The sequence below is a fragment of the Wolffia australiana genome, chromosome 1 (assembly GCF_029677425.1).
Source record: "Wolffia australiana isolate 7733 chromosome 1, ASM2967742v1".
Taxonomy (NCBI): domain Eukaryota; kingdom Viridiplantae; phylum Streptophyta; class Magnoliopsida; order Alismatales; family Araceae; genus Wolffia; species Wolffia australiana.
Window position 1 is genome coordinate 2,509,287 of NC_135835.1, and position 69,739 is coordinate 2,579,025.

General features: G+C 40.6%; 8 protein-coding genes across 15 annotated transcripts; 3 read left to right on the top strand and 5 right to left on the bottom strand.

Annotated features, from left to right (window-relative positions):
* Positions 1 to 7,788: 7,788 nt before the first annotated feature.
* LOC144701340 (Major facilitator superfamily protein) lies at positions 7,789 to 11,562 on the bottom strand. The gene is made up of 10 exons (XM_078573136.1): positions 11,100 to 11,562; positions 10,783 to 10,946; positions 10,171 to 10,234; positions 9,967 to 10,080; positions 9,825 to 9,866; positions 9,479 to 9,732; positions 9,314 to 9,404; positions 8,687 to 8,799; positions 8,174 to 8,291; positions 7,789 to 8,083 (listed from the first exon to the last, which is right to left on the bottom strand). The coding sequence occupies exons 1-10, from the start codon at positions 11,310 to 11,312 to the stop codon at positions 7,916 to 7,918; spliced, it is 1,341 nt and encodes a 446-aa protein (XP_078429262.1). The 5' UTR covers positions 11,313 to 11,562; the 3' UTR covers positions 7,789 to 7,915.
* Positions 11,563 to 11,689: 127 nt separating this feature from the next.
* Positions 11,690 to 12,278, bottom strand: LOC144701350 (histone H2B-like). The gene has a single exon (XM_078573146.1). The coding sequence runs from the start codon at positions 12,228 to 12,230 to the stop codon at positions 11,766 to 11,768; it is 465 nt and encodes a 154-aa protein (XP_078429272.1). The 5' UTR covers positions 12,231 to 12,278; the 3' UTR covers positions 11,690 to 11,765.
* Positions 12,279 to 20,923: 8,645 nt separating this feature from the next.
* Positions 20,924 to 24,272, bottom strand: LOC144701373 (PIF / Ping-Pong family of plant transposase). Its single transcript, XM_078573189.1, has 2 exons — positions 23,813 to 24,272; positions 20,924 to 22,107 (listed from the first exon to the last, which is right to left on the bottom strand). The coding sequence occupies exons 1-2, from the start codon at positions 23,943 to 23,945 to the stop codon at positions 21,071 to 21,073; spliced, it is 1,170 nt and encodes a 389-aa protein (XP_078429315.1). The 5' UTR covers positions 23,946 to 24,272; the 3' UTR covers positions 20,924 to 21,070.
* A 188-nt stretch (positions 24,273 to 24,460) lies between these two features.
* LOC144701391 (protein SOSEKI 5-like) lies at positions 24,461 to 25,726 on the bottom strand. 2 transcript variants are annotated; one of them, XM_078573212.1, is made up of 4 exons: positions 25,522 to 25,726; positions 25,386 to 25,455; positions 24,708 to 25,298; positions 24,461 to 24,648 (listed from the first exon to the last, which is right to left on the bottom strand). In XM_078573212.1, the coding sequence occupies exons 1-4, from the start codon at positions 25,724 to 25,726 to the stop codon at positions 24,555 to 24,557; spliced, it is 960 nt and encodes a 319-aa protein (XP_078429338.1). In that variant the 3' UTR covers positions 24,461 to 24,554. The 2 variants fall into 2 exon arrangements, with proteins under 2 accessions (XP_078429338.1, XP_078429336.1); XM_078573210.1 differs by having other exon boundaries at positions 25,386 to 25,726.
* A 463-nt stretch (positions 25,727 to 26,189) lies between these two features.
* PHIP1 (phragmoplastin interacting protein 1) lies at positions 26,190 to 28,710 on the top strand. 3 transcript variants are annotated; one of them, XM_078573167.1, is made up of 5 exons: positions 26,190 to 26,614; positions 26,680 to 26,845; positions 26,920 to 26,966; positions 27,728 to 28,323; positions 28,449 to 28,710. In XM_078573167.1, the coding sequence occupies exons 1-4, from the start codon at positions 26,190 to 26,192 to the stop codon at positions 28,284 to 28,286; spliced, it is 1,197 nt and encodes a 398-aa protein (XP_078429293.1). In that variant the 3' UTR covers positions 28,287 to 28,323; positions 28,449 to 28,710. The 3 variants fall into 3 exon arrangements, with proteins under 3 accessions (XP_078429293.1, XP_078429302.1, XP_078429284.1); XM_078573176.1 differs by lacking the exon at positions 28,449 to 28,710 and having other exon boundaries at positions 27,728 to 27,970; positions 28,040 to 28,355; XM_078573158.1 differs by lacking the exon at positions 28,449 to 28,710 and having other exon boundaries at positions 27,728 to 28,355.
* LOC144701383 (diaminopimelate epimerase family protein) lies at positions 28,274 to 31,247 on the bottom strand. Its single transcript, XM_078573200.1, has 9 exons — positions 30,933 to 31,247; positions 30,689 to 30,856; positions 30,263 to 30,333; positions 29,276 to 29,333; positions 29,000 to 29,179; positions 28,823 to 28,907; positions 28,693 to 28,752; positions 28,540 to 28,613; positions 28,274 to 28,478 (listed from the first exon to the last, which is right to left on the bottom strand). The coding sequence occupies exons 1-9, from the start codon at positions 31,176 to 31,178 to the stop codon at positions 28,362 to 28,364; spliced, it is 1,059 nt and encodes a 352-aa protein (XP_078429326.1). The 5' UTR covers positions 31,179 to 31,247; the 3' UTR covers positions 28,274 to 28,361.
* A 15,843-nt stretch (positions 31,248 to 47,090) lies between these two features.
* Positions 47,091 to 48,902, top strand: LOC144701400 (uncharacterized). Its single transcript, XM_078573218.1, has 2 exons — positions 47,091 to 47,831; positions 48,738 to 48,902. The coding sequence occupies exon 1, from the start codon at positions 47,178 to 47,180 to the stop codon at positions 47,784 to 47,786; it is 609 nt and encodes a 202-aa protein (XP_078429344.1). The 5' UTR covers positions 47,091 to 47,177; the 3' UTR covers positions 47,787 to 47,831; positions 48,738 to 48,902.
* A 4,534-nt stretch (positions 48,903 to 53,436) lies between these two features.
* Positions 53,437 to 58,119, top strand: LOC144701403 (uncharacterized). 5 transcript variants are annotated; one of them, XM_078573219.1, is made up of 9 exons: positions 53,437 to 55,032; positions 55,100 to 55,326; positions 55,398 to 55,730; positions 56,134 to 56,380; positions 56,589 to 56,717; positions 56,801 to 57,016; positions 57,101 to 57,202; positions 57,358 to 57,433; positions 57,808 to 58,119. In XM_078573219.1, the coding sequence occupies exons 1-9, from the start codon at positions 53,521 to 53,523 to the stop codon at positions 58,023 to 58,025; spliced, it is 3,060 nt and encodes a 1,019-aa protein (XP_078429345.1). In that variant the 5' UTR covers positions 53,437 to 53,520; the 3' UTR covers positions 58,026 to 58,119. The 5 variants fall into 5 exon arrangements, with proteins under 5 accessions (XP_078429345.1, XP_078429350.1, XP_078429347.1 ...); XM_078573224.1 differs by having other exon boundaries at positions 57,079 to 57,202; positions 57,808 to 57,945; XM_078573221.1 differs by lacking the exon at positions 57,358 to 57,433 and having other exon boundaries at positions 57,079 to 57,202.
* The last annotated feature ends 11,620 nt before the right edge of the window (positions 58,120 to 69,739 follow it).

Here is a 69,739-nt window from a genome sequence, read left to right on the forward strand (position 1 = left end):
AAGAAGGCCAGCAAACCCCTATCAAGGATGGAGGAATCGATGAAAGATTTGTCCTTCACCTCATGACAAGGCTTGCACGGACATGGCCGCATCAAAAATGCGTCAATGTATAAGCTAAAGATGAACTCCACACCTAATTACAAATGCCTCAAGCATTGATTGATGCTTTTTTATGATGGAAAGAAAAATGATGTAAGTTATTCCCTAAGATTTCTATTTTTTGCCAGACACTTCATTCCAGTTTGTGTGTATCCAATGCATTGGTCGAAAGATTCTTCTCCACTAGCCGAAGGATTTTTAAATATAAATGGGAAAGGATTTTGACACAAAAAATATCCATCTTGATATCATTAAAATGTTAGTTGAGGCAACGTATCCACATAACAACATGGCAGAATCTTTGCTTGTGATCAGGGAGGTCAAATAAGTGGAAGGCGACAATGATGATGAATCTCCACATTAAGGGATGTTGTCAATGAGAAAATAAAAAATATGTATAAGTGCCTTACAAATCTCTCCCATAGAGGTGTCAGAAATATAAGTGCCTTACAAATCAATCACACATTACATATATTGTTACATGTTCTCTATGTCATATTGCTTGATGCTCATAATGAAGTCTATGAATACCTGATCTGAATTAGTGAATAACGATGAGATCATAATAGAGATATCACTAGTCTTTAAGCATAAGTTCTAAGTATTCTTATTCAAAGGATACTACAGAATTGCATTGAAGTATCTACATAGAATAGCCCATTATAGTCTTACTCACACGATGACTATGGCAAGTCTTGTAGCAATTAGTTTGGAGACACTAAATGATAGATAATCTGTGTTATTTGGCGGAAAGCATTCACCAAAATGATGCACAAAAATCCATGGATGGTATTATACCAAATTGTCAATGAGGTTGATTCACGTCACGGTTGTGTACGTGGCCCATACACTTGAGACGCCAGAGACATCTTGCAAATGAACGGTTGTACTTTGACTATGATCTACAAGTTCTTAATTAACCAAGACAATTGAGTGATCAAGATGGGTTTGTCCACCCTTGCTATTAGAGGAGACATCTCAAGGAATACTATGGCATGAAGTTCTTGGCCAAGGCAATAAAATATCATAGCAGAATTCTTGAATGATTTATGATCGATTATTGTTTGACAATTGAACATACCCTAATTTTTCCTATGAGCATCAAGCAAATGATGGACTATACGTGCATAGTAAATGATGACAAACAATTTCCATGAGTGAGTCAATACACTACATCTTCTAAACCACACGGAGTAGTTTGGCACCCCACGGCCAAGAGACTCGACCAAAGGATTCGGTTGATTAATGTTCATGATTGATAACATGCAAATATGAGCTCTTAAAGTACTAATGTTATCATATTTGTGAGCTTTTAACGTTAAAAACAATAGTTTTTAGTGCATGTTATCATGATTGCATGTTAAAATAAGAATTTAATTAATTCTCAAGTAAAACAATAATTTTGATAAGTAATTAGGTCAATTAACACATGTTAAAGGTTTTAAAATTGAATTTTATAAGAAAATTAAACATTTTTTCATTGATAAAAGAAATTAATGAAGAAACATGTTTGAGAATTTAATAAACCATTTGCATGCATAAATAAATTTGATTTACAATTTATTTCATTTTTTATAAACAAAATCATTTTTTAATGAAACTGGCCCTAATTGGGCCAGTTTAAGCTCTAATGGGTTGTGAATTTTGCGGAGGAAACGCACGCAGATCGCACGGGCCAATCAAAAGCTTGGATGGCATCTTCGGTGCGTGACACGCACGTACACAACAGCGCACGTGTCGTGCACCACGTGTGGTAGTTAAGGACCAATTGATAATCTCAATTTTAGGGTTAAAATTAGTCGTTGGTGATTGAGATTATTCAATAAAAACATATTTACCCGTACTTAAAAATACTTTGATGAGTACGGATCGTCTCCACAGGGAACGATGATTAAGGAATTACTTTCTTATACTAGTGGTGATGGACGAGAGGATCGACGAAAGCAAGATTTGAGGACGTGAGCTAGTGATATCGATAAAAGATACGTAATTATAAGCTAATTTAACTTAAAGAAAAGAGTAAGTGATTGTGATGGATATGACGATGAACGACGGTATGAACGAAGATAGTGGTTGGATATGGAGTGGTACGATGGCAAGGATGGAGAGACGTGGAACAAGAGTGAAATGAGAGTGAAAGTTTGATGATAAATCCTAATTATGTTAACTACAGTGACGGGAAAGAGACAACGTAAGGCGAAGACACTTACCTTAGATCCTTACGTTCCACCAGGATCACGGCGATTTACGAGTGCCGGTAAGCTCCCCTCCTCCAATGCTTCTTCCCACACACTCAGGAACACCAAGAACACTCTAGATGGATCTCAAAACTCACTATCTTTCAATCAGCCTACACAAGTAGGAAGCAAGTTCAAGATGATTTTTACAATGATCCAGGCCTCTATTTATAGATCAGAGGGTATGGATAGAAAGAGGAGGGGAAGATCAAAAGTTATGGCCTTTGGAAGTTGAAGCAACCCTAGCCTTTGATTTCTTCTCTCTCCTCATCAATGTCATCGGTTTTGTGCCTGTTAAGAAGTCAAAGCACTTGGTATTCTGTGGCTTTTCGTATTTTCTGGCTTTTTGTATTCCGTGGCTTTTCATATTCCGTGGCTTTTCGTATTCCATGGCTTTTCCCATTCCGTGCCACATGTACATGACAAAAGGAAAAAAAACAAAAGAAAAAATCTCTTTCTCGACGCTGACGTGGCGGTGCATCGGCGCGCCACATCACCCTATGCCATAAAAAAACCAAAATACTTAAAATTTCATATTAAATAAAATAAAAGCCCAAAAATACTTATAAATATATTTTTTGACTCAAAAAAATCATATCTTTCCAAATTTAACATCAAACAAATCCACAAAAATCATATTATGTCTCAAAAGTTATATTCTTTTAGAATATATTGTTAGAAAAATCCTAAAAATACATAAAATTCATAATTTTGTTCTTAAAATATATTTAATCTTTTTAAGCGTGATATCATGCAAATATGAGTAATTTAATGCATAAAAGCACGTAATATGATAATATAAGGCACTAGAAATGCATGTTATCACCAATCACAGGCGACTTAACTCGTTGCGTGCGACGTAGAGAGTTAAGTCAATGTGTGGCACACGTGAACCAATCAGAGTACAGATCTGATTTCTAACCGTCTCTGCAACGCACACGTTACCTCATACGTAATGCCGTGCGGACAAATCACGACGCTCCATCATGCCACGTGGACCAATCAAAGTGCTCTGTTGCACTTGCGTACAAAGCAAATAAAGCAGTTTATAACGGAATTGAAAGAACATGTTCTTATGATTTCCGGCTATATATCGATGGGGAGATCAAGTTTAAGCTTTGTACTTGATTTTAAAGCAAAAGGAGAGGTCGCCTAGCCCCCTTACCAATTCAGGAACAGCTTGGAGAGATTTGGAGCACATCTTGGCCCAAATCTTCCATAGATCCGTTCACTCTCTTTTTTCCCCAAATTTGGAAGGTGAATTCTTGGATTTGGAGGTTGTTCGTTGCACGGAAGCTTCCCAAGTCAAGACCAATTTGAATCCTGGTATTTCTAGGCCCTTTTAAAATCACATTTACGCTTTATTTTATTTTAAATTCTATTAAATTCATGAGGTTATTCAATTTCGAATTTTCTTCTTAATTTTTGATTTTAATTCTTTTAATCTTCAATTTTCCTTGATTAATCAATAGTCTAATATTCATTGATGATATTATAAACTTCTTTAATGAACTACACCACGGATTAATACGAATTAAGACCTAATTACCTTAATTAGCAAATCTTAACCAAGATTTACAAATTTTAGGTTATCTTACAACAATTTCTTGAGTAATTTGGAATTAAAAATAAAAAAGATAGTTTCTGATTCATACATAAACAGTAAACAAATCTTGATGAATAAATAATCATCAAAATCTTGATTTCTTCACCCTAATTCGATCAAAATTGAATATCACCACTGCCTCCCTAGGGTTTGACCTCTTACTTAATCACTACAGGATATAACAAATTTTATTGTTTAAGTTCAAAAACCCTTAAATAACGACATACAAAACATGTATTTGTTGAGCTTATCAATGATGATACACATAGTTAATTCGGAAGGCCACTAGATTTGTTAATTAGATTAATACACAGACCAAGATTATCACAAACAAATGGTCTTTTGGGCCACTAGATTTGGTAATTAATTTGGAACTTAGTCAAGTCTCGACTTTTCACAGAAGGTGGGATAAATGACATGCCAAATTTTTTTTGCATCTGTTAGTCGAGGGTTCCAAACCTTCCTATCGGTCTGTTTGATCTTTTCTTATTATTTTCGAATCATAATCCCTGTCATAACACTTGAGGTTCTGAAGGAATGGATAAGGTTATGATAACAAATGATAATAAAGACAAATGGAACCACTCTCACTCTCACTCTCACTCTCTCACCCAGAGTGGTGAGCCTGTAACACATTCAGGATGACTTAATATGTTTTTTACAGAGAGCAAGGTTCCGAAGGTGTGAGTGTACGAGCGGACGCACTACTTTAGGAGTGAATAAGCAACGGCATTTACCACTTAGGAGCAAACTAACGAAGTCAAAGAAACATTCTGCAAGAAACGTTGATTGATGCTAATCAGTAGGAGGTTAATAAGAAGGTTGTCATAGGATTCCCAAGCTTCTTGTTCTAAAAGAAACTGACATATATGTTGGTGCTTTTACTAAATTTGGGACGGCTCTGAAAGAAATTCACACATGCCAGAATTTTTCATGGATCTTCCCCTTCTCTCTTCTCCCTATAGCTCCTCTCCATTGCCGATGCGATCACAACCGAGTAACAACAACAGTAGAATGTAAGCGGAGCTCATCAAGAGGAAGGAGTTTTGAAGTTTGAGGGATCACTTTGATACATCTACAGGCTGCACATTGAGCAGCTCAACAGGTTTCAATAAAAGATCCAAAAATCATTGATGGGATCCATGCCTAGGTGATTTGACCTTTCATTTTATTGATGTTGTTTTGCTTATGTTTCAAGTCTTACGATGCATGAATCCACATTGTTTCGCCCTGATCAAGGCCATGGAACCCAGAAATGGAAATGTGTTTTGGCCACATTTTTTGGTCTCTAGATGCACAATAGTTTGGTCAGTCAAGGAGCGGAAGGGGCACCAACCAACATGAAGATCTATAGTTGTAAATTATAGCTCTCTAATGATTTATTTTCATTTTTATTGAAAATTATATTTCATGAAATGAAAATATAATTATATTTTTATGTTGTTTTTCAAGAAATTAACATAACACAATTACAAGTAGAAATCAAGATTTCCATAAACATTGTTTATTTGTTCTCTCTGGTTTCTCGTCTCTCTTGAGACTTCTAGTCTCTGTCAATGAGTACTATTAGTTTATTTCCCTCTCTGTTTTTCCACTTTCCATCTATGTGGCGATATCTATATGCCTTTTTTATTTTTTTATGGTGATTTTATGTAGCTCTATGTTCACATTTTAGCCATGTTACTTTGTAAATGGTCTCTCTTAACCTAACTCATTTCACTCTCTTTTGGGCAGTTGCCTCATGAGCAAATGCAATTTTACCCTATGCGCTCTTTCTTGCAATGTTTCTTGCTAAGAACTCGATTTAGAATTTCATTTTATGCTTGAAGCCATCCAGACATTTTTCCCTCATTCATATTTGAGTAAGTATTATGTTTGATGTTGGTGAGTAATTCTGAGTATTAGGGAGAACTAAAGCTTGTTTGCCGGATAGTTTAGGATCGTATACCTTACAACATTGTATAAACACAGAGCCCATCAACTATGGACTAAAGGAAAAATGACATAACCTGGACAGTTTGGCTTAAATAATCTAGAAGTAGAACCAGAAGTATCATAAGATAATCTCATGAGAAATATACCTATCGAAAGAGAGATAAATAGGGAGAGAGATGAAGGGCTACTATTCTTATGTAAGCCCCCTGTTTTGGAGCTCAGTTGCCCCTCCCTGTTAATTTAGTTTACTCGATTGTTTTCCTTTCTCTTTAATGTTGTTAAATCATCCCCAATTTTTCTCGCACAGCATCATTACCTATTGCATCTGATATCTGATATCACTTTTCCTCTTGGTTTACCTAATTTTGGTGATAATTTTATGTAGAACTTTCTAGAGCATCTGGAAAAGAAGTGGTGCTGCAATAATGACTCAAACTCCACCTACTTGTATGTCTCAGGTGGTGTGTACATTTTTAGTCGGTATTATTTTATTCATTCCTTTTGTAGCTGTAATCCCCATGATTGACTTCATTTATCACTATATTTTTTTGAAATTCAAATATATTGTTTCATTAAACGGTGCTTATTTTGTTTCTTTTGCACACCCACAATACCCAATTCTTTTCAGGCCAGATGATCATATTTTCTCTCTTCCAGTTGGCTGATAATAGATTTTCGTTTGAAACTATCTCATTGGCAATTTTCTAAATTGGGTTTTCTTTTACTTTCTTTCTTTGTTATGACATGTTCTCTCTCCTGAGCTTGCAAAGATACCAGATTTTTTTGGGATTTTATGGGTGCTCACTATTCTCGCACCTGGGCATAACCTTTCATCTTACATTTCATGGGTGTTCAGAAGTCAACGGGTGTCCACAACAATTTATTTTCATTTCTATCCCCTAATCTCTCTGATAATCTTTTTCTCTTTAGACTTCATGTCTCCTATGCCTACCATTTTCTTCTTTTTCTTTTATTTTATGGTTATGTGAATATCTTAATGATGACACCTTCTGTTCTAATCCTTTTTTATATTAATGTCATCTGGCTCAGCCCGGATAATGGCGATTAAGAAAATTGCATTTTCTTAATGAACAGAGCATAACTAGATATTTAGAATAAGTATACTATAATACTGAAAAATACTCACCAATGGCGTGAGTATTGTGATCTAACTGGAGATTTTCCAACAAATTTTGACAAACTATTGTGATCAAACTGAATACAAACACCAACAGCTATTTCCAACTGTTTGTTCTTCAACAAACATTGTTTGTTCAGTACCAAACGATGAACTTCCAGAAGAATCCTCATCTCCCAGAGGAAGTCTAGTGAGTTCTTATTCCATTTATCATACAATTAGATGGATCTTAGTGAGTTCATTAAGTTTATAGTTGGTTCCATTTTAACCAACTTTATCAACTTCTAGATACCACCAAACGTCGACTCAAACTTGATCATTCTTGGTCAAATTTTTCTTACCTATTCCCCAATCCTAATCTTCCATTCATTACATAGCTCTCCATCCTTGGCCCAAATTAAATTTCGTCCAGATTTCCCCATCTTATCTTAATTCACAGAGGAGATGACACTAAACTCATCCTGCCTATTATAATTCAGGGCCTGCGAGGCTAATTACCAATTGTTCATATTTGGACAGGATTGTGGGTCCTAAGTGGTGACTACAACTTATGCAAACGTGCACATATCAATGATCATGATCATTAAAAAGAACATTAAAAATCAAGCGACAAATTTGTATGGTATGTAAGATATTGCCAAGACTTGCACACAACTAACATAAAGTTTATGAGAAATGAAGTCCAAAACAAATTTGAAAGCATATTTTCCAGCGGCACGCTATGAAATTGATGATAAAATCAATTAGTAGCCGTATATATCAGCTCCAGAGTGTTAAATACTAAATGGAAACCTATATATTTAAGACATTAGTGGATCCATAATACAAACAGATTGAATAGAGCCCACAAAGTTTTAGGAGCAATTCAATGAGGCACAAAGCTCAAGCAAATACTCCAGTTTAGACATGATCATTGCGGTTAACGAGGAAGAGGAAGGGTAACAGAGAAAGGAGAAGACAGATGAGCAGCATCAACGACATACCCGGGAAGGAGATGTGGGGGCTGACGAAGAAGACGACTGAAGTGGATGCGCTCTGCCAGACCTTAAGCTGGGCAAATGCACCCTCCTGTTTTTTTACAATGTTATAATGATGGCATGAAAATAATAAGATCAAATTTAAATAAAAAGTTCAGAAGCTGGAATTTAGTGGGCTCACTGTGTTGTCCCGGAAAATCAGGCCCAATAAGGAGCTTAGCTGAGTGTTGAATACACCGTCGCCAACGCCCCACCCCGCCGCGACGAGCAAAGGATATAAAGTCCCTCGATCTATGCCGCTGAATAAGAGGCCATTGATGCAAAATGAAATGTTAGTAACACAGAGAGACACACCCAGATTATATATATATATATATATATATATATATATATATATATATATATATATGTATGTATATGTATATGTATATGTGTATGTGTATGTGTATGTGTATGTGTATGTGTATGTATATGTGTATGTGTATGTGTGTGTGTGTGTGTGTGTGTGTATGTATATGTATATGTATATGTATATGTATATGTATATGTATATGTATACGTATATGTATATGTATATGTATATGTATATGTATATGTATTTGTATATGCATATATGTATATGTATATGTATATGTATATGTATATGTATTTGTATATGCATATATATATATAGAGAGAGAGAGAGAGAGATTGCCTGTGTTTTAGCAGAAGCCAAAGAAGGGCTGCAAACTGAACTAGAGATCCACCACAAATGGTGAAGGCTATTGAAGGAATACCGGAGGTGAACCTCCCAGCAATGAAGGAGCACTGGTCAAGCAAGAAACAACGTAAAAGTCTAATCTTTAGCGTTATAAATAACCCGTTTACACATTTAACAACATAACTAGAAGAAAGTTGCTCCTCACTCTAAGTATGACGATGATAAAAGTTGATCAGCATCGTCATCATGAGCAGGGGAAGCAAGACAGTAAAAAACAAATATTTTTGGGTTATGGAGAACACAGTAACACATTCAAAAGCAGCATTTAATGATTATTAATCATCATCATCCCCGTCACCATGAACGTCGTGATCATAATCAGAACGAGGAGGATGATCATGATCATGATCTAGGCAAGCAAGGGATAGTGTAAAATTCAATTATTTAGCGTTATGAGGAAATTTCTAACACATTCGACAGCATTACGTAAATATAATTGAAAATGGTGATGATCATGACACAAAAGGATGGAGGAGGATGATGACCATGATGATGAGGGGACGAGGATGATGATCACGGTGAGAGGGCGAGGACAATGATGATGATGATGATGACTCTCACCACAGCATCAAAAGCTCCATAAATTGCCATTGCGCCACCAACCCCGGACACTCCGAACGCGGGAGTTATAACATGCTTGGTCAGTTCGGACCTGATTTAAAGAGTAGAATTATCAAATTCGAATTACTAATGAAGTCAAAAAAGAAATGAATTCCGTTTTTATACCATACATAGGCTTGTTGCAGACCAGAATAGACAAAAAGAGGTATAATCAGCAACATTCTCCAGTCACGTAACGGGGAGATGATCGACTGTAACAGAACTCTGATCGTAGAGTTTTCCACTACAGCAGAAAATTCAGAGAGAGAAGCTTCTCTCTCATCCCTCTTTTGCAAGAAACACAAGAGAGCAGTACCCAACGTCATGCTTCCCAAGAACACAGAAAACAGCAACGTTGTCCCTTTGATACCTTCCTTATCCTACATCGCCGTTTAATTGAATTAATACTTATCATACTCGGAGGAAATTTATGTTGATATTGACTTATAACAATCGATAAGCAAACGCTGACATTTCCTCTGAGCAGAGCAAGCGAGACTAGATTGCCTACAACCTGGATCAAAGATCAGGATAGTGCATCAAGAACATTTTTTTTTGAAAAATAGAACATCAAGAACATTTAATTAAAGACGGCTTAAAAGTTCAATAGTGACCTGAGTGCTAGCAAATATTCCCCAGAACTCGCCATTAAATTTTCCTAATGCTTTGCCTTCTGGTAAGAGGCCATCCTTAGCGTGGCTGCGTGCCGCCGAGCTGAGGTACGTGCCCTAATTTTTCATCAAAGTTTAAGCATATAATTTAGAACATCACCGAAGGTCGGATGTAAGTTCATGATTATTAAATTTACCTCTTATTACCTGTCCCACCCAGATTATAGATGCCGCGTAACCAAGAAAAAGAGACGCGGGAATCATGGTGTACCTAGAAAAAAATTCTCCGGAATTCAAAAAATTATGAATATAGTATTTGTTTATGACTCAGAATTGCAAATCAGAACAGTTGTAATAGAAAATATGCGTAATGTATGAAGAGAATCTGAAAGATTTGGCGATTTGGCTTAAACTTTCTTCGCGATTCAGAGTTGCAGATCACGGTAATAAACGGTTACAGGAGACGTATTTTCCGCATGAAGTATGATTTTGTAAAATGAATAATTTCTTTGTGATTCAGAGTGATATATCAAAAAAAAACTAATGCTTCTCTGGATGAAGCATGATGTTCTGATACTGAGTGATTTCTCATAAAATCTCGCTGCAAATTATGAACAATTTTCTTCTTGATTCAGAGTATCTGATCAAAACAATCAACCTTAACACGAATTTCTCTCGGCCTGAATTATGATGTTTCTCGCAGCCCCATCTCTATGAATAAAAATCAATGCTATAATGAGAATCTAGAGATTTGAATATCGTAGCGTGAATTGAACGAATGTTCTTCATAGTTCAGAGAAGCGTTATTATGATTCAAACCAGTAGGGCTTCAAATTAGCTGCGATGAACAGCCAGTAACCAGTTGAGCCGAGGATGAGCGCGTTCTTCGATCCCAAGGATTTCACCATCGGCGATGCAATCAACGAAAATAAAGTGAACGAAAGGTACAGCACTCCCAACGATATTGTCCCCAAATCATTGTCCTGTCATGAGATAGACACCATCAATTTCTACGGAACGCAGGAAAAATCTCGAGATCTTCGCCGGAAACGTGGGAATTATCCTTCGGAATGAAGAAAAACGAAATCTAGAAGTCGAATTCATTCGAAATCAAGGAAGATCGGGGAAGAATCTACATCGTTTACGGTGCTCTCCAAATTCTGAGCGGCGCTGTAAGCGGAGAAGACGAACAGGAATCCGAAGCTGAGAATGTGAACGTCCTTGGCGTGATTCTTCTCCTGAGGTTCATTCGAATCCGATCCGCTCTTTGAAGAGGCTACCAGAGGCAACGCTTCGTTCCTATCGCTCAGATCCATGCCCACACTCTCCACGATTTCTCCAACAGTCATCCAAACCCTAATAAGACCCACGAATTGTGGCAAATAACATAACCGATCGGAATTTAAATGTTATTCAGGAATTTTGCTCGATCCTGGTTGTAACTATTCCTGACACACATTGCCGATTCCCCAACGAAGAAGATCACACGCGGGACACCAATCGAAGCTGCGGATATGAATTTGAAGATAATTGCGTAAGAATCAGACAAGAAATTAATACAAGCTGATCATCACCTCCAAATTACTAAATAATCCTGTTATAATCGATTTTAGATACGTGATTAACTGTCGACGTCAAATTCATCGGAGATTAACTGTTAAGACGTCGAATTCAACGAAAATTTGTACACGAGCTTATTACTAAGAAGCGCAGGAAGGAAGAGAGATCGAGAAGAGAACAACATATATAAACCTAAAGTTCCATTTTCTGGGATCAACCACGTACAGGAAAATACAATTCGCTCAAGAGCTGGTGAATTTGGTGACGGCCTTGGTGCCCTCGGAGACGGCGTGCTTGGCGAGTTCGCCGGGGAGGACGAGGCGGACGGAGGTCTGGATCTCGCGGGAGGTGATGGTGGGCTTCTTGTTGTAACGGGCCAATCGAGAAGCTTCCTGGGCGAGCTTCTCGAAGATGTCGTTGATGAAGGAGTTCATGATGCCCATGGCCTTGCTGGAGATGCCGATGTCGGGGTGCACCTGCTTGAGCACCTTGAAGATGTAGATCTTGTACGTTTCCACGCTCTTCTTCGCCTTCTTCTTCTTCTTCTTCTCCCCCGCCGCGGAGGAGGTGTCCTTCGCCGGGAGCTTCTTCTCCGCCTTCGGCTTCTTCTCCGCCGGCGCCTTCTCCGCCGCTGCCTTCTTCTCCTCCGCCGGCTTCTCCGCCGCTGGCTTCTTCTCCGCAGGCTTCTTCTCCGCCTTGGGCGCCATCTCTGCAGAACCTCTGAGCAGTAGCGAAAGAAATGGCTTGGTGAACAAGAAAGAGACGGGGAATCTATTTATATACAAACGGGGCTGCGCGCTGATTGGCTGGTAGATTTTCCCCCGGATCGCCAGGCTGGCTTCTTATTTATCGTTGGATTCATGTGAGGTGTCGGATCTTGCGCGAATTTCGGACGGTTTTTTTTCCAACGCCGCGCCTTCGGACATTAATTGTAAATTTGGAAATTTTGGCGGGAAAGTAAAATAATGGAAAAAATAATAGATTTCAAGTTGGTTTTTTTTTAGAGCAAATTGGAATTTGTGGTGGCCCAAATCTTCGGTTTTAAACAATATGCGTGAATTATATGTTGAAAAATATCTGCAACGTGAGTTTTAGATGAATGATGGGTTTTGATGGGCAGATGTCACTGAAGGTAAATGCTAGAAGTTTTAAAAATGAATAATGCAGAATTAGTTGTTAGAAGATATATAACACTACCCGTGCATAGAGTTTTGAGGAGGAAGTGTGTAGTGGAATTGAAAAGAGTGCTGATGAATTGATGATAAAAAAATGAATTAAAACAAATTATGGTTCTTCCATTGCATATTAATTATCTTACTACGCTCTTGCCCGTGAATCTATGTTAATTATCTTCTGTTTTTTTAAAAGAGTGCTCCTTAAGATGAGAACACATTCTCAAAGCTAAAGTGAAGATGTAATAAGATTGTATAAATGAAATGAAACAAAACAAAATTTACACTTCCATCATCCATTCAACTCGGATTAGATTGAGATATGTTGTGACAATTTGGCCTCGTGAAATGTATACCGTTTTAAACATTTTGTGATATATCTGCAAATTTGTTCTGCAAATCAGTCGACCATTCTATCTATGATGTATGAACATCCACAGAGGATATTGAGTGCTCGAGATGGGATCATCTCCCATCAGTGTTAACGAAAATTGAATTAAAGAGGATGATGTAGTTATGTCACTGACCATGGTAGTAAAAATGTTATACAATATGTTATCCAATAATTTTGTCACGCGTCAGTGCTGATTAGAATTACTAATTAGGGTTAGAAAGTAAAGCACACCTAAGTGATTAGGTAGACTCGCGTAGATAATGTATTATGCACACATGGTAACCAATGATAGTAAACATTATATCAGCGAGTTGACTTTCTCCTTTGTATCTCTAAGGCCAAACTGGCTAACGACTTAACCAATTGATCAGATTAAATAAATCCTTAAGTAGTCAAACAATGTGTGATATAGATAAATAATAAGTTCAAGCCAACAAAGGCTATTGGCCTATTTAAGTTGTTAACTAGACCGATACATGGGCCTAGAGGGTGGCACCCATAAAGTTTTTCGACATTGGTGGATATACTATAACTTTGGAAACTTTTATTAATTAAGGGAAGCTCCCACATATGATAACCATGAGCATCAAGTTGAATGGTCCCTCTTTATTTGCCTTAAGAGGAGACTAGATGGATGCAAATCATATTTTCCACATCCATCTCAAGTCAAGAATTAGAGATACATACTATAAAGAGTGTGTGGATATGTATAGATACTTGAAAGATGAACTGCTTGAAGATGCCCACTGAAGTAACCCATAAATCATAGATTCTAAATGTGCAAAGGCGATGGTTTTGGGTTATCAATGTTTTGCTTTTGATATTCCATTGCACAATCGAGTTTGTTCATGTTAATCAAGGCCTTGAGTTTTTTTAATTTGTACTCGATAATTTTTTTTAAAACCCTAAACCTTAAATATATATTCTAAATCAAGATACCATTTCAGTGTGACCCACTAGGACTGTGTATACGTGTAGTCAAAGAATTTGTTGACGTCATAAACTTTAATGGTCAACCTAATTAATTATTTATATGTATATATATCTCCGTGCAGAATAATTAATCATGGATTGGTTGAACACAATTGATGGGCCAAGTTTCTATCCTGACGTGGTGCCAAGCTATACAGTATGCCCTAATAGATACAAAGGAGTGTAATTGCTCTCTCATAGAACATCATTAATATCAATTCCCATGTACTTATAGTCCACCATTATTTTACTGCTTCTAGAATGACTTAAAATATGGTATAGTCATTGGTGAAACCCTAATTGGTCAGACAAGTTATTATGATGCATTAGGGATCATTATTGAGCTCTTCCTCAATATTCAACTACATTAGCCATATGACATATAATAATCTTCCTTTAGATCATCTTAGATCATCTTCCTCGAGTTGTCTCCCTTTAAACAAAGGACATACAATCCCATTTGGACCACTTAATCATTTTAATGAAATTAAGGTGAACCCAATATAAGATTATTTGAAATTCCATGATTAATAACTTGCCATGAATTAAATGTACAACTGTCCATCCACAATGTATTTGGTGTCTTAAGTTCAAGGACAACTTACAAAACCACAACATGAATCAACACGGTTGATAATATAATATGCATGTGTTTTTAAAATACACTTTAGATAAGTATGGTATTATTAATTATAAATTATCATGTTATTTATTTGATTTAACTAAATATCTATGCATGTTATAAATTCCAATTTTGGCACATTATGGTTTATTTACTAGCCTCCTTGAATTATTTGAAGTCAAGAAGTATTAGTATTGATGAGTATTTTATATTCTTACATGTGCACAAATTTAGACGAATGAGAATATCCAATTCTTCGAGAGTTGGAGAATTTTTTAGAGTTTAGTGATTCTCAAAAGGGGCTTGAAAGGAGCAATGGTGCTTCGGGCCTTCAAAAGAGAAATCAGAGGGAGATAGGGCATGACCTGAACTGCACATTGGGCTCTCAAAATCCTTATAATAATAATTACGAATATCACAAGAGGAAGATCTGAACCCACGGAGAAAAATAGTCAAATGGCAAGAAGATATAATAGAAAATGCCTAAAGGGGTATTTAATATTTCTTCAAATGTATAAATACTCCTTTTGTCCCTCATTTTCCCTCCTTCTAGACGTGCTCCAACAAGTGGCTTGCCAACAGGAAAAGGCATATTTCAGAATCCAGGTTGCTCAACATGCTTGATGTAAGTTTATTGAAGTTTTCTCTCAATCTCAACTCTTGTTTTCATTGAAAAATGCCTGATCATGGCAAAATATAAGGATCCAGACTTCAGAGGAAGAATTGAGGGCTCCACCAGACTTGCATTGAGGTTTTAGGAACTTAAATTTTCATTTTCTCATCATTATATTCATTTCCCCTTCAAATCCATCATTTTATCATTCTACACACTCGTTTTCCCTAATTTATCTCTCTAGAATTGAATATTTCTCTCTCTAGATGATCATACATATCTCTACTTAGTCCCATAAATATTTCATAAACAGTCTCTTTCATTTGCACCTTCAAATTCCATCTCAAACTTCTTCTACATCCTCTCTTTATTTTTTCTCTCTATCTATTCATTTCAGTCACTAAAACCATTTATTTTCTATTTCAAAAATCCATCCCCATATCCCTCTCGATCCCCCATCATTTCCCATGTCAAATCCCAAAAAAATTGCACCGAAATTTCATCATGTTGGTTAAAAACGTTGGATTTTTGTTCATGTTGCCACCATTGTGTGTTGTCTTACGTCGCATGTGCGGCAGGAGCGCTCTTCCACCCGCCGGTCTGCGCGGGCAGCATGCGCACCCCTGGGTAAAAGAGCGCAATGTGCATGATTTAGCCAAATCGAATAAGCCATGGCTTAATTGGGTTGACCCGATTGGGTTGACCTAGTAGGCCACATAGGCCAAACTAGGCTCGCTGAACTAGAAGCCCAGACCGTCGCTCTGCCACCCTTGCCGTCGGCGATCACCGGAACAGGTATTTTTGTGATTTTCTGAATTTAAAAATTATAAAAATTAGGAAAAATTATTTCCTGCATTTTAAGTTTTTCAAAAAACAAGAAAACCCCCAAAATTAGTATAATACATTTCTAGTGTTTTTATAACTGTTTTTTTAATAGTTATAACTGTTTTTTTAATAGTTCTAGTGGTTTTGGGTTTTAATTAAATTACATTAAATTTAAAATTATTTATGTTTTACTTTGGGTATTAATTAAATTAGTAAAATTAGTGCAAACTATTTCTAGAGTTTTTCTTTGTATTTTTGCTTCAATTTAAATCATGGAAAATTATATAAATTAACTAATAATCTAAAAAAAATCTCAGAAGTTGTATTTACACTTTTAAAATCATTTACTTCATTTCAAGCTTAAGATAATATCTAAATTTAGATTTCTGCCTCTCTGTGGATCAACCTCTTACTTGCCCTATATTCATTATAGAGTATTGATGTTGAAATTTTCATACATATTGTTGGCTAAGTCTGAATTAAAACAGAGACATTTAAACCCTACATTTGTGATGGATATTATGTGGTCATCAAGCCAATCACACTACCATGTTTATTTAAGTTTATTGAATAAAATATTTGCGTTCATTATTATTCCGTGTGATGTTTATAATGAAGTCCATAATACGTGCAATGAAGTATTGTATTATGATGAGATCATAATACATCGATCACTAGTCTTTAAATATGTGTTCTAAATATTCCTTTCCGATGGATAGTCACCAAGGACATATAGTGAATCGATCCGTACGAATCCCCGAATGTTTTGATTCCTAAACATCAATCAGGTTGATTCAAGTCACAGTTGTATAAGTGATCCATTGACCTGATACAATAAAGACATCTCGTGAGTGAATGACTATGTTTTGGCTATGACTTACGAGCCTCTAATCATGGGATTCAAATAAGTTATAGGTCCGATGCAGTAAGAAGCTTGAGAAGATGATTGAATGGTCAAAATGGGATCATCCGCCCTCAGTACAAGAGGAGATTGACTTGAGGAAGACGATGCAGAAAAATCTCTGACCAGGGTAGTGAGGATATTGGAGAAGGCGTTCTCCAATGATCCCCGTTACACATCAGTACTAATCGAACGACAGATCCCCCTTACGCATCATTATTAATTAACTATACCATAAGTCGTTCGAGAGTCTCTCGTGGATGATGGATTATACATATACGATAAGCGATGACGGTAAAAGTTTCATGAGAGAGTTCTAGACTACTCGGTATCTTCTCGAGCACGAGGTGTAGCTTGACACCCCACGGACTGGAAAGTTAACCTATCGATTGGGTTAAATCAATCCTTATTTCATTAATACATATGTTGAAATAGTTAATTAATAAGGTCGGTCAATAAATGCTATTGGGACACTAAAGTCATTAACTAGGACGATACATGGGCCTAGAGGGTCACAAGCACAATATCATAAGGGCATTGGTGGATATATTTTACTTTGGAGGGTTTTTGAGAAAAACCTTAAGTGAAATATAAAGAGGGAAAGGGGTTTCATTTTAAGCACCCATGCAAGTCTGATTTGAGAGTCCCGTCCCTTTCTTCATTCTCTACATCAACCAAAAAGAGAGTCTCTAAGGAGAGTTGAACAAGAAGAGGTGGAGATCCAAGCGCCGAGTGATCGCGTGGATATTTCTAGAGGCTGGACGCGTGAACCGCTTCAAAACGATCTCAAAGTGAGCATGTCAGGGGTGGAATAAGTTCTCCAAAAATGTACACTCAATATTTTATTTCAAAGATTGATTGTGAATCGATCGACACACTTCTGCATGCGTGGAACGTGTTTTCATGGACAAACCAAGGCACCGAACCCAACAATTTGGACATCAATATGATACCATTTAGGTACTCATATAGATCAAATCAATGAGTTGTTTCCCTAAATAACACTCACTCTATGTCCTTGCTATCTCTAGACTAATGGCTATGAGATCAACCTTACACATCATATAAGCAAGAGTATGTACTGCTATTATACTAACATAATCTGATGTCTTTCCAAAAGTAGAATAATCATACATTTTAAAAGACTAGTGATCTCTATATTACGATATAGTCGTAATTCATTAGAAATTAGGATGTATTCACAGACTTTGTTATAAGCATCACACGTACATTGTAATAAATATATATTATATTCATGAATATTGAATGAGATAAGTCACGTGAGAGTGACTTGATGGTCACTTAAATTCACATCAATTTCTCTATGCCTTGCGATTCCATCATTTGGTGTTTCTCGCTTGTCAGTTGTGACTCAGCGCCTTTCTACCCTTTGGTGTTTCACTCAGTAAATTCACATCACTCGCTTCTCACTCATTTGGTGTTTCTATGCCTCATTTTATTATATTTAATAATATATATTTAAATTTTTACTCATTTGAATAAAGTATTTAAATTATGATTACAATATTAGGTTGTATGTTGTAACATTTATATCTACAACATATATCAAATAACAACATCCAATCCCTGAGACATAAGAATGCCAATATCAGGCATAAATCAATATCATAAATCCAATATTATCATCCGATATCCACGTGGATAGAGGCTTTTAACATAATTATATTTATAATATCTGAATTGTCATTCATCTTGATATTGTCATCCAATTTTGGCATCCAAACAGGTGAATCCTACGTAAAAGGCTACTGGCTCATATTCACCCTCGAGTTTTGAAGGACTTAGTGTGCAGATTAATTTGGTTGATGCTTTAGAGTCCATGAACCTCTTCTACTTCTACATGTGATTCCTATACCAGAATTCTAGTTTTTTATGCGTCCATTTCATTATAGAACTGTAAACATCAATATAATGTCAGCCTATTGTAGTGGGTCTACATTGTGGGAAAATAAATCACAAAAAATGGTAAGAGAGGGTGAAAATATTGGATGAATCCACATGTATCAAGGTTTTTGGGAAATCATGTAGTGATACTTCCCTATGGCGATCAGCGTTCCGAGACCTTGGATATTCGCTCATGCATAAAAATATTGATTTGTTGATTAAAAACCTATATATTTAGGTTCTAAAAGAGAAAAACTGACTGGTCATTCTGAAGATGGACTTACATGATTTTATTTCGTTGGACTTACATATAAACTTCAAATATGCTGATTCACTAAATGTCATTGTTTTATTTGCCCTAGATATGGCATTGTTCTTTATGACTTGAAACACATATCAATATTGAATTCGAAAAATAAATTAAATATATATTTTAAAAGTAGACATTATCCACTAGTATTTCATGGTTGACATCCATCCCATATCCAATATTAGACAAAAATTCTGATATACGTATGAAATTGAAACGGTTTCGGATTCCAAATATTGGATATTGGAGGTATATCAAATGTCAGCCAAAAATCCGGATACTGGTTTAAAATTGACTGACCCATTTTTCCAATATAGATAAAAGAAATGAAAAAAAATTTATAAATTGTTTCAAACAAAAGCGTACTTAAAAAATTGCACCCTAGGAATCGTGTCAAACACATTTGACCAAAATAATCTGGAGATTGAGTTTACAAAACACATCTAAGGTCGACCTCGGCTTACAAATATTGAATATAAGTTTTGATGTACATCTTGCTATTTCAACCCATTTAACATAATTTAATACTGTCTAAATTCATTAACAATAATCAATAGTACTCACTAGGGATTGTCCGTCCGATATTCATCTGATATCCAGTATCGAACATTCAATATCCGATATCCAGAAAAAAAATGAAGAGGTGTCTGATATCGGATATCGGACGATATCCATCTAATATGTGAAAACGGATATCGGAGAAAGGTTTTGCTTAACCATGAGTAAACGAGCTCGAGGTGTTCTCAATCGAATGGGTAAGGAGGATACAGATATCGGATACCGGATATCAGACTGAAAGCCAGATATCGGAACCGGTATTCGGATATCAACAGAAAAAATCACTCTATTATTACCTCGTTGAATTTGTAATAAATTTTATAAAATATATATTGAATATATTAATGCCTCGTTTAATACATACAACTCAATATTTCTGTTTTATTCCATACGGGATAACATGATTCAGAGTTTAACATTAAGCTCCGAATCCTATTATCCCATATGGAAGAAAACAAAAATATTGGCCTGTCTGTTTTAAATGAGCTATTTAATAACTTGAAAAGCTCTCTGCTTACTCGCTGGCCCACATAATTCCTCTCCAAACCGTTGCATGATGACGACTACGACAATTAAAATATAATTTTAACAACCCTTCTATGATGGATATCGAAATCTGATATCCAACTGTGATATTTGATTCCAGAGAGACGGAGGTGGGTGACGATATCGAGACGGATACCGATATCGGATATAGGTTCTGTAGCAACCAATATATGCTATCTTTATCTGATATCTGGATATCGGAAAAAACGGATACCAAAAATTTGATTTTCGGTATCTAGTACGACATCCGTTCCGATACCGTAATCTGATGTTGGTATTGGGACGGGTGATCCCTAGTACTCACATAGAGAAGAAATGTTACTCTTATATTTTAATTTCATGTTTATATATTTCAAGCTGTGAATTGTTTAAATTATATGACAAATTTTACTAAGGAAATTTTAGAAACCAATGAGACGAAGTCGACGACCGATATTAGGACAAATAATATTATTGAATATCAGTACTGTAGCAATTGATATCAAATATCATCATCCGATAGTCAGATATCAGTAAAAATGGATATCAGGTTTCCCATTCCGATATCCAGTTCAAAATCTGTCCGCATATGACCATCTGATATCGGGCTTGGGACCAGAGCCTTATAAATCTTAATAATGGGTAACCCATGAAGGGAACTGGACCCAATTACAGTCAACCAATTCCCAGCAACAGCAAGAACGACACCAAGGAGGAAGAGGAAGAAAGAATGGCAGGTGCAACAGAGGGTCAGGGAGGGAGACCCCCGGAGAGGTATCTGGCGAGCCGGTCTCGGGTGGCCCGGGCGGCCGGGTCAGAGAAGTCGCACTGCTGCTGCCGATACCCAGAATCATGGCCATAGCTGGTGCATTGCGCGCGGTCCGAGCCTACTGCAGCACCCTCAAGGTCAATGATGACATTGTGGAGAATGCAGCAGACGAGTATAATCCTGGGCAGGCGATGCCGGTCAGGCCGCCACATCTCCCCACCAACGATCCGCCATGTGTCCTTGAGCCGGGCCAAGGCCCGTTGGGCCACCAGCCTCGTGGCTTGGTGGCGCTTGTTGAACTCTGCCGCCGCCTCCGGCAGCTCCCGCCCCCCTCTGAATGGAGTCAGCAGCCACGGCAGCAGCGGGTACCCGCTGTCCCCCACGAGGTACTCCCTCAGCTCCGAGCCTTGTTCTTCAAGCTCTGTCTTGGCGCCGTTGAGCCGCGCTCCTCTCTCGCAGAGCTGGAAGAAGCCTGAGCTGCGGAGGACATGGGCTTCGGAGATGGACCCAGGCCAGCCCACCACCACGTCCAGGATGCGCAGGGCCGGGTCAACGATGGCCTGCACGAGCATGCTGTGCTTCTTCTCTGGGTCGAGCCAGACGGCGTTGGACTGGTCCACAGAGGGCAGGCACATGACGATGTGGGTTGCATCGATGGCACCGCAGCAGTTGGGCAGGCCGCGGATCCCCTCGAATTGGGCCTTGATTGACTCTAATTCCTTCGGGCTGGGCCAGCGGAGATGGTGCAACCCGCGCTCCTCCATCGCCTCTACGAACCGCCACGTCACCTGGGAGACCGTTGACTGGTTGACCCCGAAGAGCTGGCCCACTGTCAGCAGGGAGTCCCCCGAGCTGAGCCGTCGTAGCGCCACCGCCACCTGGTCGTCAATCGACAGAGGCCGGCCATTCAGTGCCGCCAAGCTGGACTTCCTTGCTGCCAGGTCGTCCCTCACCAGCCCGCATATGTAGTTGAATGTCTCCCTCGACATCTTGAACAGCGTTTCGAAGTCCTCGGTCCCTGCCCATTTGAAAATTTCACTCCATTATAAAATAAAGGAATAATTGCAAAAAAATTGTGGTCCAGGAGAAGGGAAAAAAGAACAGATAACAAGGCAGTTTCGAGTCTGAGGTACCCCTCAGTGGACAAAAACATATTTAGAAAAGGAAAATAGTGAAGTGATTGTGAAAAGGTGAGAATGTAGACTGTCCTGAAATTTTGGTACTGGAGACTACTATTACTAGGAAGTCTCGCTTTTTGTATGTTTATAAAGAATTGCGATCAATCATCTATTCTGTGGAGAGGAAAAAGTAATTAAGAAAATGCAAAGATTGTACTCTCTTGACAATGCAATAACATACTTGAGTTGGACAGGGAATAAAAAACTGGAGAAAACCTAGATCGTTGATTGAACAGCTCCGATTTAATGTCTGAGGTCATTGAACAGAATTTTGGTAACTCAAACTGCAAATGCTCTTTAGTTTAACAGACTTTTATAAATGTTTTCTGGCAGGCAGGCTTGTTTGTGACGGCGGCTTGTAAATATAATAGACTCCACCGTGGAAAAATCAAGTGCGAGCACTAAGAAACATTCCATTTTTCATGGAGTGTTTTTCTGAAATCCTGAGGTTGGGAGACAAAATAATTTTCAGAATATACAGAAGTCAAACAGAAACCTGAAGAAGAAAACCACAGAGTAACATCTTAATGTGAAAACGACCAAGTACACCCACAAATGCCTTTAAAGTTTACGTCAAGCAACACCACAATAGTGGAAAGCTTGATTGTATGTTCTGTATCTTCATGTAAAAGTTTAGAAGCATGTTTGGAATTCTCAACCATGGTGGACCAAATGACCCAATATATTCCATGGAGATTCAACGCACAAATGAACACTCAACATGTTTGATCACGGACAATGTACTAGTACTCCCATGAAGATCTCCCCAGCGAAAATGATACATTTGCTGGCTTCCAAATAAGTAACTTTTATTAAAGATCTCTAACTCGCTAAACAAAGGCTGTCGATCAACGAACAAACAAAGAGAAGATTTGTTAACGCACCTAGAGAAAAAAAGCGTACACAATGCAGCACAAATGACGAGAAAAATAAAGCACAATCTAGAGAGAAGAAAGTAACAATAACATGTCAGTAATCGACGAGATCAAATGAAGAGATTAACCGATTACTTTACTCCGCAAATTATGAAAAATTCAATGTTATTCCTCCTCGATAAAGGATGAACACCTCGTCATGGTAAAAACATTGTCAACACTGGCATTCACAACAGGCCGAGAGAATTTAATCATGAATGATCTGTACGTTATATCCTCCAGCGTCCAAGTTCCAGTATAAAACCATCAGTTACTTTCTTTGAATTTTTCGAGAAGACAAAGAATCTCAGAAGGAATCATATCCTCCAAAAGCCGGAAGAAAAAAATGCTAATAATTTCAACTCACAGACAGGCAAGAAAACAAGATTTTAACAGGCGAACCCTACCAACAGCTATCTTCTCAGAGAGAAAAAGAGAGACGTCCAGCAACGAGATCGTCGACAGAAAGAGGCGCAAAGAAAGACTACCGCAGGCGAATCACAACCGAGAAGACCGAAACAGATCGACGTTACAACCGCTCAAAAACGAGTTACCGCATTAGAAACGCCACAGAAACAACAAAAAAACGAGAAAAAGAAGACGAAGAGAAGAAGAACATTAGAACAAGGACCTGAAATCCGCTTGGAAAAATCGTCCCACCAATCGGCGGGCTGCGAAGGCAGACCAGCCGCGGCGTAGGCGGCCTGCTTGCTGGCCTTGCTCTCCTGCTTTCTCCTTCTCTTCAGCCCTTTGAGCGGCCCCATGACCGACCTTCGTCAACCCGTGGCGAGATCGAAAACTCGAAAAGGATCCACGCAAGAACAGCGACGAACATGCAGAGCAACGCCGGTCTCTAGAGAGAGACATGCCCGACCGCCATGGCCGGACTCGAGGAGAGAGAACCGAGCTCGCGCTAGAGAGACATGCACACAAACGCGCCCCGCTCGGATAGACTGCGGACTTGTAAAGCACCTCTTCTTCCTTCGTCATACCACCATCGTCACCTCTCTCTCTCTCTCTTTCTCTCTAAATTCTCTCTCTAGTTTCTCTCTCTAGTTTCTCTCTCTATCTCTAGGCACGGAGTTTGAATCGTAGGATCGCCGGTCAGGGATTTATAGGCGGCTGCGATCGTAGAGAGATGAGTTGACCGGATGGGGACCAGCGTTTGGAGGGTCCGGATTTACGGTGGACCCCTGTTTCCGATCTCCCTTAAATACCCTACCCCGGGCCCACCGTGAGACCTACGCCTGAGGGCATTCTTGTCCTTTCACATACGATCTGGAGATTATTTAATAAATAACTGGGTGGAATAACCGGTCCGAAAATAAAGGCATAAAGCTTTACAACGTCATCGTCGTCGTCGTCGGAGTCTGTTACGCGCCGGAGAGCTCCTTCCTCGGCGTTCTTCGCGGAAGGCACTTGCTGGGAGTTTGATCGTGTTCATCCTCCAGATCCGGCTTGGAAACCCTAGAACAAGCAATCTCAGCTAGAGATCTTCGCTCCTCGGATCAAGAAATCGGTTTTACCTTTGGGAATCGGAGACGGATCTGATTAGAGACGGCGGTTCTGATTCTGGATCGTTCTTCTTCGTCTTCTCCTCGCCGGCCGGAGCGCGCGGCCCTGGGAGCCTAGATCTGTACTGAGAAACCATGGCGAATCCGTCGTCCTTGATGGAGAAGGATCCGCAGGAAATCAGTTGCATCAGCAGCTGAGAAGCTCGATTTCTTCCTCTTGATGATTCCTGGACCTCGGATCTGGCCGAAATCTCCATGAAATCGGAGCTTGAGGACGACGGCGGAGGGGAGATTTCATCCCGGCCGAGCTCCACCACCTCGGGAACGTCGCTCCTCGTCCTCCATGGAAGACTGTCCTCGGTCTGCGTGGACGCGTCGGCTGCCTTCTCGCCGTTCTCCGCGCTCGATTCCGCCTTGTAGACAACGTACTCGGCGAGCTCAAAGGACCGCCATGGCTTCGACCTCCGGATCAGCGGCCGCTGTGAGGAATCAGAGAGCTCGAGAGACTTCTCCGATCCTTTGAGCACGTACTCTGATCCGTGGGAGGGGACGATGAGATCGTTCTCCGAGAGATCGTTCCACACATAGCCATTCTTGTAGCTCCTGCGACGGCAAATCCTCGCTCAGATCAAAGCCCTAACATCGTCCGGAAGAAAAAGAAAATGAAGATGAAGATGAAGATGAAGATACCTCTTCGAAGACCAGGAGTACATGGCAGCCATTCCAGCACCGCGGAGGCTGTTCAACCGATTGATCACATCTGCGGAAAAACAGAGGAAGAAATCTGAAAATTCGAGAAACGAAGAAGATGAACAAGGATCAGTACCTCTGAGGAACAGTCTATCGGAGGAGGATAGAGCGACCTCCATGAAATGAGGGTGCTCGAGCTGCCCGTTCTTGGAGAGGTAGTAGACGACGGGGACCTTCTTCCTCTCTGAAGAAGATCTCGCCGGCTTTGGCTCAATCCAGATCTTCGTCCTCTCCGGACTCGCTCCGCCACCATTCCACGGCGTCCGAAGCTCCGCCGCCATCGCCAATGCCCTAAAACCAGCCTCCACCGCAAATCCAGAGCTGCTCCAGCGCGGAGTTCTTGCTATATATGCCTACAGTGCCAGACTGACAAGCAGAGATTGAAGAAGACTCACCTGGAGAAGCGAGCTAGGGCTCAGGGCGGGAAGACGAACCGCTGAAAAGATTTGACAGAAGAAACAAAAATCAAGCTGGATTTGATCGCGTTGAGTTCTCGGACGAATTCCGACCCCGAGCCGGTAAGATCCACTTCCAATCAGGGAAATTCTCATCTCTCGATCTTCCGCAGATTGTCGGAGACGATCGAATTGAAACGGCCGTTCAAATTTTGAGATTCGCGCTTATTGACAGGTCAAATTGGTTCGAGAGCACCTGGAAATGACAGATTTACCACTTCCTTGCGTTTACCCAATCCTCTGCCCTAATTAGCTCGAGAGATTGGGAAACGGCGAACACGGCGGAAGGATGGTGCTGGCGAAGAAGAAACTGAAGCAGCAGCTCAGATCTCTGCTGGCGGTCTCCGTGGAGGCCGCGGAATCGCGAAATCAGTCCGTTCGATCCGATTCTGGCGATAATGGCGTTGATCAGCGGTTGCGGAATCTGAAAGAGCTTCTGATCTCGAAGAATCGGCGAGAAAATCGGCCGACTAGAAGAGCCGGGAAGAAGAAGAAGACGAAGAACGAGGAGCTTCTCGGCGAGGCCGCAGACGGCGGACAAGCTTCCGCCGCTCCAGACATCTCCAAGAAGAGGAAGAGAGGAGACGACGCGGAGAAGAAGAACAGGAAGAACAGGAAGAAGAAGAAGAACAAGATCAAGAACAAGAAGAAGAACACGAAGAGCGAAGGAGAGGAAGAGACGAAGGCGGAAGAGATTTCTACGATCGAGGAGAGGTGAGAATCGAGCAAGAAGAGGGAAGAGTCTTCTCTTCCGTTGTTGATCCGATTGAAATCTGCAGAGATGAAGACGCCGGCAAGAGGGTGTACGTCGGGGGAATTCCATACTACTCGACGGAAGACGATATACGGAGCTTCTTCCAAGGCTGCGGGACTGTGACCGAGCTCGACTGCATGATCTTCCCCGAGAGCGGCAAATTCAGAGGAATCGCCATTGTTTCCTTCAAGGTCTGCCCGCTCTCCATCTCTTAGTTTATGAATTCATCTCCGTGAACTGAGATTTTAGCATGGTTTGATCGCAGACGGAAGCAGCCGCGAAGAGGGCGCTGGCGCTCGATGGCTCTGACATGTATGATCAAAATTCGCTGAGATTTATCTACTTTGATCTAAGTTCGCTGAGATTCATCTACTTTGATCTTAATTCGCTGAGTTTTGTCTACTTTGATGTAAATTCGCTGAGATTTATCTACTTTGATCTTATTTCGCTGAGATTCATCTACTTTGATCTAAATTCGCTGAGATGTATTTACTTTGATCTAAATTCGCTGAGATTTATCTACTTTGATCTTATTTCGCTGAGATTCATCTACTTTGATCTAAATTCGCTGAGATGTATCTACTTTGATCAAAATTCGCTGAGATTTATCTACTTTGATCTAAGTTCGCTGAGATTCATCTACTTTGATCTTAATTCGCTGAGATTTGTCTACTTTGATGTAAATTCGCTGAGATTTATCTACTTTGATCTTATTTCGCTGAGATTCATCTACTTTGATCTAAATTCGCTGAGATGTATTTACTTTGATCTAAATTCGCTGAGATTTATCTACTTTGATCTAAACCCGCTGAGATTTATCTACTTTGATGTAAATTCGCTGAGATTTATCTACTTTGATCCAAATCCGCTGAGATTTTTCTACTTTGATCTAAATTCGCTGAGATTTATCTACTTTGATCTAAACCCGCTGAGATTTATCTACTTTGATGTAAATTCGCTGAGATTTATCTACTTTGATCCAAATCCGCTGAATTTTTCTACTTTGATCTAAATTCGCTGAGATTTATCTACTTTGATCTGAATTGATTGAAAGATTGTTTGAATTTCTGCAGGGGAGGGCTGTTCTTGAAGATCAAGCCATACGAGGGGGCGCAGAAGCCTCAGAAACAGAGCTTCTCGCCAGAGATTATCGACGGGTACAACAGAATTTACGTGGGGAATCTCTCCTGGGAGATTACAGAGGAGGAGCTGAGGAAGTTCTTCCTCGGCTGTAAGATCGCCGCCGTCCGCTTTGGAGAGGACAAAGCGACGGGGGAGTTCAAAGGCTACGCCCACGTCGATTTCCACGACGCCGCCTCGTTGGCAGCGGCGCTGAAGCTGGACCAGGCCGAGCTCTGCGGCCGGCCCGCCAGGATCAGCGCCGCTGTCCCCAAAAAAGGCGGCACCGCCACAGCGAATAAGATTACTTCGCCGCTGCCGGGCGCCGCCATGACGAAGACTACTACTTCGTTGCCATCGGATGGCACCGCGAAGACGATGGCTTCTTCGCCGCCGGCGGCAGCCAGCGCCGAGGAGAAGAAGAAGAAGAAGAGACAGACCTGTTACGAGTGCGGCGTACCCGGCCATCTCTCCTCGGAGTGTCCCCAGAAGAAACAACGTCAAGAAAGCTGAGATTTTTTATCCGCCAAAGTGCAAAACTATATGAAAGGTATGTCAATTGATCTGATACTTTGATTATCACTCTCTCTAGAGGATGGCAGATCCATAGAAGACCGCCTCGGCAGGGCCAGTCATGTAGATACGATTGTCCTCTGACCGCCATTCGATTTCCAGAGGGCCTCCCGGCAGCTCAACCACGCATCTCTGGAACAATTGACGGAATTAGAGAGAAACTACAAGAGCAAGGAACAAAGAAAGTACTCACCCTCTCTGCCCTGCCTTCGAGAACGGCGGCGACAACCACGGCGCAAGCTCCAGTTCCGCATGCGAGGGTCGCCCCTGGAGTTGAATTCCGATTCGATAAGATGATTAAATCTTTTAAACTAAGCATTTTGCATGAATGAAGTAGAATGAATACCTGCGCCACGTTCCCACACGCGCATTTTCAGGTGGGATGGAGAAATTACTTGCACGAATTCTTCAAGAGATAGGTAAAAATAGCATCAGTGGTGTTTCTTTAAATAAGTTTTTTTTTAAAGAGATCTTACCCGTGTTTGTTCGAGAAGGAAACACGGCATGGTTCTCAAACTTTGGACCAATGCTAGCCAAGTCTAAGTCGTCTACCACCAGATGCTGCATTATTTAATTTTATGAGGAAATCAGGATGAAATTTAATGAATAATTTAGATAAAGGTGATGATATCTGGTAGCATAAGATGACTTACTTGTAGCCCGGTGGCGCCAAATGTGACACAGTGAGGATTCCCCATACTAACACAAGTCACTTTCCAAGTTACACCATCAACTTCTAGTTCAGCACCAATAACTGCTCCATCCTTGTTTCCTGGAAGTTTTGTTGGTATTTCTTGAGCTGACAGCACAGGCTGACCCATATCTACTCTTACCTGACAGCACAAATTTCATTATTTAGAAGTAAAGTAGCTTAATAAATGGAAGTCAGAGATAATAAGTGAGGGAATTTAAATAAAAACATAAAATACCTGCCCATCACTCTGAATTTCAGGAACTATGAGACCAGCACCAGTGTGAACAGTAAAGCTGCAGAACACAAATAATTACAGTTAAGTAGTCGACCAACCGCAACAAAACTTGTTTCTGGAAGTCAGGTAGAAGCCATTACGCAGATGAAACCGGTAATTATGGGAAAAAGGTTGTGCTTGCTATTGATAACAGCCTACGACTAATATATTAATCTCGATTTTCAAATTCTTTGACATGATTCAAACACAAACTCTAGTTTTGTCTGTTCTTTTGTCTCAGAAAAATCTATCGATGGTGTTCAAGAACACGAGGATATGAGATAGTAATAGCAATGAAGAAAAATATTAATGGAGCGCGTGCATTGGCCGGTGATTTTCATTTTTTATACGGTCGAAGAACAACATCATACTTAAAGATGAAAAGTGGCGCCTTTGCCATCATCTAATATGGTATCAGAGCCAGATCGCAGGTTCAAATCCCAGAAGTAACACATGGCACGTTGGGACCATAAATATTAATGGCGCGTGCATTGGCAGGTGATTTTCATCTTTTATAATGTCTAAGAACAACATTCTACTTAAAGATGAAAAATGGCGCCTTTGCTATCATCTAATATGGTATCAGAGCCAGCTCGCAGGTTCAAATCCCAGAAGTAACACATGGCACGTTGGGACCATAAATATTAATGGCGCGCGTGCATTGGCAGGTGATTTTCATCTTTTATAATGTCTAAGAACAACATTCTACTTAAAGATGAAAAATGGCGCCTTTGCTATCATCTAATATGGTATCAGAGCCAGTTCGCAGGTTCAAATCCCATAAACAGGCTAAACCCTAAACACCATAGATAGGCCGGTAGCAGGTGTAGTGGGGGAGTGTTGAAGAACAACATCCTCCTTAAAGACGAACAGTGGATCAGCTATAGCTTTTAGCGCAGTGGTTAACCCATTAAATCTAACATATACTAAAAAAAAATCTGCATGTACCTGTGCCTTCCTTGCAGATTATTGATTTCTGAGATGAATCGAGCAAAACAACGAACACCATTCCCGCACATCTGAAACCATAGACAGTACACTTGGGATATGAATCTTTAAGATATGTAAAGGAAGATCTTCGAATCCTGAAGAGCCCCCTTTTGGGAATAAAGGATAGATCTTGGATGTGATGAGCATGAACATGAAACAAATCAAAATGCTCAACGATCGCCATTAACAGTAAATAAAACATAATGTATCTACAAACACAACGTAAACCATGGTTTGCTAAAACACGAAATAAAGTACAGGAACAACCAACTCTACTCGGGATTCATTAAGCTGGGATAAAAACATGAAATGTAAGACAATCTGATGAAAAAAGGACGATCATAATTAAAAGGAGAAGAACAATATGCGGGTATAAGATTTAACCTCGGGCTCGCTGCCATCAGAGTTGAAAATCCTCATAGTGTAATCAGTCCCATTAGTGCCAGGCATTGCAAAGATCACGCCGTCTGCTCCAACGCCAAAGTTCCGATCGCAGAGCTTGACGGCCTGTTCCGGAGTAACTTTCGGCTCCAGAGAATCCCTATTGTCCACCTGGAAATTTCAAAAACGCCAGATCGGTGAGCTCAGATCAACGGAAAAAGAACGAAAAGAAGAAATCAATAACAACCAGAATGAAATCATTCCCGAGGCCCTGGTATTTGACGAAGTCGATCGAATTAGATCCCCGGCTGTTCACGACCGGAAGCTTCACCGATTTCTCCGGCGCTTCGACGCTCATGGAGACCAAGGTTCGGCGACTGCGGCTACGGCAGAAGGAGAGAAGACTTGCTTGGCGGAATCGAAGAGGACAAGGCGTACGGGGAGAGGTGAAGCAGCGGTCGGAAGGCCGAGAGACGAAGGTCGAGGCCGCCATGAGCAGTTTCAAGCTCGCTCTCCGATCTCTCGAACTTCCCAACTCTGATTTAGCGCAAGGAGGAAGACGACGCAAGGGGATTAGATAATCCAAATAATTGGGCCGGCCCAAAAAGATTTATCAAGGGTTTGGACGAAATTCGGGACGAAAATTCGTCCCGTGAACCGTGGGACGGGACGATTTTCGTCCAGTGGGACGAAAAAGCCGTCCGTCCACAGGTCTCGGACGATGGACGGACGAATCGGGACTAAAAACCGCTGGATTCGAATCTGACGGTTGAGATGCAGCCACGTGGCCTCGCTATGACAATTTGCATCAAAGTCCCTATATTTTTATGCGCTTGGAAACTGACGCCGCTCAGAAATAATTGTACATATGTCCCTATAGTGCAGGGACGCGGAGGGGACGGATTTTTCGTCCGGGGACAAAAAATTCATCCCGTCCATGGGTATGGACGAATTTTTGGACGAAAATTCGTCCAGGGGACGATAGGAGGGGACGATTTTCGTCCCGTCGGACGAAAAAATCGTCCGTCCAAAAGACGCGGACGACGGACGGACGAATGCTGGACGTCGAAAAATTGGATAATTGGATTAAATTCCCAAAATAATGTATGGATTTACAATAAAACATGGAAAAATAAATATTTAATCCCTAATTAATAAAGAATATAATTAAATTTTACATGCCATTCTTATCTAAAATCATGGGATTAAAATGCCGAAATAATGTAGGGATTTACAATAAAACTTGGAAAGGGCAATATTTAATCCCTAATTAATAAATAATACAATTGATTTTTATACATGCCATTCTCATCTTATTAAATTATGTTTATTTTTTAAATTCATTTCGTGAAAATAATAGTTAAATGTATAATTAGGGTAAATTAAAATGTTCAGAATGATATTTTTATTTGGATTAAATTCTCAAAAAATGTAATAAAATTATAGCTAAATGAAAACATTTCGTTACCTTACCCTTGCAGTATAATATTTTTTATTATAATTGAGTCCTTCTGCTATTTAATTAAACAAACTTAATTGTAGAGTTTAATTAATCGAATTTAATTATAGATATCGAGAAAAATCTCATGGGTTCTCTCTGTAGAGTTCATCGGGAGAAAATGTACTAAATGACAAATTTGTACAACTTCCTGTGTCCTTACCGGTAATTTGATTGATATTTAATCAGACTTGATCTGGTCATGAACTTCTAATTGGCGATTATCCCTGTAAAAAGATGACTGTTTTATAGAGTTTGTAAAAAAGATGCTATATTTGGAAAGTCAGCGCCAAACCCCATCGGGAAGTTTTAATTTTCCAGGCCAGTTCTTGAAGATCTGGTTGATGAGTGCCAAGGAAATCAGAGAAACAAACTTATCCAAGAAAATATTGATGTGGGAAATCATAAAGTAATCCCAACCCAAAATTTTTTACTGTTCTTATCTGAACATCAAGAAAACCCGACCCAAAGCCTTTAAATCATAACGGGTACAGATGTTTTTGAAGGGAAAGTTAATTCAATTATGGAGATGTTTTTGACTTCCATTGATTAATAATTTTTTTGAATAGTATGTCAGATAGGGAAAGCACTTGTCAGAGAAAATGGTGATGTGGAAAATCAAAAAGTAAAGGGCCATTTCTCACAAAGTTTCTGAGTTTTCTTGAGAGAGAACATTGAGAAAATCACCTTTTCCCACAAAGTTTCAGAGTTTTCTTGAGAGAGGATGGCAAGAAAACCCAATCCAAGTCCCTACAGCATAATGGGTACGAATCAAAACTAGATCTTTCACAAGAGCGTGCTATTCAAAAAAAGGATTAGGCAATAATACTTTTGTTCGCTTGTGTAAAAGTTGCAGCAAAAGAGCGTCATCATATGGGAAGATGTTTGAACGAGGGCTAGGGACAAGGCGAGGTGAGGTTGGGAGAGGCCATCACATGCAGCGAGGACTCCTCAAAAGCTGCCATGAACAACAGCCCAAAATTAATCAAGATTTGCACAACAAGAAAAATGAATCAAAATGGACAACTTAAAAAGGGAACAAAATTATATGACGAGATCTTCTTGTATGGAATCAATACTGTTTTCATTAGGCTCCTTGATCGAGATGTGTCAAGCATCAAAGATATGAAATAAAAATATCATTTCATAGAGAAATGATATGAAGTGCAAATTATCATATCATTTCATTAGCTTACATGCGTTAAATCACTATGGAGTGCGAAAAGGTCAGTTTAATGGGTAGGATTATAAATGATAAATTTATGGTAAATGAGTGCATGTTCGTTTGCAGTCATCTAAAATGCAAAAGATAAAACAGTACTCTGTTACATGGAATGAATCAGCAAATGAAATAGAGAGAGTAACGAAGAAGCACAACTTACATTAAACGTAAGAGTATATCAGCAAATGAAACCCGTCCACTGCGATCATGTTGTTCACCCTTACTCTGTTACATGGAATAGGGAGAGTCATGAAAAAGAAACATGCTTACGCACAAGTTGGAAAGCGATAGAGCATAACGCACCAGCACCCGAGCTGTCATCGTCGCCAGAGTCATCATTGGAGTCCCAGTCTACACGACGGAACCATGCTCAAAGCATCATCAGCATCTCAATGCTCTCTGCATCTAGGCGTGATCTTTGATACGTGGTGATGCCTCAATCGACTGATAAAAGCCGCTCCACCGATGCGCCTGTCGAACTCATAGCAAGAAATTGGCAAGTAATTTTTGTCAAATTCGGAAAGTACCACGTCCCGACATCCACCAACTTAGAGGATTATCGTCCTCCTCACTGTATGGGATGTTTAGATTCTTATCCAGCTCTTGCATGGGCGTTGAGCGTGGTTGATGACAACGGCACAAACACGTATATTGCCGCTTGGATGAAACATTTTATGTCGGACGGTGACTTTTTGACAGTTCTCCCTGCTCTGAGTCACATTCAGGTGCTTTCGTAATAGATGCATAATCCAAGAGACCGCTGAGATAGGAAAGCACACTTTGGCGACATGATGGATGCACAACCTCTATTTTAGAGAATGGATCCAATGTCGCTGCTGTAGCGACGGTATTATTGGCCCAATGTACAATTGCATACTGCATCAACTTGTTATGCATAGCACCAAATGCCGACCACAGTGCATCCCTTTCCTCAACATCCAATGCTGCCCCTCCATTGTATGTAGCATGCTCAAGGTGATTCTTCAGTTCTGCGACCAATGACGTTATTTTAGTTATTGACCATTTCTTCGCCGAACACACAAAGTCAGTACCCTGGCACAATGGGCCGAGCATGCACATGTATTCATCAATCAACACCCATTCCTCATGACATAGGCTGTACTCTCTAGTCGATGTCGAAAGGAACCTCAAAGCCATATGGTCCAGAACCTCTCTTGGCAAGAGCACACTCTAACATAGTGAAAGTGGAGTTCTAGGGTGTTGGGTAGTCAACCTTTATCTTGTTCGAATCTGGGAGCTCAAATATTTTGCATATATCATAATTTCTCCATACGTTGCGTGGATCCCTAAATGGCATTGACGATGGCTCCCACGCGTGAAAATGCTAGTCCGAAATGTGCAACTATCGCCGTAATATCTTCGTCGACCTGTGAATCGGTTGGTTCATCCGTGTCCAATGGTGTATTTGGGCGAAGATCTCGGACATGTAGCGTATTACTTCTAGGAGGTTCTGGATTGGGAATGACCTTGAATCCGGCCTGGACTACGAGGTTCAGTACATGGGCAATGCATGGTACATGTTGGTCCATAGTGAATTGGGGGTTTACAGTCTTCAGTTGATCCACAATGGAGGCCATCATCGTTCTGTTGTTGGACGCATTGTCCGTGGTGATGGCACACAGTTTCGACTCGATGCCATATTCATATGCAACTTCCACACCCAGCTTCCCTTGGACTTCTCTGTACATCCATTCAGCCGTTGCTTTGACAGCATTCGGACCAAGGATGTCCCCAACCACCTGTGTCCCGTAGAACCATAGTCTTCGGAAAAACTTTTTCTTCACAAGACGCCAAGGAAGATTGTTATTGCAGATGAACCAAAAGAACTCTTCCTTTGTCTGCGCCATGGTGATGCCGCGTAAGTACAACTTGTGGGAGAATATTTCATAATGGAGAATGGTTCTCTGTTTCATCCAGACTCCCTTAATTTCATCATGAAATTTATGGTACGTCTTCTCTAGATGTCTCCAAAATATGTTTGTGCTCTTATATTTATTCCTCTTGATGATGACCTTGTGGGTGGGGTTCTCTGCTTGACATAGCATGCACTGATACTCGTCCGGGGCAACTTCAACAAAATGATCTAAAACTTTAGACCGATTGCATCTTCCGCTGCGAGTTGAGATGTTGTCATCGGCTTCTACTAGGATGCACTCCACGGACACTGATGGCGTAGCCCTAGCCGTCGATTTTGGAGTTGTAGCAGATGTAGACTCCATTACTCTAACAAGTTAATTCACAAGACGCAATAATTTGTAAAATGTGCGTGGGTTGCAATTATCATTACTTTAAAATAATGAACATTACTTAAATAAGTATTATCCGAACTGGAATTTCACAAATAGAAGACTATAATGGATTGATGGATCCATCACAGTGTAATGGATAATGGATCGATGGATCCATTACACAAGTGCACATGATTGAGGGATCCATACGTATTTTGCAAAAGCCAATCTTGTTCATGTAGCAGCTCACATGAAACGTTAAGAAGACGACGACCATGGTTGGTTCACTTACATTAACACCAATTATATAAAATCATAAAATCTTTCAAAAAAGCCAAATGACTTCACACATAGTTAAAACCCATTCAGATTTTTAAACAATTTAAAGTTTTACTAATCCTAGTACAAATTTAATTATGTTACTTAAGCATATGCCTTTCATACTGTCTTCTACATTTCTTTTCATGATAAATAAACTCATAACCATTACTATTCCTAAAGTAGGATAATACATGCAACTCAAAATTTCAAAACACCCCAATCATTAACAAAACTAATAGTATCAAAAGTAAAATTAGTTGAACAATTACATTTATGTGCAAACACCCCGCTACATGACACGTATTCTTCTTGCACCAAAGGGAAATCATAAGTAAATCCAAACACTTAACTTAATTAAAAACATATACATACATTATTCAAGTACCAAAATCGTCAGATTTTAATACTTGAATAATAACCCATCAGTAGTAAAACAGAACTGGCCATTGATTTTAATACGAAAACTAAATAATCATCCAACGTTTTTGCATTAAAATTATTTGAAAAGTTTTATTATTGTGTTGTAAGAACCGGCTCCCTAACAAGTATTCGTCTCTCAACAAAGAACTTATTTTAAAAAAAACACAAATGCGAAGAACATACAAACCATTAGTTAGCTTCTGCATTAAAATTAGTTGAATAATTACATTTATTTGGAAACAACCTGCTACCTAACAAGTATTCTTCTTGCACCAAAGAACTAATTAGTACAAAAATACAAATTCGAAGGGAAAAAGCAATCCATCAGTAGTAAAATATAAAAAAGTAGTCAGAGATTTTAATTAAAGAAAACTACTCCCATCACCACCAACCACCCAAAAATATGAACCCATTATAATAACAGCCGAATGAGAATGCGAAGAAGAATGGAGGTTGCGCATCCGTCCCAAAAGAGGCTACAAGAATGGAGAGCCAAGGCCAGTTAGCTAGGTGAAGAGCGTGACCACGACCCGGCGGTACGCGCGGAAGGGGAAAACTTCATAAGTCAGAATGAATCAATAAGTTGAATTAGCACAACATCATTACATTAAATTATATGGAAGAAGTTCATTTTTAAATTTCATATTTAAAAATGAAAGATTAGAGTCCTCAAGATCAGTTCATCCACTACGAACATTAAACTAAAAGAGAAAGAAAAAAAAGAAAGACACTCTTCCCCCGGTAAATTGAAATGATCGGACCAAAAAAAACATAATTCCCAAACCAAATGCAGAAGCAGAACATGAGCGAATTAGGATAGAGAGATATAGGGGAGAGATAGAGAGATAAATGAGGTTTTGGTCACAGAGGCCTAAGTCGCAGAGTAATAATCAGGGGGCTCACGGTATTGCCCGCGTTCAACTTCTTCATCTCTTCTCATGTTCGTGCACCACAAATTATCTGCCACGGAACACCAACCGATCATACATTGACGCCTCGAATCTAGAAAAACTCGGGAAATCGGGTAGAACGCATCAGACAATACAGAGGGCGACCAAATTTCAAATTCTGGCAAGATAAATCGAGGGGATTAAAACTACGACTCGTGATCATTGGGAGTGGGTTCAATTTCGATGTGACAGCTTCATCGTCGATCCATTTCTCAAACAACAAATGCACAAATCGCCTAATCGCACGGAGGGACAGAATCAATCGCATTATGAAACATCAGGATGCAATCCAGAGACGTAATAATTGAGCCATTGAAAGAGATAGAGACGGAGGAAAATATTCAGAGATCGACTGAAGCTATGAACATACCTCGACGTCGGGGAAGCAAACTCCAATGATGCCAACAGGTGCAGAGGGCGTCGGGAAAGAGAATGCCACCTGCCACCGAGCTGGTTGCTCCGAAGAGGTGGAGGATCGCCTTGCGCCAGAAAGGGAGTGGCTTCCTTTAGAGTTCCAGAACTAGACCTAATTCTTTCGGGGGCGGGAGACTATATGTTTCAAAGAAGGAAATATTGAAATATAGTTATTAATATATTAGATTTTTTTTCATCAGGGAGGAAGGATGGGATGGTTTTTAGCCTGGACGGAACGAAAAACCGTCCCGAGATTATTGGACGGGACAGTTTTTTTGTCGATGGACAAATAACCATCCTGTCCTTCGTCCCTGAGCTAACATCGAATGTAGGACATGATGAAATTTGTCTCGTCCCGTCCTTCGTCCGGCATGATCCGGAACTATATATGTCCCTTTACACTCTCTCTCCTCCGTATTTCCCTAAAAAACTTAGAAAAATCTATATTAATATATTAAAAATACAAACGGGTTTTTTTCGTCCGGGACAAAGGATGGGACAGTTTTTTCCCTCGACATGATGTAAATTTGTCCCAGGAGGACCGGACGGGACAATTTTTGAACCGTCGAACGAAAAATTCATCCCGTCCTTCATCCCTGCACTAAATACGGGCATCAGGCGGGACAAAATTTGTCCCATCCCATCCATTGTCTATGTCCAGGACGATCCAAAACTATAATTGGGGGTCTGACGCCCTAACCCCGTCATATGAAGAGACTGTTGTTATCAAGGCCTGTGCGCTGCTAAACTGTGAATTCGGCTTCTGTAAGTTTAGCCGTGTAACAACATGCACCACCTTCGTCATCTCGCTGTCATCCCTAACCCTGGATAAGGATCCTAAATTTATTTGATATTGTATTTTTTTATTCTTACTTTTCTATTAAAATAATGACATTTCAGTTATTTTATCTCTCCTCGAAGATTGTTACTGTAATGGATCATTTGGTGAATTTGGGGTTGAATTTTCTCTTCAATATTTGACCTGCAGTCTCTTCTTTGCCACTAGCGCTATTGCCCGTGAGAGGGGACATTTATGGCATGCTCCTTGCTTCTCGTGGGTACTCTGTGTATTTCATCACTCTCACATTGTTACCCTTGTGTGCGACTGCTCACACTGTTCGCTGGAACGTGTGCACTGTCTCTCACTTCCACCAGACACCCCACGCACCATCATTTATGTTGTCGGAGACCTTGAGAGCTGTCACTGGCACTTTCTACTGCCTTAGTGTATCGTTGTTAATGCTAAAGTATTACCCTTACACACCATTTGTCCCCCTCCCAAAGAGCTTCATCATCTTCCCTCTTTTGCTCACAACCCACAACTCTCAACACCTACCTAGTGCACAACACTAGCGCCAAAGGTCCCCTGTACCCTCTTTTATGATTGATATTATTTCATCAACTGCTTTCCTCTTTATAGTCCACTGTGGCCAAATTTAGGAAAATATTTAAATGGCATATGATTTTGATTTCACATGGTTAACCATTCGAGATTTTGAATTCTGATCTTTGTTTTATTGTTATGGTTGTGAGAACATACTCTCAACCTTGACCAAGAACTAGGCTGCACCATCATTATTTTATATACATATAAATTTTAAATTGATAATATGTACTGTGATGGATATTATGTGGCCGTCAAGCCAATCACACTACCATGTTTATTTTATTTCATTGAATAAAACAATTACATTCATTATTATTCTGTGTGATGTTTATAATGAAGTCCATGAATACATGAAATGACTTAGTGAATTATGATGAGATCATAATACAGTGATCACTAGTCTTTAAATATGTATTCTAAATATTCCTATTCGATGGATAGTCGAGATGGTCATCGAATTATCCTGATAGAATAGCACTAGCTGATCCTACTTATACGATAAGTATAGCTGATCTTGTAGCTATAAGTGTAGCGACACTAAGGACAGATAGTGGGTGCTCTTTGAAGAAAGAGTTCACTTAATTGATCCGTATGAATCCCTGAATGGTATTATACCTAAACGTTAATCAGGTTGATTTAAGTCATGACTGTATAAGTGATCTGATGACCTGAGACACCAAGGACATCTCGTGAGTGGATGACTACATTTTGACTATGACTTATGAGCCTCTTATCATGGGATTTAAATAAGTTATAGATCGTAAGTAGTAAGAAGCTTACGGAGATGATTGAGTGGTCAAGATGGGATCAACCCCCCTTGGTATAAGAGAGGATTGACTCAAGGAAGACGAAGCATAAAAATCCCTGGCCATGGTAGCGAGGATATTGGAGATCTCCAATGATCCCTGTTACACATCAGTACTAATCAAATGATTGATTAGGGTTTGACAATAAACCATACCCTAAGTCGTTCGAGAGTCTTGTGCAGAGGATGGATTATACATAGATGGTAACCGATGACGGTAAAGGTTGCATGAGAGAATTCGAAACTACTCGGTATCTTCTAGAGCACGAGGTGTAGCTTGGCACCACACGGGCTGGAAACTAAACCTATCCATAGGGTTAAATAGGTCCTTATTTAATTAATCTATATGTTGACATAGTTAATTAATAAGGTTGGTCAATAAATGTTATTGGGCCACTAAAGTTAAGAACTAGAATGATACATGGGCCTAGAGGGTCACACGCACAAGGTCATAAGGGCATTGGTGGATATATTTTACTTTGTAGGGTTTTTGAGAAAAACTTGAAGTGAAATATAAAGAGAGAAAAGGGTCTCATTTTAAGCACCCATGCAAGCCTGATTTGAGAGCCCCTTCCTTTCTCCATTCTCTTCTCCACTCATCTAAGGAAGAGTGTCTTCATGGTGAGGAGATCTTCTAGATTTTCAAGAAGAGTTGAAGAAGAAGATGTGGAGATCTAGGCGCCAAGTGATCGCGTGGATACTTCTAGAGGCCGAACGCGTGAATGGCTTTAGAACGATCTCAGAGCAGCAAATTCAAGGGTGGAACGAGTTCCTCAAAAGGTACGTTCAATATGTTTTGTTTTAAAGATCTATTGTGAATTGATCTACAAGCTTCCGCATCCATGGAACTTGTTTTCCATGGACGAACCAAGGCACCGAACCCAACATACTGTTAGCTTGATTTATCTATACCCATATTTACTTTACCTGTCCCATCTTGACACATCCTTAATATACGAACAATGTAGGAGCAAGACTTGAATCCACAAGTATTGCTCTACATGAAGCACAAGTCTTGAATCCACAAAACTAGCTTCTCCAACCCTTGAGTCCACATGCACTAATGCTCTATATAGCAAAGAGAACACTCAAAGGGGAGAAACAAGAGTTTCAAGAAAATAATATAATTCAATAATAATCCTTCAAGGGTGCATGGGGACCCTATATTGGCCACAACAAGAATAGGGTCATCAATAATGACAGTACCCATGAAAGGACAACTTAAACTCTGACAAGCTAAAACACAAGATCATCAGCCCGAAAGGCCTGAGCAGAGATATTATGTAGATTTTGGGGCCTCTAGAAGCTGTCCTATGATATTCGTGTGCCTCAAGAAGATCTTAATAAGACAAAACATAATATATACATCTCTGACAAGTTGGAGCATAGATATTGTGCAGATTGTGGCAAAAGAAGAATTTGTCTGAAGATTCTATCAGAGAATAATCTGTTAGTAGATATTGTCAGAGGATCTTGTTAGAGAAAATCTGTTAGAGAATTTTGTGGGGCTCTAGGTAATTTTACATAAATCATGTTAGCTTCTAGAAGAATCTCCTTCTTGGGCCACCAATTGCTAATCTATGTCTATGATGGAAATATAAGTGGTCGGCAAGCCAATCACACATTCCACATCTCCTTCCATGTTCATTAATAGAACATATTCATGATAGTGCACGTGTGATGCTTATAATGAAGTCTATGAATACATGATCGGACTTAGTGAATTATGATGAGATCGTAATACGAAGATCACTAGTTTTTTAGCATGTGTTCTAAACATTCCTATTCGAAGGATATGCAAGAAGGACATCGAAGTATCCATATAGAATTACACTATCTAGCCTCACTCATATGATGAGTATGGCCGGTCCCGTAGCCATTAGCGTGGAGACACTAAGGATAGGTAGTGGGCGCTCTTTAGTGGAAAGAGTTCACTGAATTGATGAGCATGAATCCCTGAATGGTATTCTACCAAACTGTCAATTAGGTCGATTCACATCACGGTTATGTAAGTGGTCCTTACACATGAAACACCAAAGACGTCTTGTGGATGGACGGTTGTACTTTGACTATGGCCAATGAGTCTCTAATCATGGGATTACAAATAGTCTTAGTTCGGGTACATCAAGAAGTTTGCGAAGACAAATGAGTGGTCAAGATGGGATCATCTGCCCTCAGTATAAGAGGTGATAGCTCAAGGAAGCCGATGCGATGAAGTCCTTGGCCAAGGCAGTGAAATATTGGTGAAGGGTTCTTCGATGATTTTAGAATGCATTAGTACTAACTCGGATGACTGATTAGGGTTTGACAGTAGACCATACCCTAAGTCATCCAAGGAGCATCAAGTGGATGAGGGATCATACGCACTCGGTAACTGATGACGAACAGGTTCCATGAGTGAATCAATACATACTCATTTGTATCTTTTAGAGCACGAGGTGTAGCTTGGCACCCCACATGTTGGAGACTCGACCTATCGATTGGGTCAAATCGATACGACATTAATTAATCAATATGTTGATATAGTTAATTAATTTGGAATGCCAATAAAGGTATCGGGCAGCTGGAGTCATTAACTAGACTGATACATGGGCCTAGAGGGTGACACGCAAATGGTCTTTTGCACGTCGGAAGACATACTTAAGTTTTGGGGGTTTTTATGAAAAATACCCGCTTAGTATAAATAGGGGAAGGCCCTGAACGAAATTCACCCAGGCCAGAATTGTTCAAGGGACCTTCCCCTTCTTCTCCACTCTCCCCACACCCCTCTCCATACCCGATGCGATCAGAATGGCGTAACGACAACGGTGGAGGTAGAACGGGGCTCGTCAAGGAGAAGGAGGAGATTCGATGTGCTAAGGATTGCGTGGATACATCTAGAGGCTGCAGATGTAAGCAATTTGACTCGTCTCACTCCGGGATCCAAGAAATCATGGATGCGATCCGTGCAAAGGTACTTCGTTTCATGGTTTTATAGATGTCGTTTTGATTCCGTTCAAGGCTTCTGCTGCGGAATGTTTTAATTTCTTCATCCATGTCAAGGCCTCTAGATTCCAACAGTCTAGTCCTTGCGTATCATTAGTACAATCAATGAAAAATACTACTAAAAATTAGCATCGAGAGCAGTTCATCTTTGGGCCATTAATAAACCAAAATTTGGGGTATAAAAGCGATAATATAGAATTTTACAAAGATTCTGATTAATCTCAAGGTAAAGTATGGTAAAAATTAAAGGAATTATCATAAAAAAATTTCATACCATGTGATACGATATCGGGAAACCATCCAAATTTTTATCCAAATATGAGAGATCAGTTGCTGACGCTTGTTGATGTACCTTAATCATAGTGGAGATAAATGCTCTTGATATTTTGCTCAATCTTACAGAAAATGGCCTTGTTATGCCCCTCAAAATTTAATGGAAGGGAGAAAATACTGGGAGAGGTGGAATGATAAATGTCAATGTATTTGAACCTGGTTTACTTTTTCATAAAAGTAGACTAAGTTGTTTTTAACTTGACTATATTATTTTTAATTTAACTGATAATGACTCCTCCCATTTTATGAGGTAGAGATTTTTATTTTTAATCATTTTTATTGCTCTAACCATGTAGAAGTGGATTGTCATGTGCCCGAACGGGGCATAGCCATTAGCAGAACCAAGATGATTAAAAGACCAATCATTAGGAAAAGATTATCCTTATGGCATCACAAATCACAATGAATGGCTAATAAAAAAATGATGCCCAAATTTTAATGCACAAGGACACATGGATGATAGAGGGTATAATCTTATTCACAATAAATGTGATGAAATGCATCGACACGTGTAAGTGCCAGAAAATTGATAATTTAAATCAAAATGAGAAAATAATTGAAATCACCGTAACGATGAATCGACGAACAAGAAGATCATTAACATGTTTCATTTCTGGATTGGAAAAATGGAAGTTATATTAACAACAAGACACACATGTCAGAGAGTCATAAACATACCAACATGTGCATATCAGAATGACCGAGTGCCTAAACAAAGCAGAATCGTCGGTGAATATGAGGATTCCTTTGGTGTGCTAGTGAGTCTAAACATGGATTGCTGTGGAGAGAGAAAAATCTATCAACTCATACTGATCCATTATTAAAATTTGATATCTTACTATCTAGACGGACTTTTGTTTGAAACTTTTATTTGTCCATAGAGAGCTTTACAATATTCTATTTGTCCATAGACTCTAATATACAAATATATCTCTCTATGCATTAAAAGACGTCTTATAGTTTCTCCTAAATTCCCAAGTTGAGTGAAATAAAGTGATTTTGTCAAATTTTCAAGGTGCCTATCATTGATTGTAGTTGTAAGGATTTCTTACTACAACAAATTGCTTTGATCCAAGAAGAATATAATGATAATTAATCTTAAAATTTTCCTTGGTCTTACACTTAACTTGTTGTCTACGTTTGATTGATATTATGTGGTCATCAAGCCAGTCATGCTTCGATGCCATATATAAGTTAATTGAAATTAACATTTGTTCATTATTATTTAGATGATGTTCATAATGAATTCCTCAATATAATATTTGACTAAGTGAATTATGATAAGATCACAATACAATGGTCATCAGCCTTGCAAATGTCGTATTTAAAATATACATTAATATGTCCATGAAGAATATCACTCTTTAAACATAGTTATAAAATAAGTATGGTTGATCTTGTAGGCATTAGTGTAAGTACTCAATCAAACACTCTCAAGGAAAATAGTCCACGAAATTGATCCGTATGAATCTTTCAATGTTATTATAACTAAATATAAATAAGGTTGATTCATGTCATGGTCATATAAGTGGCCCTAACATTTAAAAATACTAAAGGCATATTTTGCATGTAAGTTTATATTTGGACTACAACTTATGAATCCACGACCACAAGATCCAAATTAGTCTTAGCTCGATTATAGCAAGAAGTAGATGGATGTGGCTGAGTGGTCAAGATTGGATTGTTAGCCCTTGGTATAAGACGACACTGACACAATTATGAAGATGTACTATATCATGTCTAGGCTATGATGGAGATATATGCGGCTAACAAGCAAATCATACATTCCATATCTTGTTCCATGTTCATTAATAGAATGCATCCATTACAGTGCTCGTGTTATGCTTAAAATGAAGTCATGAATTCATGATTTACATGATTAAATTTAGTGAATTATGATGAGATCGTAATATAGAGATCACTAGTCTTTAAGCATATGTTTTTATTATTCCTATTAGAAAGATTCTCCGGAAGGACATCAAAGTGTTCATATAAAATAACATTATCTAGTCTCACTCATATGATGAGTATGGCCGTTCTCATAGCCATTAGTGTGGAGACACTAAGGATAGATAGTGGGTGCTCTTTAGTGGAAAGAGTTCACTGAATTGATCCGTATACATCCCTGAATGATATCATACCAAACTGTTAATCAATTTAATTCACATCATGGTTGTATCAGTGGTTCTTAGACCTTAGAAAACAACATCGTCAAGTGGATGGATTATTCTACTTTGACTATGACCTACAAGTTCATAGTCATGGAATTCTAAACAGTCTTAGTTTGGTTGCATCAAGTAGTTTAGAAAGACAATTGAGTGGTCAAGATGCGAGCGTCCACCTTTGGTATACGAGGAGATAGTGCAAGGAATATGATGAGATGAAGTCCTTGGCCAAGACAGTGAAATATTTTAGAAGAGATTCTCTGATGATTTTTGAACACATCAATACCAACTCAAATAATCGATTAAGGTTCGATAGTTAACCATGCCCTAAGTCGGCTTAGGACCATCAAGCAGATGAGGGAAATTACGTACATTGTAATCGATTACCAATAGGTTCCATGAGTGAGTTGATACTTACTCTATATCTTCTAGAACACGAAGTGTAGCTTGGCATCCCACGAGCTGGAGACTCGACATATTGATTAGGTTGAATTGATCTGACATTAACTAATCTATTTGATGATATAGTTCATTATTTTGGAAGGACAATAAATGTCATTGGGCTAGTGGAATTGTTTACTAGACTAATACATGGGCCTAGAGGGCCATGCATAAATGTTATTTTTGAAGTCGGAATATTTACTTAAAGTTTGAGGGTTTTATGAAAAATACCCACGTAGTATAAATAGAGGATGGCCGTGAACGAAATTGATCAATGCCAGAATTGTTCTGGGGCCTTCCCGTTCTTCTCCCTTCTCCCTGTAACTCCTTTCCATTCCTTATGCAATTGGGGCGGCGTAACAAAGTTGCAGGAGTGTAAATGTAGCTTGTTAAAGTGAATGAGGGGATTTGACGTGCTGTGGATATTGTGGATACATCTATTGGCTGTACACAGGAGTAGCTCAAAAAGACTTACTCGAGGATCTAAGGAACCATAGATGTGATTCATGCCCGTGTGATTCAAACAATGTTTTAATTATGCCATTACAATTTCATTATAACTCTTCCATTCAAGGAATCATTGCTTTTCATCCATCCCTAGAAACCAACACTAAGTACACCATAAACTACTACACAACTGACATAAAACCAAAATTATAGATCTCTAATACCCAGAAAAATGGGACCAAGAACATCATAAAACTACTAAATAACTAACATAAAACCAAGATTATAAATCATTGATACCCAAGAAAATGGGACGAGGAACATCAGAGAACTACTAAACATCTAAGATAAAACCAAAATTATAGATCCCCAATACCCAAAAAATGGGACTAAGAACCTCACAAAACTACTAAACAACTAACATGAAAGCAAAATTATAAATCTCTTATATCAACAAAATGGCACTCAGAACATCATAAATCTACTAAACATCTTAGAGAAAACCAAAATTATGAGATCTCCAAAACCCAAAAAAGGGGATTAAGAACACCATAAAACTACCAAACAACTAACATAAAAGCAAAATAATAAATCTCCAACACCAAAAAAATGGGACTGAGAATATCACAAAACCACGTTTTTGGGACATAATCAGCAAACTAAGGCACAGTTTCAAACTAAGGCACAGTTTAAACAAGATATAGATTCTTTACAATCCAGTCTTACCTTCACAATCAAGTGCGGATCATCATCAAACTACACTTTCCCATCCTCACAAACTCTGCAATCAGTCTCATTTCTTTGATTCCTCCGCAGAAGAGGCGTTCCCAGAGGCACTGAGCAAAACCCTAGAAGATGGGTTCCTTCAACAGCGGCTTTTCCTCCATGGACAATCTCTTCATCCAGAATCTCATCGGCAGGCTCCAGCTCCGCCCTCCCTATCTGGGCACCAACTCCCTCCTCTCGCCGACCCTCGACGATTTCCTCTTCCAAGACGACGCCTTCTCGGCCGAAGACTCCGACCAACCCCTCTTCGAAAACGACCAAGGAAAGACCCCTCTCGCCATTGAAGAAGCGAAATTGGAGAAGGAGATCATCAAGATCGTTCGTTCTGGGTCCGCCGCAGAGACCCTTAAGCCCAATTCTGGGCAATCCGTCACCGTTGGCGCTCACAGTATCTGCGTTGGATTCCACCAAGAAACTTCATCGGAGTATAGAGTGTGGGAATGGCACGGGCATGTCATGCTCTTCGACGAGGAGAATGGGTACGTGCCCGAATACATCTACGGGAATTACTTCGAGAGAATTGTCGCCGCGGAGGAGGAGGAAGAGGAGGAGGGGGAGAAGAACAGGGAAAATGAAGTTTCAGGACTTCGGGAATTGGTCGGGGAGGAGAAGGATTCGATCAGCGGCAGGGGTAGAGTTCTTCACCGGAACTCTGTGTCTTCTAGATCGGTTCAATAGATGGGTCTGGGCCACCGATCAGATCGTCTCCTTCACCGATGTTGGGTAAGGGACCAGTAATTTTTGCGTTTTTAGTCCGTCTGTTCTTCGGGTTTCGTTAATTTCTGTCTGTGAGAGCATTTCGTGATGCTTATCTGGCGATTATCTGCGGAATTGATTGAAGTTTTCTGTCATGTGATTGCCGGGAAACTGGTGTTAGGTGTAACTATGTAAGTTTCCTGAGGTATGTGTTTATGAATTCAGAGAAAGAGATTGAAGATCGAAGGCGATGCTTTTGAGATGTTTATCTGTCGATGTCTTCTTAATTGACTGATTTTGCTATCCTATATTCGCTCGGATATATTAGATGTATCGATGAAACTTTCGACTGGTAAGTGTTTCTGAACACAGAGCAGATTTAAGGCTTAAAACGATCGGTTTTTCTGTCGTATAATTGTCAGAAACTGCCGGTTTCTCTGCATTGATCATATATTGATCCCCCTTCCAACATGCTGTGCTCTTTTCTATTTGTATAATCTTCTTGTGAGCGCAAAAAAACCCAAGTTGTGATGGGGATGTTTTCTTTTTCGTAGAGGGACAGAGAAGAGATCCTATTATTTAATCTATCGATTGCAGTCAGAAAAAGTACGGCCTGCAAAAATAGCTCATTTGCTGAGAGTTTTTCATATGATGATTGTAGAAACAAGATTTAAGAGGTTTCTTTTCTGTTGGATGTACTTATGTTCAATATCTTGGTGCTATGTCATAATGAGTTTGCAAGGTTTGATTTAAGTAATGCCTTTTCTCGTCTGCAATAAAAAATCAACATATGGAGGTCTCTTAAATATTTATTGTAATTCGTTTAATTTGTGCCAGAATTTAGTTTATCTTACAAGTGATCATTTTTTGTGCACCATGGAAATGATTTTTTTGTAGGAAACCTATGATTCAGTTTTGGTTAATTGTCTACAGGGGGGTTCTAGAATGAGCATGCCTAATTTAGAAGTTGACAAGTCGCCCTACTGCAAGAAACCTCCAAGAATTCCAGGAAATAAAGAAATTTATTCTCTTCTGCTTTTGACACTGGCGATTATGTGACAAAAATTAATATGATCTTCAGAATTTTCTTTCATTTGAGTCTTCTGTTTAATAGCGATTATGAGAGAATTTAGTTGTCCCATGTCAGAAATAGGACGTGAGAACAATAATGTTTGTTATGAGTTTTAATGAATGCGCAATTTTAGGGGAATGAAAATGTGAGGATGAAGTTAAATTTTTAGAAAAGGGTAATATATATGAGGTTAAAGGCCAAACCGAGTCTAACTGACTAAATATGAATAAATAGATGACAAAAGGCAACAAAATACTAGATCTTTGGTACGTTGCATGCGCATAGAAACCATATTAATGCTCAGTTATACTTGATTGGAAACTTGTTCTCGAGATGTGAAAATAATTAACGCTTTTTAAAATGAAAATTGATTATAAAATATAACAGTGTAAGCAAAAAAATTACTATTGTACCTCAGTATCAAAATGTGGTCTAAATATACATCCATAACTCTTGATGGTCGTAAGGTGACTTTTCATATAACCAATCCTTGTTTACAAACCATACATTATTGTTCTTCATATCTTTACATCCCATTTAAAAACGGGATTAGTGCGGATATGGAAGAAAATGAAAGATGAAAACAATCTAAATGCCTTTTGGGATGGGCCGAGCTAATAAATATGCCATTTGAAACTAGATATTCCTCCTATGATTTCAGGCTGTTTACTTAATTGAATAGTAGTTATTAACTTAAGAATGATTAGTATTATTCACAGGGGGAATAAATATATGTCCAATAGCTTAATTACATATTTATATGCCTCAGAAAGTTGGCAACTTTTTAAAATTATGTTTTAATTTATATGTCACATATATAAAAAAGTCAACATCCAAGACCAGTATCAGATATTGTCATCCAAACCTTGAGACGAGGACGGATGCCGATATTCATACATTGATAAAGAGGGACATTGGATTTCTCATTTCAGGTTATCCCGTACAGCATCCATCTCGATATTGTCATCCAGTATCAGGGTTGGGACGGACGAGGGAAGTGGAAACAATAAACACAGTTATCGAGTATCGCTCCAATAAACTCCATGGATGATGGAAATGACTCCTTCCCTCTTTCAAACTTTCTCATTCTCTGGTCTATCCCTCTTTCTAATACCTCTTTAAAACGCTCCCTCACTCTTTAATTGTAATCCATTTTCTCCCCTCTTTCAAACTCTCTCACTCTTTGCTCTATCCCTCTTTGTCATCCACAGCTCCATCATTTTCTGTAATACTAGATGGATGACTGATGACTAATGATGGAAACTAGTTGGTACCTTCATATATTGTTCGGACGGATAAAGGATTGGACAATGCTGACAATGATCCTTCATCCATCCTCAAATCCTAATCAATGCAAAGTTAAGCTGACACTCTTTCTCTCTCTCTCTCTCTCTCACAAACTGCGCGTGGATAACTACTGATGTCCGTTCAGTCCCATTCCCTTCGTCTGAAATCATCACTCATCTTTCATCCAACAACCCTATTTAGGGTTGGACAGTTAGGAACGAGGACCAGTTTGATCAGAACGAACCAGGACTGTAGGTCGTCCATTTGAGGGTGAACATGTTTGTCACAGGTTTAGTTGCACGGGACAGACTGGATCGAAACTGGAAGTAAATGATTAAATATTTATTTAATTTATTTTTTTAAAATTATAAAACTATCGAATTCAACTCTGTGGGCACTAGAGATATCTAGCCTAACAATAAACATAAATTTTCTATTTTTGCCTTTGACATTGACTTGTCAACCTGACCAGACCAGAACCAGTCAGGAATAGACTAGGACTGAACAAGAACATACCAGAATGAGACCAAAGTTCAAATAATGCTTAGGTCTTTGTTAAAAATCTGGATGGGGGATGGGACCATTCTACCATTATCAAGACTGGAACGAGACCGGGACCGGGACCATCAAACCCTAACCCTATTCAGCAATATACAACTCACTCATGTCCATTCTACCATTATCGTCATCCCTCATCCGTCCCTCCTTGAACACCCGAACGTTACGGGACCGTGCCCCCCCCTCAACCCTATCTGTCAAAAATACCTGGACGGTACAGGACGGTCGAACCCTAACGTTAACCCTATCCGTCATCCATCATCCGTCATACGTCATCCTTCCCTCCTTGAACAGTAGAGCTGGTGGACTTAGAAGAATGACGAAATTGAACGGACGGAATGTATCGGAACGTAATTCTGTTCCGTTCCAATATCTGTTTTTATTTTTAGGGTTAATAGCACGAAATATCCCAAACTGATTCAAAAATTTGAGAGCTATCCGAAACTTTTTTCTGGCACGGTATATCGCAAACTCGCTTAGTCAACGAGGACATATCCTAGTGATGACGTAGAATCCATCGTGGCTGCCAGGTGGATTTCCAGCCAGATTTTGACCTGGCGGAATCCACTTGGCAGCCATGATGGATTCCACGTCATAACGGGGATTCCACCTGCCAGGTGTTTTCCGATAGAGAGAGAGAGGTATTCTAGAGAGAGAGAGAATGAGAGAGAGGCATTCTAGAGAGAGAAAGAGATGCGTTCTAGAGAGAGAGGGAGAGAAAGGCATTCTAGAGAGAGAAAGAGAGACATTCTAGAGAGAGAGGGAGAGAGAGGCATTCTAGAGAGAGAAAGAGGGGCATTCTAGAGAGATAACGAGAGGCATTCTAGAGAGAGAAAGAGAGGCATTCTAGAGAGAGAAAGAGAGGCATTTTAGAGAGAGAAAGGGAGAGTGAGGCGTTCTAGAGAGACCCGACCGAATCGAATCGCGTGGGAGAGAGAGGAGGCGCAGAAACAGAGACATAGACAGAGAGAGGGGGGAAGGTTATTGGCAATCGTCTTAGATATTGGAGAGAGAGAAAGAGAGTGAGAGAGGGGGGAGAGAGAGAAAGAGAGTGAGATTTATCAAGGGTTCAAGAGAGAGAGGGAGGGGAGAGGGGAGGGAGAGATTTTCTGCTTGGGGGATCTTCTCTCTCTAGAATGCCTCTCTCTCACTTTCTCTCTCTAGAATGCCTCTCTTTCTCTCTCTAGAATGCCTCTCTCTCTCTCTCTCTCTCTCTCTCTCTCTCTCTCTCTCTCTCTCTCTCTCTCTCTCTCTCTCTCTCTCTCTCTCTCTCTCTCTCCCTTTCTCTCTCTCTCTAGAATGCCTCTCTTTCTCTCTCTAGAATGCCTCTCTTTCTCTCTCTAGAATGCCTCTCTTTCTCTCTCTAGAATGCCTCTCTCTCTCTCCTTCTCTCTCTCTCTCTAGAATGCCTCTCTCTCTCTCTCTCTATCGGAAAACACATGGCAGGTGGAATCCCCGTTATCACGTGGAATCCATCGGGGCTGCCAGGTGGATTCCGCCAGGTCAAAATCTGGCCGGAAATCCACCTAGCAGCCACAATGGATTCCACGTCATCATTGGGATATGTCCTCGTCGACTAAGCGAGTTTGGGATATACCGTGCCAACAAAAAGTTTCGGATAGCTCTCAGATTTTTGAATCAGCTTGGGATATTTCGTGCTATCAACCCTTATTTTTATTAAAAAATAAAAACATGCGTTATACATTAATATTTTCGTCCACCGATATAGTCATCCGTCGTTTTCGTCATTCGTCCATAGCTTTTGTCATCCATATACTTCCGGATCGTCCCGGACGGGGACGAAGGACGGGACGGGACGGACTTCGTCCCAATCTACGTCCGACATAATCTCAGGGATGAAGGACGGGACAGATTTTTGTCCACCGACAAAAATCCGTCCCGTCCAATTATCTCGGGACGATTTTTCGTACCGTCCAGTCCTCCTGGGATGAATTTTTTCATCCCAGACGAAAAACGCTCTTCCGGTGGAGCCCCGACCTCCGCGGCTGTGCCGCTCTCCACGCGGCGGCGCTCAAACTCCCCTTCCCCCCTCCTCCCTCTTCCTCTTCAAATCCCTCATCGCCGCCTACGCCCGCAGAGGCCATCTCCCCTCCGCCCTCTCCGTCTTCCTCCGCCTCCCCTCCCCCCACGCTATCTCCTTCAACGCCGCCATCGCCGCCTGCTCCTCCGCCGGCCACCACCGCCGCGCCCTCCTCCTCCTCTGCCGCCTCCTCCGCCATGGCCTCCCCCTCTTCTCCGCCGCGTCCTCCTCCTCCTCCGCCGCCCTCTCCCTGCTCCCCTCCCTTGCCTCCCCAGATGCCACGTGGCAACATCTCAACCGTTGGATTTGAATCCGGCGGTTCTATGCCCAGATTCATTTGTCCCTCGTCGGGGGGCCCCGGACGGACGTTTTTTTCGTCTCACGGGATGAAAACCGTCCCGTCCGGTGGCCAGCGGACGAATTTTCGTCCGGGACGAAAAAATCGTCCCGTCCGAGATCTCCGGAAGTAAAGTCATCCGTCATTTGTCACGAATGACGGATGACTTATGACGGTTCAGTCGTCCGTCAATCGCTACGGATAGAGACGGATGATGAAATTAAAGTGACGGATGATGAAACCGTCATCCGTCCACCTGCTCTATTGAATACTTGCTATCTGTCAATCACGCTGCGACATCTTTCACTGAATGACGTGGGTCGGTGGCCAAGGCGGTTTGGCTGCCTTCTTCTCCCCCCGAGTTCAACGAACTCGATAATCTCTCTCGAAAACTGAGAACTGAGAACTGGGATTTCTTCAGATGGCGTGGTTCAGGGCCGCCACGCAAGGCCTGAGAAGCCGCCTTCCTCCGCCGAGCGCCGTAGCCGTAACCCGCCGTCCCTTCCACACCACCGCTCATCTTCCGACGCCGTCCCCGCCCCGTCCCGTTCCCCTCTCCCGCCTCACCGACAGCTTCCTCGACGGCACGAGCAGCGTATATCTGGAAGAGCTTCAGCGAACTTGGGAGGCCGACCCCAGCAGCGTCGACGAGTCATGGGACAACTTCTTCCGCAACTTCGTCGGCCAGGCCGCCTCCCCGCCCGGAATTTCCGGCCAAACCATCCAAGAAAGCATGCGACTTCTCCTCCTCGTCAGAGCCTACCAAGTATACGGCCACATGAAGGCCCGCCTTGACCCCCTCAACCTGGAAGAAAGACAAACCCCGCTCGATCTCCTGCCTTCCTTCTACGGCTTCACCGACGCCGACCTCGACAGAGAATTCTTCATCGGCGTCTGGAGAATGTCCGGGTTTCTCTCCGAGAACAGACCCGTGCAGACCCTCCGATCCATAATCGACCGCCTCGATCGCTCCTACTCCGGCACCGTCGGCTACGAGTACATGCACATCGCCGATAGAGAGCAGTGCAATTGGCTAAGGGACAATATCGAGACCGTCAACCCCAGAGTGTACAGTCGGGAGCGTCAGAAGGTTATCCTAGACAGGCTTATCTGGAGTACTCAGTTCGAGAGCTTCCTCGGCTCGAAATGGGTCTCCGCCAAGCGATTCGGAATCGACGGCGGAGAGACGCTGATCCCGGGGATGAAGGAGATGTTCGACCGCGCGGCTGATCTCGGAGTGGAGAATATCGTCGTGGGCATGCCCCACCGAGGACGGCTTAACGTTCTGGGAAACGTCTTTCGAAAGCCGCTTCGCCATATTTTCCATGAATTCGGCGGAGGTGGATTGAAATCCGTGGAAGAGAGCGGTCTTTATAGCGGCACAGGCGACGTTAAGTACCATCTCGGCACGTCTTATGATCGTCCGACGAGAGGTGGGAAGAGAATTCACTTATCTCTTGTGGCTAATCCTAGCCACTTGGAAGCCGTGGACCCGGTAGTGATCGGGAAGACCCGTGCGAAGCAGTATTATTCTAATGATTATGAAAGAAGGAAGAATTTGGCGGTTTTGATTCACGGAGACGGGAGTTTTGCCGGGCAAGGTGTTGTTTACGAGACTTTGCATCTCAGCGCGCTTCCGAATTACTCCATCGGAGGAACTATTCACATCGTGGTGAATAATCAGGTTGCGTTTACGACTGATCCCAAGTATGGAAGATCGACGCATTACTGCACGGATGTGGCCAAGGCATTGAATGCGCCTATTTTTCATGTCAATGGCGATGATATGGAGGCCGTGGTTCATGTTTTCGAGCTTGCCGCTGAGTGGCGGCAGACTTTTCATACCGATGCAGTGATTGAGATTGTTTGCTACCGCCGTTTTGGGCATAATGAGATGGACGAACCGTCTTTCACGCAACCAAAAATGTACAGGGTGAGTTCTTCGCTGATTATAATGGTTTGAGTTCGGGAGAATGCTAATGAGTCTCTGGGTTTTTTAGGTGATTCGTAATCATCCCAGCGCTCTTCAGATCTATCAGAACAAGCTTTTGGAATTGGGGCACGTTACGAAGGAAGATATCCAAGGAATGCAAAACAAAGTGAATTCCATCTTAAACGAAGAGTTCAACAGCAGCAAAGATTACGTTCCGAATAGAAGAGACTGGCTTTCGGCTTACTGGGCAGGGTTCAAATCACCAGAGCAGATATCCCGCATTCGGAACACTGGGTATTGTTATCCATCAAAACATCATTTATTTATTTTTTCCTTTGATCGTTACAAATCGTTCTTTCGTGCAGTGTCAAACCAGAGATCCTGAAATGCGTCGGCGAAGCTATCACTTCGTTTCCTCCGGATTTCAAGGCACATAAAGTTGTTAAGCGAGTGTTTGGTGAGCGTGCTCTGATGATTGAAACAGGAGAAGGCGTTGATTGGGCGTTGGGAGAAGCTCTTGCGTTTGCCACGCTTCTTGTAGAAGGAAACCACGTCAGGCTGAGTGGGCAAGACGTTGAAAGAGGCACCTTCAGTCATCGGCACGCTGTTGTTCACGATCAAGAAACGGGAAGAATTTACTGCCCCCTGGACCACGTTATGAGCAACCAAAACGAAGAAATGTTCACAGTCAGCAACAGGTTATGTTAGTGATCATATATTTTTTGCGTTATTTCTTCTTAACTCTAACTATTTTTGGCATGAATGTCTTTCCAGATAGGTATAAAAGGTAGCTCTAGGGTTTTGTTGTATCCTATCGTTGAAGGTTCAGGGCTACCCTGCTCCTATATTTGTGTTGCATTTATAATTGTTTTTCGTTATAAAATGTACCCTTTAACTGTTGATGTCTGGAGGAGATTTCCTAGAGAACTCTGTTTATTGGATGGCTTTCTCTTCGAATTCAAAAGTATTCTGTTCCTATTTTGGCGATTTATTTAGCTATCTTACATGTACCCGTAAGTGTTGTTCATAAATCGTAAACCCCGGAGAGATTTATTTCTAGCTTACTCAGTTTATTTTTTAAAATTTACTTCTATTTGACAGCTCTCTCTCGGAATTTGGCGTTCTTGGTTTTGAGCTGGGTTACTCGATGGAAAACCCTAATTCTCTCGTTCTTTGGGAAGCTCAATTCGGTGATTTTGCAAACGGGGCGCAAGTTATATTTGATCAATTTCTGAGTAGCGGTGAATCAAAATGGCTGCGTCAGATTGGGCTTGTGGTTCTTCTTCCCCATGGATATGACGGACAGGGCCCTGAGCACTCATCCGCAAGATTTGAACGTTACTTGCAGGTCTTTTCCACTTTATGTATCAAGTATTATTTTATCCTTCAAATTATCATCCTAAAATGGTCAATTGACTAAAGGAAAAAAAAGGACTTCCGATCCTTTTCTCATAAGCTACAAAGCTTGAATTTACTGAATTATTTTCACCATTTGACTGTTAAGTGTGTATATCTTTTGATTTTAACCTGATGAAAGAAACAATGCCTGCAAACAGATGAGCGATGATAACCCGTACGTGATACCAGAGATGGACCCAACTCTTAGGAAGCAGATACAGGAGTGCAATTGGCAGGTAGTCAACGTCACAACTCCTGCCAACTATTTCCATGTCCTCCGTCGCCAGGTAAATTATCTTCTTAATGGCCCAAAAAACTTGTTCCAAAAAAAAAACTTAGCAGAACAATTTTTTCAATACATTTCTTTCAGATTCACAGGGATTTTCGGAAACCCTTAATCGTGATGGCACCAAAAAACCTGCTGAGACATCCCAAGTGCAGATCAAACCTCTCTGATTTTGACGATGAACAGGGTCACCCTGGATTCGATAAACAGGGCACCCGTTTCAAGCGTCTCATCAAGGATCAGAGCGATCACTCCGATCTCGAGGAGGGCATCAGACGTCTCGTCTTCTGTTCTGGGAAGGTGATTATCCATAATTTAATTATAATCTTCTTCTTGGGATGGTATTGAAAGAAACGTTTCAGGTTTATTATGAACTGGACGAAGAGAGGAAGACCCGCAGTGCCACTGACGTGGGAATTTGCCGGGTGGAACAGCTCTGCCCCTTCCCCTACGACCTCGTCCAGAGGGAGCTCAAACGGTATCCAAGTAAGTGGAAGCTTTTGATTGTAGAAAAAATCAGGAAAATATAAAAATTATTCAAGCCTATTTTATCAATTTCACCGTCAACTTTTTGGATCGCAGATTAAGGTTCATTCTTCCGTATAAAGTTCCACTGGGACAATAACTTTTTTTTTCTGAAGAAAGAGGAAGCAGGGAGGGGGGGGGATGACAAGAAAATATTGGAACATCAATTTGAAAGAGAAGCTGGAAACATGGGTACATAAACTGACAGAATAATTATTCATAAAACTGAATCTTTATATTCATGCATTCAGCGTAAAAATTAGATTTGCTTAAGTAAACACCGTATTTTCTAATATGCTATAGAACAGTAATTCACTCTTTATTTTCTGTATTTTTTAAAATTAAGACACATAAATCACATGGGTACATAAACTGTCAGAATAATTATGCATATAACTGAATCTTTTTCATGCATTCAGAGTAAAAATTAGATTTTTTTGAATAAGTAAAGACAGTATATTCTAATTTGCTATAGAACAATAAATCACTCTTTAATCTATGTATTTTTTAGATCAAGACACATAAATCACATGTTATCATGACGGGTTTTGTTATTTTTTCTTCAGATGCAGAGATTGTGTGGTGCCAGGAGGAGCCGATGAACATGGGGGCGTACAGCTACGTTCTTCCCCGCCTGTCCACCGCCATGAAAGCTTCATCCAGGGGTACGACGGAGGACATCATATACGTTGGGCGGGCGCCGTCAGCCGCCACAGCCACCGGCTTCTTGAATGTTCATCTTCATGAGCAGAGAGAGCTCGTTCAGAAAGCTATCTGCGATTAAGAGTGTGAAGAGAGAGAGAGATACACTTTCTTTTCTCCATGTTTTGAACTCATACATGGTCGTATATATAGGAAACTTGGTTTTAAAGGCATTGCGCGTTGGTCTTCGTTTTGGGTTTTCTTCTCGAGACTTCAGCGACAAGGAAAGGTAGAGGAAGAGATGGGGATGTTAGAGAACACAATGCTAAAGAATGATACAGAAAGAGAAGAATGTGAATGATCGTATAAGAGAAAATAACATAATCCATTGTTTAAAATATGATCGGTGGTTGTTGTTCGGAAACGAAAGTAGACAGGGAGTAGAGACAAAGATTCAGAAGGAACATGAACTGGAGGAGAAAGCCCCAAGAAGATTAAAAGAGAGGGTAGATACATTGTTTTATAGTGTGCAAGATAGACTAGTAGGATATAGATGTATTTAAGACAGTCTGCCACCGCCAATGCCTTGAACATTAAAAGAGCCACACTGTCCACATATGACAGGACATGTAGAAGGGCAGCGGATGTCTGTTCGTGGCCCAAGACTTAATGCTGCTTGACCAGGACGATGATGCTTTAACATCGCCCCACAAAACCAAAGTGGGAGATACATTGAGTTTTGAGGGAAGTGATGCAGGACATCGTCGGAGACGTCGTTCGGTCGGATACGATACTCTGATATCAATTTGATGTCGAATGTCGTCAAGGACGTCGTACGATAAGATACCAAGGCGATGCTCGTGTACCTAGAGGTTGTTGGACGCCATCAGTGATGTCGTCCTGCAGATAATTCCCTACGGGTTGTGTAACTACATGATAACGTGACCTAGGCTGATGTAAGCGCAGGCCCTGACTCGTGGGTACTCGCCGAACTCCAGGCTCCAGGGTGGGCGACCGGTGACGGTGAAGGTGACCTTCTAACCCTCGTCGGAGTGACGACGATGACTACGATGTCGGACGAAATATTTCCGTAGACGCTCGCACGGAACGGACGGGCTCGACCCGTACCTTGAGAGACACTCAACTCGTAGTTTTCTCAATGTATCCTCTCCCCTATACTAACACGAACGGAATGGAGTGTAGTCGAAAGTATATTGTGGAAGATAATATAAAAGACAAGTGAAGGAACGATGTACCTGGTCGGTGAGACGCTCGTCATCAAGACATTCATCGATGCAGCAGCCGATGCGGGTAGAGAGGTCGAGGTGCGCCGGAGGTGGCGAGATGTCGCTCGACTGGCGGCGTGGAGGCGTGGCAGCGTAGGGGTCGACATTGAAGATCGTAAGCGAGGAGGAGAAAGGTGTGGCGTCGAGTCGGTTCAAGAAGAGACTGAGACTGAGCTCAGCGGGCGCAGTCCTATGATTGACTGGCGTGAGCAGAGACAACATTTGTAGCAAGTAGCAACATGCGTCACGTCGGCGGGTGCAAGTCGGTGCACCGGCGATTGGCAGAGAAGCGGCGTGCTGGCGCGGAAGTGCAGCGAGCGTTATGGCTCAAAGTGCCGCACAGCCGTGCACGCGGGTGCGCCTACAGCAAGGGCCACTCTGGGTAGGCTTGGGCGTGGACGTCACAATCGGTAGCAGGAGCGTGCAAGCTGGAAGGAGCGTGCGCTGCGAGGTGAGATGCACGCGGAGTGTTATCCAGGGTGCGCAACACAAGCAGGCTAGTGCGGAGGTCGCCGGCGGCCCCAGCAGTGACCGGTGCGGTTGACTAGGGCGACGTCACGGCTGGTTGGCGCTCCCACGAGGGTCGCGGCAGAGCAACACGCCCGATTACTTGGTGAGGAGCTGGGTGGTCAAGCGACCTGTCACGTGGTCAGACGGTCACCACGTTGACAGGGCGGGCAGCAACCGGTGATGTTGGTCACGTGGGCGCCCAAGAGCGGATGCACGTGCTCTGCGTGCACCACTCATCGGGCTGCGGCGGCCTCGGTGTGAATTCGTATTGGGATGGGTCAATGACTCTAGAGAATTGCATTCTGCAGGACAGTGCAAGACTTCGCGAGGTGAATCCGACCAGCACGAGCTGAGTCAACAGACCATCTATAGCTGGACGGCAGTTCACAGGGCGTAGTGGCTTCCCCGGATGTGCACGAGCGGCTCAACGAGCCCTCAAACGATCACCTCCGGTCGACCGTGTGTGCACCAGCGTGAACGGTATGAACACACCGCGTAGGGGTGCTACACACTAGCGCGTGGTCGAGCGGGGGATGTACCGGGTGACTGGTGGACGGTCGACACGGAGGGGCTGCACGATGATGGTGGGGGGCCGCCGCCTTTCCCTTGGATCTTCCCCATTCTCTCTTCTCCTTTCCTCTCCCCTTCTCCTTCTTCTTCCTCCTTTTTCACGGGAGCAACACTTGACCTAATCCAAGTTCAAAATGAAACAAGGTTGCTAAAGCGGTAGGGTGCCCATCACACCCTTAAAAGGGTCCAACATGGGGGTCCTTATACAAAGGGACCCCCTTTTACGACAAAACAAAGAATATAAAATGACACGATATGCAAACCATACGGTAAGGAATGACACGACAGAGGATGACACGGAAACGAACATGACGATCATGAAAATCAAAACATCAAAAATACAGACGTGCTTTAATCGAGGTATTTGAACCTGGGTGTCTTCATCTGTGCCTTGGCGCGCCGGTCGGGCTAGATGTGAATTGGCGGGGCTGACGATGACGTTGATGATGGCTCTGAAGATGTCTCCGGTTGGTCTAGCAGCCGCTCCCCATCAGGAAGCCACTGAAAATTCTGCTTGGGTAAAGGCTTGGTTAATATGTCTGCAAGTTGATCATGAGTAGAAATAAAAGAGAAACGAAGAGAACCATCAATGACTTGTTCATGAACAAAGTGAAAGGCAATCTCAATGTGTTTGGTTAGAGCATGAAACACACGATTCTTAGTAAGATACATTGCATCAAGGCCATCACGCCACAGAGTAGGAGAAGTACCTGGATGAAGCTATAGCTTGTTAAGCAAAGATTCAATCCAGAGAAGTTCAGGGGTGGCATCAGCCACTGATTTATATTCTGCCTCTGTACTAGACAGAGACACGGAAGATTGCTTCTTTGATGACCAACTTACAAGGTTTGGCCCGAGAAATATAAGATATCCATGTGTGCAACATCGATCAGATGAATCACCTACCCAATCTGAGTTACTAAAAACATTAAGATGCATGTCTCAAGAGCGAGAAAAATAGATATGATGATCTTGAGTACCTTTAAGTTACCATCGCAAATGCTTAACAACGGCTTAATGAGCCGGTTGGGAATCATGCATATTTTAGGCTCCCTACTATTTGCCCAAAAAGAGTTGGATCAGGCTTGTCTAAATTTTTAGGAGGATAAGTTGAGGATAGACTAAATGGGGTATTAGTGGGCTGGGAGTAATCCATCTTAGCTTCTTGAAAAATCTGAGATAGATATTTTGATTGAGAAAGTGCAACACCTTGTTTAGTATGAAGTGTCTCAATCCCAAGAAAATATTTTGCAAACCAACCTAGAGATTGAATTGTTCCTAAAACATCTGAAGCACGATAACCAAGAACGAAAATGTCATCAACATAGACAAGGATGAATAGGTGAGATTGTGCTGAGTTCCTAAAGAAAAGATAAGCAACAGTTTTAGAACATTGAAATCCTAGTTTAGATAAAAAGATGGATAATTTTTGATACCACATACGAGGGGCTTGTTTTAGACCACAGAGAGATTTTTTTAAGTAAACAAATGTTTAGGATACTGCCTATATATATATAGCTTCATTAAGATATTCATGAAGAAAAACATTGGAAATATCTAATTGTTGGATGTGAAAATGATTTGAAATAGAAATGGATAGGAAAAGTCTGATAGTGGTTACCTTGACCAATGTACTGAAGGTATCCTGATAGTCAATTCTAAGTACTTGAGTAAAACCTTGAGGAAAACGTCTTGCCTTAAAGCATTCAAGAGAGCCATCATCATTAAGCTAGCATTTAAATATCCATTTTGAGTCCACAATGAAGGCTCCCGACAGAGGAATTGTAAGTACCCATGTTCCATTGTGATGAAGATCAGAAATCTCGTTCTCCATGGCTTTTCTCCAATCCAGAATTCATAAAGCCTGTGAGACATTCTCATGTTCAGAAAAGGAAGACACGTTGTGTATGCTACATACCTCGATACTAAGGGCATCAGCAGAGCAAAGAATACATGTTCACTTAGGAGTTAAAGTAGGAAAATTCATGATCTCATATATATGGTGCATGCGCAAGGACATGTAGATGAGTCCTCATCTTCACAGGAAACCAATACTGGAGGAGACTGAGGAGAAACAAGTGACATTTCAGAGCGTGAAGATGGGGTTAGAGAAGAAGATAAATTGCTGCGAGATGCATAAATCAAATCTTTTGGTGGTGAGAGACTATGAGAATATGTTATTGAAAAGAATTTTAGAGGAAGATAACTAAGTGGAGATGATCCAGTAGTCAATCAAAAGACTAAGATGAGGGAAAACACTTGAGAAAGGAAAATTAGTTTCATCAAGGATTACATCCTAAGAAATTTTGAGATGATAATTAGCCAAAGAACTACAACAATAGCCTTTATGCAAGGGGTTATATCCGACGAAGACACATCTACATATATGGGAAAAAATTTTTTAGTACCATAAGGCTGAAGGTTATGAAAGCAAAGTGGTAACACCCTAAATTTGATGTTTAATTAAAGTAATTAGCACATTTTTATCCGTTTAAAATAGGTTTGTTATCATACATTTACATGTTAATTATTATTTCAAGTGAATTATGGTTCAAAAATTAATTTTAATGTTAATTAATGTAGGGATGAATTACTGAATTTTCTAGATCTTTCTGGAATTTTATTGGATTTTTGGGGAATTTATTCAAGGAAGAAATGAATTTTTAAAAATAAAATAATACATAATTATAGTAAAAATATGATTTTAAAGTAAATTCTAAATTCAGAGGGAATTTTCTGAAATTTTGGTTGCAAATATGCCCTTAAAACAGCTCTTTGTCGCTCATTACAGGCATAAAAATCCTATAAAAATATTTGTAGGGTGATTTTTCTATGTTTTTAGAGAAATATGTAGGAGAGAGAAAGTGGAGGGGTGTATATAAAAATACTTATGGGTGGTGTCGGATTGTGCGCATGAATAAAAGCACGGGTTTTATTGCAAAAATCTAAGAATGTGATTTTCTGGGCCACATGGCTAAATCTCGGCCGTTAGAAGCGAATCCGACGGACTAAATTTATCCACATATATCTCTTTTGAGGGTGGTGCATCACCCATGCGGCGCATACAAAGTGCACGCACGGGAGGTGGCTTGGCACTTTGTGATTGGTTGTAGCTAGAAAAACCACACAGGTAAGTGAGTTTTGACACATATATCGATTATTTTTCTCTTTCTTTTGATTTCAGGACAGGGGGTACGTGGCACGCCGAGAAAGGATTTACCAAAACAAGTTAAAAATTTGCCAACCAATCTGCGATTGACAAGCGATTGCGTGTATTGAAAAAAATAAATTGAATAAATGAAAATTGATCCAATGTCTCAGATTGGCCAATTTTCATTTATTAATAACTTTTGATCCTTAAGCCGGATTGAGCTCAAATTTTTATGGATTTTATCTTCTTGACTCCTCTTTAAATCTATATAGTTGGATCATTCAGTTCATGCATCCATCAATAGATAAAAATTAATTACTTATTGGGGGTAAAATGATAATTTTACCATTTAACCTAAGTATAAAAGCAGAAATTTGAGTTGAGGATGTCATTCTAGAAGGGGTTCTTCCATAGCTTCAAGACAGAGAGGAGAACCAGCATGGAACAAACCTATTTGGTACTTTTTATTTCATTGTATTTGAATTTTTAGTGTAAGTTGGATGGTTTGTTAGTGAATTTCTTCATCGTCTTCTTGATATAAGTATAAAATTCTAAATCAATTGGCTTGAGCGGCATGTACAAGCCCTTACGAGGATTAAGAGGAGAGATTATGAAATTGAACTAACTATTCCACTTGCACATTAAGAAAAAAAATTATAATTTTGTTTATTTCTAGGAAATATTAGACTGTGTTTATGAGATAGCAGTTAGTGAATTTAGATACCCAATTCCCCCAAAACAACCAAAATAAATTTTCTTCTGAATTTCTCTACTTGACTCCTTTGATCCTTTTTATTGGATCAAAGAAGTCAATTTAGATATCCCTAATTCTTCTATTCTTCTCATCTCTTCTACCCAATGTCTAAACTCTTCATCTAATTAGGGAGATTTGATCTTCATTGAAGATTAAACTAACTCTAATTAGGGCCGAATTATTCAAGTAAATTGTTAATTGAATTACCTTACTATCTTCCCTTGGACAATACCTTTAATTATCATTATACATCTTAATTTAAGGTTTTATAAATTTTATTATATAAGCTAAAACTAACAATGATAAGGGACTATAAAATCGCATAATTCACTCCTATTTTTGGCTTATCACAAAGACATCCAAAAACCTTAAGAAAATGATAATCTGGAAACTTAGAGTGTAAAAACCAAAGGAGATTTGTTATGGAGAAGTTCAGAGCTTGATGTAACATGATCAAAGCCGTTTCAACAATCTCTCCATTTTTTCTTTCAGTAGTCCCATTTTGTCCTGGCGTATGTGGATTCGAACTTTATTTTTAATACTGCAAATTTGTAAATGTTTGCGAAGAGATTGAAACTCACCCCCAAATAGACTGAAAGATCTTAATTTTAGTTGAAAATTTTCATTCAACAAGCTGTTGGAACCAAAGAAAGGTGGGTAGGACATCATTCTTGGACTTAAGAGGATATATCCAGATGTACCTGCTCAAGTCGTCAATGAATGTGAAATAATAAGAAAAACCAAGATATGACTTAATAGATGTTGGGCCCCATAAGTCAGAGCTAATAATCTGAAGTAATTTTACAGAAGAACGCTTGTTAGAGTTCAAAGGAAATTTCTGAGTTTTGGCCAAGAAACATGCTGAACAAATTAAAGATTTTAAGGTTTGGAATAGAGGAAGTCCAACATGGGAAACTGTATGTTTAAGAACACAAAAGGCAGAGTGTCCTAAACGGAGATGCCACAAGTTAGATGATTGATGTTTGCCCAAAAAGCCTTCGCTTGTGCCAGTTCAATATAGTGAAGATTGTCATGGGCTGTTCTTGTGAGTAGGAGCTCCCCTGTCATTTGATCCTTAAAAAAACAAGAGTTAGGGTGAAATTTAATCAGAAGCAAGCTTGTCACTGAAAGTAGATTTTTGGAATTTTTTGGAACATGCAACACATTACACAAAAGAAGTGTGAAAGATTGAGATGAAAGTGTGGAGGAGCCATATGACTTGATGGGTAAACCTGAACTATCTCCCATGAAGATCTGCTCGAAAACTTCATATGGAAAATCATCATATAGACTGTTAATGTGATGCAGGATGAATAGGGGAGACGGAATGGATTGATGCAGGATGACTAGAGGAGACGAGACGGGATGACAACGGGTGTAGGATATTGGCCGACTAAAGAATGGGTAGGATAAAACCAGACCACAAATCACACGATCGATTCCGAAGAATTAAATCCGATGAAATAGTGATGGTGCAGCCCCTTTCCTCGTCGAGGGCGAGAGTACTATCTTCAACCACAGCGGTGACGCCAAGCACCAAAATCAATAAATTTGAACGATCGTCCGCTTGAAGATTCAAAAACCTATTCAACTTGTCGCTTGAAAATTCAAAATCCAAAGCAAACCCAACGGCGGTGGATGAAATCTCGAGGAACACTAGATGAAGAACACGGGACACCAAAGAGTGTAGAAGTATCTCAACACTAGATTAGTGCGTGACGATGTTGCAAGAGATTCTTGACGCGTCATTGGCATTGGCGATTGCCGTGCACTTCAACATGGTGTCACAGATCCAACTGCATAGTCAGTTGGCGGGGGGTCATGGGGGGAGTCGGCCCCTTACGGGGTTTGGGGCAGCGCCCCGAAACCTAAATGGTATGCACGGTGGCAAGTGGCTGCGAGGGCGGCCGGGGGCGTGGCGGGGGCGCGCGGGCAGTTGGGGGCGCGACGAGCACATGTGGCCTGTGCGCGGCGGGCGCAGTTGGCTGGGTACGCTGCGGGCGCGAGCGGCCAAGCGCGCAGCAGGCGCGGGCGGTGGGGGGTGCGCAGGTGGTGGTCGGCGTGCGGGTGACCAGCTGGCGTGGGCGTGGGCGGGGGCCCGATCGGCTACACGGGTGGCGATCTGCGCGGGCAGCAGTCTGCGCGAAGAGGGGCGACGGTGGCAACGACGAGCGGCGGCAGCGGCGACCCGAGAGGGGGGAGAGTTAGGGAATAAAATTTCAATTCTTGAAAATAGATTCACCAAGTGTATCGTGCAACATTGGCCTGCATATAGGCCTTGGAGGAAAGAGAAAATATGAGAAATAAGATAAAATAAATGACGTGTTATCGTGTCACATCAAAGGGCAGTTCTAGATCTCGCATTGATGACGTGTCATGATGCCTGACATGTCGTGTGTAGGTGGAGACGCGACTGATGCTGGTGCATTAACTTGGTCATTATCAGGGTGGTTCTACAGTTGATGTTGGCGACGAGTCATGATGCGGGACGTCTCGAATGACGGTGTCAGCGCGTCCATAGGTGGTGCATTGACGTTGTCGCAACCAATTCCCCCGAGGTCAGAAGAACACTACTCTATCGAGTTGTTGATATAAAGCTCAAGTGGTTGTAACAAGTCTGGATGAAGGCAAGCCAATTCCTCTTCCGCACTCCACGTGTCGTCCGTCGACGGTTTACCCTGCCAACGAACAAGAAACTTCCGCATCGTCCCACCCTCAGTGAAAGTGATTACCTCATCCAGTATAGCCTCGATGTTCTCTTGCCAATCAGAAGGTAATGAAGAAGGGGTGGACAAGTCAAACTCGCTCACCCGAAGGTCCATGGGAAGGGATTGGTCATTAGAAGAGAGAGGTGGGGCTTCAAATGCGACCAAATCCAAAATATTGAAAGTAGTGCTTATCCCCCATGTAGAAGGTATACTGACGGCATAGGCATTTTCCCAAACTCGCTTGAGGATAGGGAACGACCCGGCATTACGAGCATGAAGGTTGGTAGCCCGCTTGGGAGAAAATCTCTTTGGCCTTACCCTCACCATCACCATGTCACCTTCATTAAACTCGTGAAAACGATGGCGTAAATCTGCGGTCTGTCTATATGATGTGTTGCTACTCATGATGCGCTGATGAATGTCCTCATGCAGACTTCTAATATGATTTGCAAATGATTGACCATCGTCTGAGACTCTAGCATGTGGCAACATTGGTATTAAGTCGGTTGGCTAACGAGGTGGATGACCATGAACAATTTCAAAAGGACTCATGTCAGTGGTACGATTGACAGATGCATTATATGCGAATTCGGCACGTAGAATGATAGTATCCCAAGATTTGATGTTGTCCCCAACCAATGATCGTAATAGATTGCCAAGGCTTCTATTAACGACCTCAGTTTGACTGTCAGTCTGGGGATGAAAAGTTGTAGAAAATTTGAGTTTAATCCTTAAGAGGTGCCAAAGGGTCTTCCAAAAGTAAATAGTGAATCAGACATCTCTGTCCGTTACTATACTCTTTAGAAGTCCATGCAGGCAGGACAACTTCGTTAAAATAGAGTTGAGCAACATGAGACGCATCAGAAGTTTAAGAACATGGAATGAAATGGGTCATTTTAGAAAAACGATCTACGACAACCATGATGGAATCATGACGCTTGAGAGTTGTCAGAAGTCCTAGAACAAAGTCAATGCTCACATCATCCCAAGGTTTATGAGGGACCGGTAGGGAAGTATAGAGACCAGTGTTTTGTTGTACCTACTTCGCAAGAGCACATACGCGACATTGGGATACAATATTTTCTCTGTCTAGATCATAGTCAAAGTACAACTATCCGTCTAGAAGACGTCTTTGGTCCCAAGTTTAAGGACCACTTACACAACTGTGACGTGAATGAAACTGATTGAACATTCGATATAACTGATAACTTTCAAATTAACATGATTAATTAATGAGTTTTACATTATATTTATGTTATATATATTTAAAAAGAGAGAGAAGAAAAGTCAAACATTGCGGCTACGAGTAAAAAAATTGTGGCTGGCCTTGTTTTTTTTTATTTTTATATACAGGGTGACGTGGCTTCTCTATAGCCATTGAAAAAGGCTAATCAATCTCCAATCATTACGGGAGGCCGACGCGGACAACGAAGCATAAAATGAGAAAGAATATGGCAACCAATCAGAAAACGTCATTTCCAAGCTTCTTGGAGGAGAGATAAAATGATCCAATGGCCTAAATTTATCCTCACTAAAAAACCTTGATATCTTGAGATCTAGACGTCGGATTGGGCTGAAATTTTGAGGGCAGGTTTGTCTTTTCTCCCTCTACAATCCAGATGGTTGGATCTTTAAATAGAGGTCTGGAAAAGGGAGAAAATTACTTTTGGAGGCTCTCCCCAAGCAATTGGCCAAGAAGGACACAGGAGGATTCTTGAAGTCGACAGATCTTGCTTCTGAACTCAAATTTGTAAGTCTCTGATTTGTATTTCAATCATCTTCTTGAACGATTCCTAAAATGCCAAGGCATGGGCGAAATGTACATGCCCTAGAAGTTTGTTTTGAATCAAATTAGCACTTCATTTTGATTTCGATTAAAGATCTGATCTTTGATACTTAATTCTACATCAATTTAAAACACTTCTGCTTCATTAGAATTTTAATTTAGGGTCAGATTTCATCTTTTCCCCAATTTCTTCACTTTCTCTCTCTAGGTTAATTTTTTTAGTTTCTCTCTCTAGATTTAGATTTTTATTATTTAGGAATTTAATTTAATATATAAAAAACCTAAAAATAAAATTTGAATAAAAAATTCTTCTATCTTGAAGTCCAATTTAAAAATCCCTTTCTTGATTATTTAATTCCCAATTTTAATTCATAAAATTGTTTTAAAATTTTTTAATAATTGGGAAATTAATAATCTGAATTAATCTGAGATTAAAATTAAAATATTCATATCTTGAATTTTATGACCGGAATATTAAAAATAAAAATTAAGTTTTACTTAAATTTGATGAATTAAAGATTATTATTAAGGATAATTAAGATTTATTAATTGCAAAATTAAATCATCTTTGAATTAATTCATTGAAATTGGATAAAAATTCTCATTTTTTGCCTCCCTGTGGTTCGACCCCTTGCTCTGTACTCTATATTTAGTGATTAAGGGAAATTATAAATTTTATTGTATAAGTCTAAATCCAAAATCAATAGAACACTTCCATTATGTAATCTTCTACTAAAGATGATCTTCCTAATCAAGTGAAATGTCTTAAGAAGTTCTCTCATATGAGACCTAGACTATTTCACTTTTGTAATAACACCATTGGTGTCACAAAACAATGGAATAGGGTTCATGATCAAATATGAATCCAAAGTTAGTGATGAAAATTTCAATCACTCTTTCTCCTTTGGAAACATCAACTACAATGATTTAATCCAGTCTTGTCATCAATTTTTAATTTGACCTACTTAGAAACATTTATTTTATGCACATGACATGAGAGTCTTCCCACACTGATTTTTAGTTATTGGGAACACTTATGGAAGAAAGAGATGCAATAAAGCTTTTATGGGATTGGTTAAGGGTGCATAAGA

What these genes read in the sequence shown, in the direction of transcription:
- LOC144701340 (XM_078573136.1), bottom strand. Translation starts at nt 11,312, where the DNA reads ATGACTGTTGGAGAAATCGTGGAGAGTGTGGGCATGGATCTGAGCGAT. An exon ending in GCTAATTTGAAGCCCTACTG is followed by an intron (nt 10,235 to 10,782) that starts GTTTGAATCATA and finishes ATTTTTTTCTAG; the next exon opens with GTACACCATGATTCCCGCGT. An exon ending in TTGCTCTGCTCAGAGGAAAT is followed by an intron (nt 9,733 to 9,824) that starts GTCAGCGTTTGC and finishes ACGGCGATGTAG; the next exon opens with GATAAGGAAGGTATCAAAGG.
- LOC144701350 (XM_078573146.1), bottom strand. Translation starts at nt 12,230, where the DNA reads ATGGCGCCCAAGGCGGAGAAGAAGCCTGCGGAGAAGAAGCCAGCGGCG.
- LOC144701373 (XM_078573189.1), bottom strand. Translation starts at nt 23,945, where the DNA reads ATGGGGCCGCTCAAAGGGCTGAAGAGAAGGAGAAAGCAGGAGAGCAAG. An exon ending in TTTTTCCAAGCGGATTTCAG is followed by an intron (nt 22,108 to 23,812) that starts GTCCTTGTTCTA and finishes TCAAATGGGCAG; the next exon opens with GGACCGAGGACTTCGAAACG.
- LOC144701391 (XM_078573210.1), bottom strand. Translation starts at nt 25,726, where the DNA reads ATGGCGGCGGAGCTTCGGACGCCGTGGAATGGTGGCGGAGCGAGTCCG. An exon ending in TACTCCTGGTCTTCGAAGAG is followed by an intron (nt 25,299 to 25,385) that starts GTATCTTCATCT and finishes TTGCCGTCGCAG; the next exon opens with GAGCTACAAGAATGGCTATG. An exon ending in TCCGTCTCCGATTCCCAAAG is followed by an intron (nt 24,649 to 24,707) that starts GTAAAACCGATT and finishes TGCTTGTTCTAG; the next exon opens with GGTTTCCAAGCCGGATCTGG.
- PHIP1 (XM_078573167.1), top strand. Translation starts at nt 26,190, where the DNA reads ATGGTGCTGGCGAAGAAGAAACTGAAGCAGCAGCTCAGATCTCTGCTG. An exon ending in ATTTCTACGATCGAGGAGAG is followed by an intron (nt 26,615 to 26,679) that starts GTGAGAATCGAG and finishes TGAAATCTGCAG; the next exon opens with AGATGAAGACGCCGGCAAGA. An exon ending in TCGCCATTGTTTCCTTCAAG is followed by an intron (nt 26,846 to 26,919) that starts GTCTGCCCGCTC and finishes GTTTGATCGCAG; the next exon opens with ACGGAAGCAGCCGCGAAGAG.
- LOC144701383 (XM_078573200.1), bottom strand. Translation starts at nt 31,178, where the DNA reads ATGGCGGCCTCGACCTTCGTCTCTCGGCCTTCCGACCGCTGCTTCACC. An exon ending in TCGGGAATGATTTCATTCTG is followed by an intron (nt 30,857 to 30,932) that starts GTTGTTATTGAT and finishes TGAAATTTCCAG; the next exon opens with GTGGACAATAGGGATTCTCT. An exon ending in CGTGTGGGAACGTGGCGCAG is followed by an intron (nt 28,614 to 28,692) that starts GTATTCATTCTA and finishes ATTCAACTCCAG; the next exon opens with GGGCGACCCTCGCATGCGGA.
- LOC144701400 (XM_078573218.1), top strand. Translation starts at nt 47,178, where the DNA reads ATGGGTTCCTTCAACAGCGGCTTTTCCTCCATGGACAATCTCTTCATC.
- LOC144701403 (XM_078573219.1), top strand. Translation starts at nt 53,521, where the DNA reads ATGGCGTGGTTCAGGGCCGCCACGCAAGGCCTGAGAAGCCGCCTTCCT. An exon ending in TCCCGCATTCGGAACACTGG is followed by an intron (nt 55,327 to 55,397) that starts GTATTGTTATCC and finishes TCTTTCGTGCAG; the next exon opens with TGTCAAACCAGAGATCCTGA. An exon ending in GGAGCTCAAACGGTATCCAA is followed by an intron (nt 57,203 to 57,357) that starts GTAAGTGGAAGC and finishes TTTTTTCTGAAG; the next exon opens with AAAGAGGAAGCAGGGAGGGG.